Below are 72,089 nucleotides of genomic sequence, written 5' to 3' on the forward strand. Positions count from 1 at the left end.
ATCGCTGATCGAACAACTTTATCCTGAGCTGCAGTGGTTTAGTAGAAACCTGCTAATCCCAGACACCACCGTAGAGCTAACAGACAGGGCTAGCTACCGACAGGACAGTAGTTTAGAGGAGTTGGTTATGCTACCGTCTATCCTCGACACAGCCAGGAGTGTACCAGCCGCTGGATCGTAGCCAAACATGGATCCCAAGGCTCTGGTAGTTGTAATGGTCAGTACCACCCGTTGCTAATGCTATCACCGAGTCGTTGAATCAGCACGCAGCCGTCATAAACAATCAGCTTCTAAGCATGACTTGGACCAGGTGTCATCAGTGACGGTGAAGGGCCAGCACTGGACCAGACACAGTTTGATAGGTAGATTTGACAACGTTTTAATGATCAAATACGTGACGCTCTGGCGTGCCAGGAGAACAATGCACAGACAGCTGGGCACAGTGCAAATGTGCACTAAATGTTCATATTCTTATAACGACAATGCAGGAAATGTTGGTATTAAGCAAAATCGATACCTCATTTAAAACACCAAATAAATTTACAGTAAATGTGGACAGAGAGATTGTATGTTCATTTCCTTTGAAAAAATAAGCTAAAATAATGTAAATACAGGGTTCAATTACCCAGGTTATTATGCTATGCAGACCAAACGGCACCTTATTTTTTATGACTCACGTATCACTCTCACGTCTGGTGTGAGGGACACGAGCACCCCTCTGATACAATTGCGGTCAAATCAGATTTGGTGTATTCAAGAGTGCCGCCTGTTGGTCAGAGAGTGACATTGCATGTAGCGGGACGGGAGGGACATTTAAGGTAGAATAACGAGGAACCAATTTTGCTCATTATACGGGATGTCCCGGCTTAAACAGGACAGTTGGCAACTCTAACAGACAGTGACAGGATCCACAGGGATGCAGAAAACATGATTCCAAGGCTCAGGTGCAGCCACATGGCCTGCTGCTGATTTATTATGTGAAATGAGGAGCTGCACAACAGTTTAGATTGTCAGATCAATGTTTTCAAAGTGGAAAAAAGTAGTTGGAAATATTTTTTTTTTTAGCAAATAATTTTACATCACATTACCACAGGGGTGAAAAAACGCTGACAGTCAAAAGCATTAGGAAGAGAGAGAAAAAACACATGAGATCATCAGCAGAAAAGTTCAGTTTCTTAATTCAAAGTCTGAAAATCTTTTAAAATCAATAATGAAATGATGGAGCTAGCCAGTTTAAATGAAAATGATTTAAATAAACAAGTCTGACTCCATCAGTACATTCATTCATGCAGACTGTGTGAACATGTGGATCTTTAGTGTGTTTAATTAGCAACAGGAAAACATGGAAGAGCTGAGTTTGTGTCTCACAAACAAATTTTTCCTTTGTTATAAGCCTGGTGTAAAAAAAAAACTAAAAAAAAACTGTGATGCGTTCACTGACATGTCCTCATGCTTTGCTGTATATAAAGAGAACAGAGAGGCTCTGCTTTGTGCTGATATTCTCCTCCTGTGTGTTTGTGTGTGCAGAGTTTCTACCAGAGCCAAATGTCATCGACTCCTCACTGAAGTCGTCCACCAGTCCAACTACTGGAATCCAGCTGCTGCTCTCTAACTGGTCCACGCAGCAGCTCAGACCTGACACATTCACTGTAAACACACTGGTTTATATTCTGTTTGTTCTCCTCATGAAGTTCAGTACAAGCAGAGCTGAGAGTTGTCTGCTTATCAAACAACTACACATCTTATAGGAACAGGTTTTATGGACAGAAATCTAAAATCTGTGAATCTGAAGCTCAGGAACCGATTTTCCTACATCTACAGGATGGATCATAAATGACAGTAAGATATTATTTTTAACCTCTGCTTCACGACTGAAGTGTTCAGCAGCAAGTTTCCATAAAGAGCAAAGTCAAAAGTGTGAGTCAAATTCGTAAAGCGAGTCAGAACAGACACCATGTTTAAGAAAAACTTGAATGTGCTCATTTAAAGTTTAGAAAAGAATTAAGTACTTTTAATGAATGCAATGCCTGTAGGCTCTTAAAACTGTCTGTTTCACTGTGCAATGTAATAAAACAAAGAAATTAACATGATTTAAGTTTTTTTCATGTGAAGCAGCAGTACAGGACATTTGTAATCATGTGGTTATGTGGATTTGTTACACAGATTAGTATCATACAAATCCACATTTCAAGGTCAAACTGTTATTTTAATAAATGCAAATCATTCTTTTGATGTAAACGAAATTCTTTGCAGCACTAATAAACTTCCTTTATGTACAATGTGTTTGGTTTTCTCACATGAACTCCTGTGATGCATTTTCCTGACATTAAGCTGACATTAAACACCTCAAAAACACTTCTCTTTTAACATTCATTATTTTATTAGTAATTACTATGACACTGGCCTTGAACTATAAGTCTGTATTGTGACACATGAGCAACAGACTAAAGCAGAACTGTTTCTGCAGTATGTAGCCCACTGCACGCTCATTAGTGTTTGTCTTCACTGAACTTTAAATCACGATGTCACATAAAAACATCACACTTTCACAAACCTCCATGGATTTAAATTCATAACGCTGTAATAAGTGTATTGATTTGGTGTGTTTACATTAGAAGGTGTTCTGTCTGCGGTCAGTAGTCTGAGGTGTGGTAACAGGTGTGAAGTCACCTGATAGCAGCTGATAGTTCAAACAGTGTTTTCTTTTTTTTTTCAAAGCCTGTTCTTTACAGTTTTTTCTGATTGTTTAAGCACATTTTTTGTAACTATTGGCTATTTTTGCAAAACTCTACACTCAAATAAGAAAACCTGTCACCCAATTATCAAAACATTGTAGTTCTCTTGCAAAAGCGAACACAGCTAGATTAACTCTTCACACCTTCGTAAAAATGGTGTTTTCGTATCAAACAGTACACAGAAGCCATCATCTACTAAGCACACAATGCGCCAACTACACACGATTGGTATGAATACAAAACACATCTGACTTTTGCTTTCTCTGTGCACAAGGTAGGCCATGTCAGTTTGAGCTCATACTTTTGTCATAGATCCATAAGCATAGAGGGATCCAAACTTCTGGTACTGGTGTTTATTCACACACATCAAAACAAACACAAGTGTTTATTTCCAAGTATAGGACTATTTGCAATCACCATATTGACTATATGGGTTTCTTGGTCTGCAGTGAACGTGCTTCCTCTGCCCCCAGCATCTGGTCGTCTAGCAATTCTGTAAAGTAACAATTTCAGTATTTTTACATCTATGGTATTTTTGTGTTTCTCATTAGCATATGGCAGTGCTACAAATCTTAGTGCAAAGTGACTGTACTAGCCGATTCTGATTTCGAAATGTCCTTATGATGCTTGCTACAGTGTAGCGGCTCGAGTTAGGCTGAACCCGTTGGCCAGCTTCCCTCAGGGTCACTCCATGGTTGATTACATGGTCCACTATTGTAGCTCTGATGTCATCAGCAATTCTATTTGTTACTCTTCTTACCCTTCCTCTCCCCCCTCCTCGTCCTCCTCTCCCCCCTCCTCATCCTCCTCTTGCTCCTCCTTGTCCTTGTTGTCCTCTTCGTCCTGCTTCTTCACCTCCACGTCCTGTTCCTCGGCCTCCTCTACTTCTCACTCTTCCTGCTCCCTCCACTGTACTCCACACACAGAGCTTACCTGTATTATAGTGCTTAGGCTGATTGCAAAGTGAACTAATTATCTAAAAAAGTTTTCACATGTGAAAGTGTGCCAGACAGTTGGCAAAATAGCATAAATAATGGCCATAAATGTGTATAGTTTTGCTAGGAGTGTGTTGGAAATTTGGTAATTGAGTGTAAGCAGTGAATTGTGCCTATAGTTTTGCAAAGTGTGTGTTACAAAATGGCAAACTGAGTGCAAAGCAGTGTTTGTGCTTTTAGTTTTGCAAACTCAGTGAGTGGTTTTGCTATAAGTATTAATAGTTTTAGAAATTGTGCTATAAGAATCACAGTTAGGGTTTAAGCATTCAGAAAAAACTGTAATCAGAAGCTGATTCAGCAAAAAAGTTAGTTCTGGATTTAGTTTCAAGTTACTGCACTGAAGCTCATCTCTTAACCTTCTGACCATTTGTAAATGGAATAAACTGTTCTCTTGCTGCCCTCTACTGGCACTGGAGTGCCACAACACTCTCCAACTCTGAGCCTGCACCACTATAAGTGTAAAAACTCCACTTTATGAATGTGCATAAGCTGTTTTGCATCTGATATGGAGGAAAATTCATACTAAAAAAATACAAGTTTTATATAATGTTTTATATAACGTTTTATATAACAAGTTTTATAAAATATCTTCTGTAAATACTTTTTATAGGTTTGTTCACAGGTGGTCTCACATCAAGTCCAACCTGCTCAGTGACACAGGATCAGGAGTGCTCAGCTCTTTAAAATAAAAGCCTGTTACACATGATTTTTTATAAACACTAAATGCAACTTAATGCAATACATAAAAGCACAAATATGGGTTCAGATTTTTGATCTATCCATGGTAATGGCCACTTTATTAGGTACACTTTGCTAGTACTGAGTTGCACTCCTTTTTACCTTCAAAACTGCCGACCAATGATCAATCCAACATCAAAATATAGTAGAAAGACTCTGTTAAGAGATTTTCGAATGTTTCAAGTATTATTCCCACTTCTATTCATATGTTATCAAAAGTTTATCTTTAATTTTAGTGTTAATAGTTGTTTACCCATTTATTCTTTCCATTTAATCATATTTTATAATTTTACTGCTTCACTGAAGTGAAGCTGAAGTAAAGACAAAAGCATAGTGTTGTCAAATATGATTTACCCAGTATATCTCCTCTGTACCTGGCTCTCTATGAGCCGTTTCACTCCCAGGAAGGGGAGAGCAGGACGTTCTTATCTACACTCCCAAATACCAAGAGGGGCCCATTCTTCAGAATCACACACACACACTCTGAGATCATAAACTTCACACACACACACACACACTCTGAAACGCTATAAATAAAGAACTGCCGCATACGCTGGGTGTGAGCCTGAGACAGCAGCGCTCACCCAGCGTGCGCACGTTGTTACCATCTAAACTGTCTTGAGTGTCTTTATTTCGCCTGAAGAATGTCTTGTTTAAATATTTACTCCTTACATTTATTTGGTCCTCCGAGCCGGATTGGACATTGAATTTTAACTAATTTTGTGCTCCAACAGAGTGACCTCGTCGTTTCCTGGATTCGTGGACCCACGCTGCAAAGTCTGTCGCGACAGCCTGTTTCTAGTGAAACAGTAAAGACCAACTACATGAATTCGCCGTTGGCCAGCGTTTTTAGCAAGAGGTCCACGATCCCAGGGAGCGAGGAGGATTCTCTCTGACCGGCATTTTCATCCGAACCAGGTGAATATAAACACTCAAGAACACATATCGGCTAAAATCGGTTTTTAGATTGACACGGTTCTTAAAAGACTCGTCCTTTAAGGACTGGAAGTCGGGAAAAGACTCGTCCTCTAAGGACTGGAAGTCAGGGATCTCACTCTCACGAGTGAAAGGACTCGCCTGTAAGACGGAGTTTGACGGTCCTGTGTGGGGTCACTCCGCAGTTTAAAAGGTTGGAAGTCAGGGATCTCACTCTCACGAGTGAATGAAAATAAAGAACGTGTCAATTAAAATAGGATTATAGTACCGCGTGTGAAGTTTATGTGTTGTTGAAGAGTGAGTGACCTTTTGAATAGAAACAACAGGTTTCTGCACCACTCTTACTGTTTCCTGTGTTGACCGATGTACTGGTGAGAAGGGGTCAAAGGTTGCGCATCAACGCATAAAATTAAGGCCGCCCTGGGTCTAGACCAGGGTAGGAGGCTGCCTTAATAACCTCCCCCGACTCTAATATCAGCGAAGGTCACACAGAGTGTATATTGGCAATATTAATAAATAAAAGCAAAACAAGGTGTTTCCAAATACGATTAAATGGAAAGAATAAATGGGTAAACAACTATTAACACTAAAATTAAAGATAAACTTCACACACACACACACACACACACACTGAAACGCTATAAATAAAGAACTGCCACATACGCTGGGTGTGAGCCTGAGACAGCAGCGCTCACCCAGCGTGTGCACGTTGTTACCATCTAAACTGTCTTGAGTGTCTTTATTTCGCCTGAAGAATGTCTTGTTTAAATATTTACTCCTTACAGACTGAAAATATAAGACATTATTAAACAGAAAAGTACTAAACAATGTCAGTTTACCAGTTGCTGACGTCTATTTCCACGAGTCAGAGGGCAGCAAAATACCAAAAAAACAACAACAGAATTCTACAGCCCTCTTCTAGATACAAAGAAACCTTAATGTAATATAACTGCATCACTCTACTATGTTATTTGACTGAACACATAAATATAAACAGTATTTGTGGAATATTAACATTTTTACATAGACAGTAACAATTTAAGAGACGGTGTATACAACAAATACAACTCTAAGCAGCTGTACCATACATACCTGACCTGCACTGCTGTAGAACAACAGCTTGGTATGAACCTGTGTTCTGTGGATTACGTTTTCTGTAGATCACGAAACTAGCAACAACAACAAGAAGTGCAGCAGAACCAGGTCGCCTACTAACATGAAGGATATATGTACAGTGGGGCAAAAAAGTATTTAGTCAGCCACCGATTGTGCAAGTTCCCCCACTTAAAATGATGACAGAGGTCAGTAATTCGCACCAGAGGTACACTTCAACTGTGAGAGACAGAATGTGAAAAAAAAATCCATGAATACACATGGTAGGATTTGTAAAGAATTTATTCGTAAATCAGGGTGGCAAATAAGTATTTGGTCACCTCAAACATGGACAATCCCTGGCTCCCACAGACCTGTAACGTCTTCTGTAAGACGCTTTTCTGTCCCTCACTCGTTACCTGTATGAATAGCACCTGTGCGAACTCATCATCTGTATAAAAGACACCTGTCCACAGCCTCAAACAGTCAGACTCCAAACTCCGCCATGGCCAAGACCAAAGAGCTCTCGAAGGACACCAGGAAAAGTATTGTAGACCTGCACCAGGCTGGGAAGAGTGAATCTACAATAGGCAAGCAGCTTGGTGTGAAAAAATCAACTGTGGGAGCAATCATCAGAAAATGGAAGACATACAAGACCACTGATAATCTCCCACGATCTGGGGCTCCACGCAAGATCTCATCCCGTGGGGTCAAAATGATCATGAGAACGGTGAGCAAAGATCCCAGAACCACACGGGGGGACCTGGTGAATGACCTGCAGAGAGCTGGGACCAAAGTAACAAAGGTCACCATCAGTAACACACTAAAACGGCAGGGAATCAGATCCCGCAGTGCCAGACGTGTTCCGCTGCTGAAGCCAGTGCATGTCCAGGCCCGTCTGAAGTTTGCCAGAGAGCACATGGATGATACAGCAGAGGATTGGGAGAATGTCATGTGGTCAGATGAAACCAAACTAGAACTTTTTGGTATAAACTCAACTCGTCATGTTTGGAGGACGAAGAATACTGAGTTGCATCCCAAGAACACCATACCTACTGTGAAGCATGGGGATGGAAACATCATGCTATGGGGCTGTTTTTCTGCCAAGGGGACAGGACGACTGATCCGTGTTAAGGACAGAATGAATGGGGCCATGTATCGTGAGATTTTGAGCCAAAACCTCCTTCCATCAGTGAGAACTTTGAAGATGAAACGCGGCTGGGTCTTCCAAAATGACAATGATCCAAAACACACCGCCCGGGCAACAAAGGAGTGGCTCCCTAAGAAGCATTTGAAAGTCCTGGAGTGGCCTAGCCAGTCTCCAGACCTCAACCCCATAGAAAATCTGTGGCGGGAGTTGAAAGTCCGTGTTGCTCGGCGACAGCCCCAAAACATCACTGCTCTGGAGAAGATCTGCATGGAGGAATGGGCCAAAACACCAGCTACTGTGTGTGCAAACCTGGTAAAGACCTATAGTAAACGTTTGACCTCTGTTATTGCCAACAAAGGTTATGTTACAAAGTACTGAGTTGTATTTTTGTTATTGACCAAATACTTATTTGCCACCCTGATTTACGAATAAATTCTTTAAAAATCCTACCATGTGTATTCATGGATTTTTTTTTCACATTCTGTCTCTCACAGTTGACGTGTACCTCTGGTGCAAATTACTGGCCTCTGTCATCATTTTAAGTGGGGGAACTTGCACAATCGGTGGCTGACTAAATACTTTTTTGCCCCACTGTATATGGGCAATGCTGAACTTCACTTTCAGGACAACCTGAACACAAAAGGAAGTGAATAAATTAACAGAAGACTAAGAATTTGAAACATATCTCACTTTTCAAAACACAATAAAACATAGATTCAAAAGTCCAAAAAACAGATTCAAAAGTCCAAAAAACAAAAAGCACTAGGAACGAACCCAGGGATTTGAACACAGTCTAGCAGTTGAGTTTACTCACTTTAGTTTTGTAAATCATAACAAGGTCTCTTTGTTTTTTTCCATTTTATTTTCATTGGGTAACATGACACACTCGACTTTCCATGTGAGTCAGTGTCACATGATCCACAGCCACAAAGACAATAGGGCCATGCTGAAATCGTGGGATCAGCACCTAAATGTGAAACTGCTGGAATTTTTTGTTTTTGTTTTATTTTTCTTCTTTTTTTCTAAAATGTTCAATTCAATGTAGTCAATATAATTTTATTTATACAGCACCAAATCACAATAAACAGTTGCCTCGAGGCATTTTGTATTGTAAGGTAGACCCTACAATAGTGATCCATAATGTGTATGTGTTAGTCCCTGAAGGGAAATTACTCCTCTGCATTTAACCCATTCACCCTGTGAAGCAGTGGGCAGCCACCAATGCAGCGTCCGGGGAGCAGTGTGTAAGGACGGTACCTTGCTCAGGGGTACCTCAGGGTAGCCGTTCAGTGGAGTCGAACCCCCAACCTTCCGATCATTGGGAAACCACTCTACCTACTGTTGTGGGGATAATATTCTTGAAGTGATCGCATTTGGTTACAATAACGTCATGAAAACCTGCCATTGTGACAGCCCTAATCAAACATAGAATCAGCCTAAAAACAGTCTTTTCTCCAGTAACTTCAGTCTTTAGCATGGAAGACAAATCATGTCAAATTCATCATGTTCACCTTCTTTTTAAGACAGTAAAAACAAAAGGTCAACATGTTATTTCAGGATATTTTTAGATAAGAAAGCAGGACTCATGGATCACCTTTCTATTCCTGCAGAAATGATATTTTTAGAAACTGAAACTGACTAACTGAAAAAACACAAGGTTTCAAAGACACAGGTCAGACATCTAAAGATATTTTTCTATTATTTTGCTTTCATTGGGTTCTGTATGAGGTAACATGACACTCATGTCAGTGGCACATGATCCACAGCCACAGTAATGAATCTGTTGACACAGCAGTACCATAGATGTAATTCAGTCTGACAAAAGTTGTTTTATAGACTAAAATGCAACGAGCAGCTGCTTGTTGTTTCATGCACAGCCAAAGTTAAGTAGAAAAGTAGAACTAGAGCCAATAATTAAATACTTTGCGTTTCTCAGCATAGTGAGTTGATTTACACACAGCAACTCATAAATGAACATACGTGTTTCTAATGACATGATCAGACCCTCTGAGTGAAACTCTGCAAGAGTTACAGTTTTTCTTGATTGCTTTGATGTGCCCACAGAGACTGGATCTCCTCAGTTTTCATCATCACTATCTGAGCAGAGCAGGAGACACTTTTGGAAATGTGTTAACCCTTTCTCATTGGATCGAGACGTTTCCCCCACCTTTTTTAGTCAACACAGATCTCATTCAAGCAGTCCAAACCCCATTGTTTTAGCTATAGTAACCAAACAGAAATCACCTATTTCTAACTATTAGAAACTGCCTCGATTAGATTCACAATCTGTCTGCAGGCGTTCAAAGATGCCACATCTGTGTTGTTCTTTACCAACATTAATGGAGGAGGTCTAAGGTGAGAGATTGCATAATAAAAGCGACAATTTATTATACTGTAATACGTTTTATTTTGGTTTATATGTATTTTTTGTAATATTAACAGTATTTCAATTTTCACTCACAGTTTTAAATAAGAAAATGCCAAGAGGAGACTAGCAACCCTGAACTGTATGTTAAACTCCACAGCAGTGATACCTGTTCGTAGAGAGGTGCATTTATTCTTTGTTGTGGTACTTTATTGTTCCAATGAAACAAGAACTAATTTCTTCTTTTTCCTTTTCTTTTTTTGCCGGGGGGCGGGGGCATCTCATTTCCACACAGGCTGTGTCAAATTTGCCTTCTTGGATTGAGTTGGATCCACAATCAGAAATGGTTCAATGCAATTTTTGCTGAGTCAATGACTATTTTAAACGTTGGTGACTTAGAACCTCAAAGTTTAGCAGCACAACCCTTTGTTTCCTTTTTCCATCAAACATTTCTCTCAGTCATATCTGTTTATCAGTGAAATATGTGATTGATCTTTATTCAATAACCGAAAAGTAAACAAATACAAAATTAAATATTTGATTTATCAAAGATTCATGATTACACATACATTGGACAGTGTTTCTATAATAATTACACACAGTGCAAAAAAAAAAAAAAAATTACAACATACTAATTGTTGGAGCTTAGACATTTCAGACCAATATTTTACTCAAATTGGGCCTATTTGTATTTTGTTATGATCTGTAATCTGAGTTTCTAGTTAGAATCTTGATTATTTTATGTTGTAATGTGATATACTATGGTCCATATGCTCCAAATTTGTCCTGCTTTCATAACCCATTGGGTTGTTCTAAATTGTTGGTCGGTGTCATCAAAATGTTCTCACTGACAAAGCGGGTTTTCTGTGGTGGAGCAACAGTTTTCTGACCGTCGTCGTTTATCGTTTCGTTATAACATATAAGAAATGTAAACGGAGGGCCGAAGATTGCCGCTACAATAATAAATGTTTCATGAAAATCTGACACTTTCAAAAGATAAGAATAAAAGTTTTATAAAAATCCCGTTCTTTGATGATCATATGTGTCACATTTTAAAAGGATAATGGGAAATTGTTCACAAAACCGTTTTAGAGAACGTAACACACCTTTAGCCTCTTCCAGAGTTTTGTGTTTTTTACCATCAGACAAAATAACTCACGCTTATCTAAGACCTGCCATCATATGTCTGTCACTTCTTCACAATCATTTGTGTCCGCTCTCCTCAGGTGTGCTGGATCAGATCCTATGCAGAGGTTTTTGTACTGGGGTGTAAAAATGGCTCTTTGGCAGTTCATCAAAAATATCTAAAAGAGCGGTGTTTTAAGTAGAAAAACTGTCTTCGTTGATTTCAAGAACTCTGCGCGATTCACTCGTTAGAAGGCCGTGATTTCGGCTCCTTGGTCAGATCAAAACTTGTTGGGACTTGTTGGGATTTTGTTGTGGGTTTTTTTTCAGTTTTACGTTCTTTTCCTTCAGCAGATATTTTGTGTTTGGTTTATTCGTTGTTTCATTTTATTTCTGCCTCCCGTCTGTTGTTAAGTCCGTGTCACTTTGAAAGGTGTTCTTGCGTTTTGTTTCCCTGTTTTATGTTGGCTGTCTGTTGTGCTTTGTATTTAGGTTTACTTTCCTCGTCTCGTTCCTTTGATTCGGTTTAGTCCCTTTACTGTTCCCGCTGATAAACGAGCAAAAAACGTAAACCGGCGAACAGCACGAAAGACCGTCTCCTCCTCTGACCTCGAAATGCAAATAAGGCGAAAGTTGCCGCTTCCCAGTTTGGCATGTCACCACCGCACCTCAGCTGTATCACCACGTGATTTCTCATAAAACGATTTCTGCTGCTTCACTGTACCTGACGTGTTTGTTGCCGTCTTCATGTTTTCCTTCTGTAGGTGAGATTTTTTTTAATAAAAGAAAATAAGTATTTAAATTTTGTTTAAAGAAGTGGTAGCCTATATATAATAATTGTTATATTGATTCAGTATGAGTATGTGGACTGTGCCTCCATAATGGATAATACTAGGATGGGATGCTTGTATGACAGGTTTCTGAAGCGCAGGTACCCCGAGGTGTGATTCAAAACACACATGTCACGTTGGCTGATTTCAAGTTTTTGAGCGTTTTACTCCAGCTCCAGGACAGTCTCATATTCCTACTCACTTTGTTTGTGGTTAGGATAGATATGCTCTTAGGAAAAGAGGAGAACCTTAGATCGACCTTACAGTTAGACACTGTTACTTGGCCACAGCTTGTTGTCATGTTTTAGCTAGTAAAGAGGCTCAGTGTCGGTTTTGTGACTGACAGTGAACAACATCTTAGCTTTATGGCATATGTATTTGTAAAAGTTTCACTTTCAGCATAGCAACCTGTCTCTAACAGGGAATGAAATGTTTTAAAAATGCTAATACTTTGTGAATGTGTTGTTTGAAATGAATCGTTAATTATGTGAGGATCGTAAGGACTGAATCTCATGAAGATTTTCCCATAAGTCTGTCCAAATGTTGCATTTTTCCAGCTATAAATGAAATGTTTCTTCAATCTTTGTTGTCCATTCACATAGTACGATATTGAAGGGCTGTTGGGTTTTTTTCTTTAAATGATACCAAAGGAAAAATAGCAGTAACAAAGTGACAAAGACTGTTACAGGAATAATTCAAATTACGTTCAACCATGAGCTACTCAGATGTTAGCATTCTGTAATGCCAGAGGTTTAAGTACTTCGTTACTGTATTTAAGTAGAATTTACAAGGACTTCTGTCCTCTGGGATGAGTTTCATCTCTTAACCTAATTTTGATCTCAGTTGTCATCCTGGTTAATTATGTTTCACTTTCTTTCCAATGTAAGAAAGTAGAGCTATTTCTTTTTTATTATCCCTCTTTTTCTCTGCCTATCTTTGATTAGAACCAAAACTTAGACAAAAAAGTTTGGTATTTCTATATACTAATACTACTTTATTATTAACATTAATAGAGCACACTGTTCAGTTAGGTTTGCACAAAAATTGCAGGCAACTTGAAGCAAATGTGATTTGGCGCTCTCCAAATCTCCATATCCATATGTCTCCATAAATAATTGAATTGAATAGAAACGTCCACTAATATGTTAACTAGCTAATTAATGTAGGTTAATATTCAGTTAATATGTCATCCGTTTGAGTAAATTTCCATTATTTTTGAGGAACGATTGGTGGGGCTCACTTCTGAACACTCAGTGTGAGGACTAAGAGAAGAGTTTTTGGTAATGTCCCCACAGTTTTGAGCCAGCCACGTAAACTATCGATTGCACACTTCTTCTGATTGCATCTCTCTTCCTAAAAATTAAAACTCCTTGTAGCATCTGTCACAACCACAACAAGCACAAGATATGATTTTTTTTAATCCATGACATTTCCAGTAAATTGTGTGCCGCAGACTTTCACATTCGTGCGACTCATTTAAATATTCTCCTCCTGAAAGGGAAACTCCTACAAATGGATATTCAGTAAGACCAGCCTCAAAAATTCTCCTGTTCATAACTTGCTGTCACAAAACTGGCACTGTGTCTCTTTAGTAAATCTAAAAGCTTTTTAATGTCAAAATTATTTAAATTGGACCTAAACAGTACTAATTCAAACCTCTCCAATAAAATATATTTTTCACTGGATATTCTCATTTTAGAAGACACAGGAGTAAAGATTTTGTAGTCCATGTTGTGCATATTATAAGTTCAACAAAGCCAACATTCAGCATCACATTGTTAGTGATGTTCCAAGTCTAGGAGCATTGCTCTTCTCTTTTCTTAGTATCAATCTTCCTATGTGCCTTTACTTGACCTCAATGATATTTCCATCAAGATCAAGGAAAAGAGGTTAGGAAGAGGAGATACGAGAGACGTTGGGAACGCAGCCAGTGTTTTGAAAAATGTGTACTTTGTCAGCTAAACACAGTGTCAAAATGTCAGTTTCAAGCATCCCATCGCAAATTCTGAGTGAGTTTTAGATTTTTAGATTTTTTGTGTTCTCTCAGTTTCTTCCTGAACTTTGTAAAACTCTAGAAAAATGGGCATTTTCTAGACTTCTGTCCTTCATAAAACATTTGTATTCCACACAGTAATAACAAGCAGTGAGTAAGAAACATTATACATTAATGTCTGTGTAAACCTGTTTGTGTCTCAGAATCAGTGAAGTGACAATGGGACTGAGCTTTGTGCGAGCTGGAGGCATCGCCCTTTTTTTTGGCCTAGGCCAAGGTCTAGGCCAGGGTCTAGGCGTAGGCCTAGGCCTAAGCCTAGGCATCATATACCAGTTATACCAGGTAAGGAATCAGCAGGAGAAGCCTCACAGGCAGGTGAGAGGGGAATCAAGATTTATTGCAACTGGTTTTGTCTTCAGATGTTTTTGTGTCTCACCTTAATGTAGATTAATTCTGATTCTTTCTCTGATGTGCAGGTATTACCTGATAATTTCAGTGAATATATTAATTTTGCCTTTGTTTTCATTTGACAATTTTAGAATTATGCTTTCAAAATATCATTATTAAGAACTATACAGTACAAGCTTTTGTGCAAACAAGATGGAAGACAATAGATTAATGATATCATTTTCCACAGTCAGCAGAAAACTAAAATTAAAACTAAACTAAAACTCTGAATAAATCAGTCTGAGCACAAATAACCAAACTGAATGGATTGAAGCTGCTTATAATCAGATTTGCTAGGAAGGTTTTACAGTAGGATGAACATTTCTAACAGGATTTAACCAAAAATCTGTAGGTTCCAGAAATCTGTCCTCTCTCCTTTTCCTTCTCTTTTTTTCTTTCACCTCAATGAAAGCATCAGATGTAAAGGAAGAGGGTAGGAGAATTTGTGAGGACGTAGGCAGTGGGTCCTGCACTCATAGTCTGTCGGATTGATGCTATGACTATAGAGATGTGGACACTGTACTGGTCCGTAGTGGTGAAAAGAGAGCTGAGTATAAAAGCAGAGTTCTCAATTTACTGACCAATCTATGTCCCTTCCTTCACCTATGGTGACGAGCTTTGGATAGTGACCGAAAGAACAAAATTGCAGATAAAGCAGCAACAATGAACTTTCTCCGAAGGCTGGCTGGCCTCTCCATTAGAGATGGGGTGAGGAGTTTGAACATCTGGGAGGAGCCCATTGTTTATTCTCGACTATAATTCTGTCTTTTCTTTATGGTCTTTTCTTCACATACATCTTTCATCCTGAATGTGTTATTTGAGAAAATTGTCTCCTGCTGATGATCCTGACATAGAGCACAGGCTGAGCCTTTGCTTTATCGCTGCTTTTGTGTCTTTCAGACAACAAGGACAGGTCAAAATAAAGCTAAAAATGTTGAACTCTCGGTGTATGAACAGTGCGTTGTCACCCACCGGGTTGACCCGCAGACCATGCAGGTAATGCCACTTTACATGTTGTTTAAACTAAAGCTGTAAATATAAGCAACAAAGAACTGACAGCACCCAGTACTGACACAAACAGGAGGTGTGGGGTTTATTTTCCTGCATCAGCACGAGCAGGCAATATCCATCCAGATTTCTTCCTGTGTGCAGATCACATGGAGGGATATTGCAGGTCTGGAGGAGGTGATCAACGAGCTAAAGGAGAAAATGATCTTCCCTGTTCAGAAAAGACATGTGTTCAGGAAATCCCGGCTGCTGCAGCCGCCCAAAGGTCAGCAATCATAAACTGTTGTTGTTGTTCAGGATTAGCATCATTAGCATCAGCCGTTGCCTTAGTTATTCTTAGATGGGATACAAAATTGCCTTAATCAGAAACTTTAATCTCAATCTACAAAGGATGCAGCTTTTAACCATTACATTACATCTGTATTAGATATAATCGATCAACAATAACCATTTCTTGTTTGCTGTAATTTCCATTTACCATTTAAATTCTTTTACTTTAGTTCCAAGATCGAGATTTTAAGTTTACTTGTTCTTAAGTAAAGCAGGACGTTCTTTCCAAGCCTGGACACAAGACGGCGGTTGAATCAATTGTAACCCATTAAGCCACAGTGCTGGTCTCTTTGTAATTGGTTGATTCTCTTCTAGTGTCCCTGTATGTGTGTCCAGTGAAATGGAAGTGTTAGTCACTGTGTATTTAAGGTATACATGTTGTGAATGAGTTTTCAGTTTCCGACAGAGTTTAATGCACCTTATGCTGTTTGCTTGTGTGTATTGATTGTGAAAGTATTTGTTTAACAAATGCTTAAACTTTCTTTAGTACTCTGGTAACCATAATTCATAGTTTCATCATATCATAGCTTAGCAAATTAGTGTGTCTTGCATGTTGCTTGTTTCTGTGTCCAACAGCACAGCCAGAGCAGCCTCACTACGTTGTTGTTTGTGATAACGTCAGCTTCCATTGTGCTGCTCTGGTTCATGACTGGTTTACCAATAACCCAAGGCTGACTGATATTGTTCTGCCTGCATACTCTCCCTTTCTAAACCTGACAGAGGAGTTATTTTTGGCATGGCGGCGGAAGGTGTACGACAGAGAACCTTATGTCCGTGTGCACCTCTTCCAGGCCGTGGAAGACGCCTGCCTAGACATATCAGTAGATGCATGCCAGGGGTGGATCAGGCATGCTAGAGGATTTTACCCCTTCAGCCTGGCCAGGGCCAATATAGCCTGTGATGTGGATGAGATTCTCTGGGCTGAGCCAGAACACAGACAGGATGCTGAGGTGGAATAATGTTCTTGGTGTGTGTTGTACTGTATGGTACATGAATACAAATGTGCCACTGTATATACATTGGTTGCGTGTTTTGTGGTCATCATGTGAAAAGGTTTTTGAGGAGACGAACCACAAGTAACATAACTTGCCAGTTTTGGGAATATTGTTTTACATTTATTGAACCAATGTTTAATACTAGCTTGTGTGTGTTTTTGAGGGCTTGTGTGTGATGTCTGTGGGCAAAGTTTGGTTTTTCATCTAGAGTGAAGGGTTTTCTGTGTAGAGCTTCGTTTTGACCAGACAATAGGATGTTTTGGGGAAATTGGATTTGTGTTTACTGTTTTGGGAATATGAGGCATAGTTTCAAGAAATGTGTTTAAGCAATTGGGAAAAACTGTAATAATAATAATACAAAGCAAAACATGTGGTTTCCCATCTAAAAATCTCTTTTTTACATTATTCACTTGCTTATTATCCCCAGTCTCCTGTTGTTTACAGCGCTGTCGGTCGCTGTTTGTTTGTTTTGTTTTTTAGTTTAAATAACTTCCAACAAAGTCTCATTTCTGCTATTCAATACTGAAGAAATTTAAACTTTTTAAAATTATGCCAAATTGCAAAACTCTTACCTTTGTCTCTAATAAAAACTTCGGTCTGCTTCACTTCAGCAGCATCAGGTAATGTTCATATGTTGAGTCATTGTTTTCTTCAGTTTTTGTTCTATTGCAGAATATTTTTAAGGTTGTCTGTTATATATCTGACACAAAGGCTTCTGCTGTGATTCTCACACCCCTGATGAAAACACACAAGTGTCAGCTTTGTTTTATTAAAAATATGATATTTCTTAAATCTATCTCTTTAATCTATCTCTTTAATCTCTTGTTAAATAGTCTAGTCTGTTACTGTCTTGGAGCAACTGTAACCCACATAATTTCCTTAAGGATTAATAAAGTATTCTGATTCTGATATGTACTAATAAATGATAAGAATTATAATATCTCGCACTGAAATGAATTGAATCTAATTAAATTGAATCAGGAAATGGGATAAATCGATTCCTTGTGAATCAAAATCAAATCAGTCATAGAAATCAGAGCTGATACCCAGCCCTAGAGCTGTTTGTCCACTGCGTGTGTGAGAGAGACAAGCTATTGATGACGAGCCATTAATGGGAAGTTTGAGTCCATAGGCGAGCAACAAGCTGTTACTTTCATGGTAGTTTGATTTCTAACAATTGGCAAAATAATATAAAATCCCACTGTCTTCACAACAGGCGTGCTGCTGTATGGGCCCCCAGGATGTGGTAAAACACTCATTGCCAAGGCAACAGCAAAAGAGGCGGGCTTTGCTTTCATCAACTTGAAGCCGAGCACGCTGACAGATAAATTTTATGGAGAGTCCCAGAAACTGACTGCTGCTGTGTTCTCACTGGCCTCCAAGCTAGGCCCAACAATCATCTTCATCGATGAGATAGGTGAGCAACACACACACACACACACACACACACACACACACACACACACACACACACACACACACACACACACACATACACACAGTTTATCTGTCTCTGTTAAAGTGTAAATCATTTTTGACAACAGATGGAGAGACACACCAGAAAACACACAACCTTGAGGGAGATGAGCCTTGACCTCCCAGTCAGCTATCGAGCTGGTGGGTAACAGATGTCTACGAAAGCGTCGGAGCGCTTTTGCAAATATGTGATGTCTTGATAAATTGAGCTGATACTTGAAGTGTACACAGGTACATTCTCACTTGAAAATATGTTAAAAGTTTATTTTGTCACCCAGAAAGAGTAGTAAGAGTAATATTAAAACTTAGTAACGAACGCCATTGTTGGAACCTGGAATTGGCTGGGCCACGCTATGAATTCTGGGATAGGTTGGGCCACGAAGGAACCCATCCTTCAAATCCAGGGAAATGAGGGACACATTTGTCGGCTGCATTTGGAGCGGCCTTTGAATTGGGACAGGCTTCATCGCTGGCTGTGAAGTAATCGGCCTCAGGAGGATGCGGCTTTGGGACACAGCTACAGGGACATATGGCCTTCACAATAAAACAGGACATAGAGGAACATGATGGAGAGGAGACGCAGACGAGAGGGAGCGATGGGACATGAGCGAGACGAGCTGGGGAAAACATCGAATGGAACACAAGAAAGGAAAGAAGTTGCTCATAGAGAGGGGCTCATACAACATATATAAAGACAGACAGAGAGAGAGAGAGGGCGGCACAGAGGGCAAAGACAAATAAATAAATAACAAATAATCAAGGAGCTAAACAGAACAACCTAGGCAATATAGAAATTAACTCAAGACTAACTTAACCATAAACTATAACACAAAATAACATGAAAATACAAAAACACAAAACACTGGTTCAAATGAGCCAGGACCATGACACTGTAGGATTATACAATTTAATTGGGAGGGGAAGGAAAACAAAATTCACTTGACTACAACCTGCTGACATTTAGTGGCGATATTTCCATATGTGTATGTCTGTATACATTTTGACAAATACCATAGAAGCAAAAAAAGAGGCAAAAAAATTTCAAATAATGGAATCCTAACTGAGATGATAAAACTATTCTGTGTGTTTGAACAGATTCGTTTCTGAGGAGTCGATCCAGCAGAGATCATGAAGTCACAGCTATGATGAAGGCTCAGTTTATGAGTTTGTGGGATGGACTCGAAACAAACCACCAGTGCCAGGTATGCACACGTCTGACTTGCTTAGGTTCAATATGGAGTCTCGAGATATTCACTGACCTGTGGATGTGTTATGGAGAGTAATTTGTCTCAAAAGGGTTGCAAATGCATACAGTGTGATCCGCAAGCATAAATTGATTTACAAATGTTTACAGGAATTTGTGTGTAACGTTTGAGGACTCACAAGTGTGTGCTTCCATAGGCCATAAATCAAAACTGTAGTTTTTGGCCATTTTTGCTCCTAGTTCAGTTAAATTTGCATCAATTTTTTGCAGTTGCAGAATGAGATGTTTGCTTTCAGCAGCCAACGAGTAAATGATCTGTGTTTTATGTCTACATCTTTTGACAGAATTCGTTTACCTGCTCTTTAATCGTTTGCTCTTTTAACAGTTTGGAGGTTGTTAAAATAGATTTGTGAGCTTTAAGCTGAGATTCTGGCAAAATACATTTAGATTTGAAAATCGATTTTAGGATTTAATGAATCAGTATTGGATTATTCAAATTAAAATCAATTAACCATCCATCTATTTGCTTCCGCTTATCCTTTTCAGGGTTGCAGGGGACTTTGAGCCTATCCCAGATGTCAGCTGACTCCACACAGAAAGACCCTGACCTAAAATAGATTAGAATTGGGATTTTTTTTAAACCCACACCTATTTGCAACCCTTTTGAGACCAATTTCTCTCCATAATCTATGCAATACATGTGAATCCTGAACATAAACGATCAGATGATCAATAAAACGTTTCTTCGAAGTTTCGGTCTGTATGTAAATCTGATTAAAAGTTTACTTTGTCAGGTGATCATTATGGGAGCCACCAATCGTCCTGACGACATAGACCCTGCCATCTTGAGGAGGATGCCCACCAAGATCCACATCAAGCTGCCTGTATGTCCTTTTCAAAATAAGTCTGACTGTTTTTTTTTTTTTAACAAACAAATAAAAAGCATACTGAATGCAGCAGTATACCCTCTGCACTGGTCGGTTTGCGTGCCGTGGCAACATCATCACACATTCATTTCTATTTATCGCCACTGTTAAGGCACAGGATGCTGCGGTATTCTCCTGAATGGCAGGTGTCACTACTCAGATAATAACACCACATTAGAAGGAATAAGGCAGTGAAGGCGTCAAACCTAAAGAAAAGCATCCCAAGAAGTCTTGTGTTTCTCTAATGATACATCATTAAAATGCAGCAAAAACTGACAAAGCTCTAACACTCATGTCTTTATCTGCGGTGGTTGCTGTGAAACAATGTGCTAGGTTAAAAAAACAGAGTGGTGCATGACCAGCCGAAGTGACACCGTAAAGTTGGCATGCACCAACATATAAGACATAATGTTTTGCTCACATTACCATCAGACAGGGGTGTGTGGTGAGGATAAAAATAGTCTGACAGTGTGTTTGTTTCTGCAGAACATTGAGCAGCGCAAGCAGATACTCAGAATGATCCTGGAGAATGAGACGGTAAGTTCACAGCAGAAGGGAAAAAGTCTTGTGACTGAGATATTAATCCTTATGATCTTACATTATTTTACCTGAATGGTTCTTCTGCTCTTTTAATGTAGTTAGTACATGAAACCAAAGAAAAACATTAAATCCACAATAATAAAAATGAGTGAAGAAAGAGAAACAGCTTTAGTGAAGGTTACAAATGATCTTCTTATGGCCTCTGGCAGTGGACTCATCTCTGTGCTTGTCCTGCTAGACCAGCGTTCAATATTGTCGACCATAATATTCTATTAGTGCGATTAAAGCACGCTTTAGGTATTACATTGAATCATTAGTTGTTATTAATCTCTGGCTCTCTTTCACAGCATGTCTATGTCTTGTCTGGCGCTGTATGAACGAAACTAAATTGAACTGGAAAAAATGTTTTGAGAGAGGCAATGAGGGGAAATGAGAAGGAGTCAGGAAATGTAAGGGAAAATGGACTAGAAAAGGGTATGATGGAGGAAAGGGGAAAGGAACAAACAGTGGATAAGAACACTGGAAAAAGAAGCTAGGAAAAGAAGATGAATAACATGTAATATTAGTCCTTTATTTATCCAGGTAAAAATCTCAATTCGAAAAGAGACCTGGCATCATGGCAGCAAAAGTCAATAATACATGCACCACATAAAAATAAAAATAAAATACAATATCACGTAGGAAATATACAATAACAGATCAATTAAGAGTGCCATTAAAAAAAGAGAAAGAGAAAAAGAGACTAAAAGAGTTATTCTCTCATTCTTTTACTCATTTCTGACAATTTCAGTTCCTTCTGCAGATTATTCCAGGAAAAAGGGGCAGTGTGTTTAAAAGCCTAAATCCTAATTCTGTTTTGATTTGTGGGACAATCAATCGTATGATAATGTGAGAACAAAGGCTGTATTCTTATGATTTTTAAACATATAAACACATAAATAAGAGGGAGAGATTTATAGATAAAGACCAACCAATGGGAAGGTCTGCAAATGAGAGAAGGACATGTAGCAGCAGCATACACAGAACAATAATGTAGATGATTTCCATAACCCCTTTAGGTGGATTCAGAAAAAGCAGGTCACCATAATCCAATAAAGGTAAAAAATTTGCACGAATCAAGTGTTTCTCACTTGGAGGCAGAAACAGGATTGATTTCTAAACTTAGTTTTAGTTTCAACTCAGACACAAGCCTTTGAATGTGAGTTTTAAATGGCAAATTCTGATTTACAATGATACCTAGATTCATTGATAGATTGATTCTGCCTTTGTAGGTGGATCCACTGATTAACCTCAGTAACGTCGCCAGGGAAACTGAGGGGTTCTCAGGAAGTGACCTCAAAGAGATTTGCCGTGAGGCAGCACTGCTGTGTGTCCGAGACATCATGGATTCTGACAAGTAGGTGTTTGGTATTTCCAGGTCATAGTGGGTGCAGTGACAGGACGTTAAATGTTTTAAAATGGACATATTGATCAAAGTCAATATTTTGACAAATAGCTATCAATTACTAATAAAATAAACCTTCAGAACTGATGATATTTATTCACTTTTTCATGTTAATTAGGACAAATACAATGCACCTAAAAAAATAATCTTTTTTTCCCCCTTTTCACTCTCTCAGTGTGCAGGCACTTTTTATGATTGAACTGAGTGATGCAGAGCTGCTCTTATAGAGTTCAGAAATTCACTTGCTGTTTGCTAAATGTCTGATTTCTTTCTCTCAGCCTTTCAGATGACTGCATCCGGCCAATTAGTCAGGATGACCTCCAGAAGGCCACAACAAAGATGAAGGAGTCCAAGAGTCTGGGTGGCCTGACACTGGATGAGGCATTGTCATACTATTCATAATGTAATAACTGAAACAACACATAGAAATGAATAAATAAACAAGGGGAGCCTAGACTATATAGCTGCTCCTGGAAAAGTAAAATGTGTTTGGAACCAGAGTGCATTCAGATCCCAATTCTGATTCCAAAAGCTTTCAGACAGGAGAGGATTTAAAAAAAACAAAAACTTCTAGATATGTAGTTTGGCAGCCTTTTCCTTTGTAGGCAGTGCCTAACTAATGTCATTCAACCTCTCCTGCAAGTCTGCAAAATCAGCCCAGTCTTCTCAAGAACTGCTTAGCTGAAATCTAATCATTTAGGTGTACATGAACGTGTACATCCTGTTCACCTGTCAGCTGTTTAACACCTGCTGCTGATTCAGGAAACATGTCCACGTTACCTGGTGATAGTCACAGTTTAACTTGGGCAGCTGCAGCTCGATATAATATAATGTTGGTGCAATATTGTGCACAAAATACATAAATGTCATTTGTTTTCTGAGCGCAGAGCTGCTGGAGTTTGTGTTTTCTTCAGGGTGATTGATCAGGGTTAAAGTTGACAGGATTTAGGAGGACATGGACACTTAGAAGACTACAGAGCACTTTATAGACGAACCCACTTTATCAGTGGCTGATGTCCAATCACCGCACACAGCTTTAAAACCTCTGCTGAGTTTCAGCTCTCAGTGTTTAAACACTGGACTTCATTCATTCTGTCTGTCAGGTCACGTTTACTTCACTGTTTTATTTACAGCTGATTAAAGTTTCATAACTGCATAGTTTTACTGAAGTTTAATGTCTCACTGGAGCACATGTTAGACTGAACCATTTGCTTGTCTTTATTTTAACTTTATTATAAGATGCTCATTTGTGCTGGATTTCTTTTTAAACTGTGAATTTTGAATTAAAATTAACATTTTTTTTCTACAAGGAGGAAAAAGAACGTGCATTTCCACTGAGAGGAGCAGCATCTCAACCAGCATGTTGATCATAAAGACTCCAGCCTGTACATAAATGATTACATCATCTCTTTTTAATATTTATTCAACTTTATTCTAAGCACCAGCTGTCTGTTAGAATTTTTGGAGTTTACTCAAATAAAAATAAATAAAGTAACATCTGCTTTGTGTGGGGTGGATTTATTTATTTATTTTATGTTCATATGTCGGTCCTTTAATTGTAAAACACTTGCTACAAACTATGAAACTCATCACAGACTTCTGGATCTTAAAAGAAAACTAATACTGCTCATGAATGATACTAACAGAAACAGCATTAGTGAAGGTTACAAATGATTTTATGGCCTCTGACAGTGGACTCATCTCTGCTTGTCCTGATAAACAGTGCAGCGTACAATACTGTTGACCATTATATTTTATTAAAGTGATTAGATGCTATAGGTATAGCAGGTACTGTTCTGCAGTGGTTTATATTGTTGTCTCGTATGAAATGGAAAAGCCCTCTTTTTCTACTTCATACCAGACCATTGACAAATTGAACAATCAAACAATTGACTGTAACATGAGCTACACTACGTTAGTTTAACTTCCTTGTTGTCCATTTGAAAGCCACAGCAAAATATGCAGAGTGTCCTCAGAACAAGAACATCACATCAAGAAGGCCCTGAGTAAATGTTGTTATCCCAGCTAGACTTTAGTCAAAGCTTTGATATTTGTGAATGGAAAGAAGAGCTACCTCATCAGGCCAGGACTCTGCAGTCTATTTACACCTATACAGGCCAGTGGACACTCTTTCAATGATGAGGATGTACACATCCTGGACAGGGAGGAACGCTGGTTTGAGCGCAGAGTCAAGGAGGCCATTTACGTGAAGAGGGAAAGACCATCTCTGAATCGAGGAGGGGGCCTAAGGGTACATCTGTCACCATCTTACAATGCTGTGATTGCAGCCATTCCCCAACTCTCTGTGAATGGTACTCATGGCCATTGATCAGTGTTCTTTGATCAGTGGTTGTTGATTAATGGTCATGAGAATTTGTATATTAATAATCAAGAAACTGACCTCATGGTCCTTTGTTTCTTCAGTGGACTGTTTATAATATTGGGGAAACCTGAAGTCAGCTGAGACTGAAGTAGTCACTTGGATTAGTGACAAAAAACTTCTCCCACTAAAAACGCTACGCCCAGATGAACAGAACCTTTTGGGAAGCAGCTTGGTTTCTCCAAGGTAGAGGTCTAAGCATTCCTCGCCACACTATACAGCATATATTACGTTGTTAAATTTGTGATTGGGAGTTTTTGCACTTAGAATGAACCAGTTTTTGTCTGAGTGTGTTGCTGAGTCTCAAGTACACTGGGATGTCATGCTTGGAGAAGAGTTTCTCTGATAAACCTGCTACATAAGAGATGATAATATTGTTCCATTTGTCCTTCTGTTTCTCCTTAGTTGATGTCTGACCTCCTTTTCTGTGTATCTTTGCTGATTTGAAGCCCAATTATGATAACCACATCTTTCATTTGGAGGCCCTGAGGTGCAAAACACAGCGTCCTTACTTTACTCCTACATCTGAACTTATCAACTGAGTTTTAATGTTCCCTCACGTGACCGCTGTGTTTTATAAATCATCCAGCAGGTGGCAGCACAGGCGCTTCCAGCATCACATGATGTTGGAAATGTCTCAGGAGGTTGAGATTAATGGCTTGGTGATTATGTGCTGTTGTTGTTAATACTCGAGGTCACATGAGGCTGGTGCTTTCATCGTCTTAATCATAGCAGAAAAAAGCATCGAGGTTTCTAAAAAGCTGCCCCAAAGCTCCACCTGTTTCTTTTGTTGGAACTGATTCACTGTTTTTCTACAGAATCAGTCCAATTCAATACTGTATTGTCCCACAAGTGTAAATTAGTTTAGCAGCAAAGGCAACAATAAGCTTAAAATAAACAGTTATAAACAGCCACAAGACAGCTGTTTACCATTAAGGAGACAAGTTGCAGTAGGGATAAAGGAAACCTGCAGTCTTTTGGTCTTCTTCACAGGTACTTGTTAAAAAAGGGCAAAAGCCCATCTTGCCAATGCCCTGAGACTTTGCTGGCAGTTTTCACCAAACGTCCCTACCAATTCTTATTCTTCAAATTCTTGTTACCAAACCAAGCAGTGATACAGGAAGAAATAACAGATTCCATAAAACGTCTGAAAACAAGGACAACATGTCAGATGATACATTAAAAGATCTCAATCTCCTTAATAAGAGAAGGCTTTGCTGAACTTTTTTGTTAGTGGCATCAACATGAGGCTCAAAAACAGTTCAGCAGCAAAGCTTCTGTTAATCCATCAGAGCCACACACACAGTGATCTTTATCTCATTAAAATCTTTATAATGACTGAAACCAGACAGGAAATGTTGGGAACTTCCCGCCCAGGTGTCAGACTGCTATGTTGCTGCAAAACAGTGAGACAGTTTGACTTTCTTTGTCTCTCTTGAATTTTGTTAATGAACAACAACTTATTAATAAATTATAAATAAATTAAATCATGTGAATCCAAAACAGCCTCAGCGTAACTCATTTTGTGTGTTTGCTCTGAGTTTATCTATACAGTAGCAACACACAGAGGAGACTGTGCACATCTCAGCTGCTGATAAAGTGGCTTCGCCTATAAAGTGCCTTGTAAGGAAACGAGCTCCAGCAGCTCTGCCCTCGGGAAAAATACTATATTTACTTATCTTTTGCAGAAAAATGCGCTGACATTGCGTTATATCGAGCACCGGCTGCCCAGTTAAACTGTGACGATCACCAGGTAACGTGGGCGTGTTTCTTGAATTAGCAGCAGGTGTTAAACGGCTGACAGGTGAGGAGGATGCATGCAGGTAAACTGACGGTCTGTTGAGCTGATCGCTGGTGTCGTGAGAAACATGTCAGCTCGTTCTTTATGTTACAGAAGCAGGCGGAAAGAGACGATCGTTCGGTGAAAATGAGAATCTGCGAATGCAACATGTGGAACACGGAGAGTGGAATATGTAAACAAACCGGTTGACGTAACCCCCTCGGTGCACTCTGCATGCTGACTGTTAGCACAGCAGTGAAATCTCTGAAAACATCTGAGCATTTTTGCAAACATGTCCTATGTTGACAACCTGACCAGACATGTGAAGATTACGACGCGGCTAAAACACTTTTAAACACACTTAAAAGTGTTGAAACAACACCACCACTGCTACCTGTGATTTGAAATACATTCATTTTTTAATTTAGGGTAATAAAATGAAGTTCCTCTGTATATCTATTGTAGTTAATTTTTGAAGTTAAAAAAAAAAAAAAAAAGATCACTCTGGTGTGATAGAATAGCACCAATAACCAGCAGCCAAAGGGTTAACCACTGATAATCTGAGTTACTGCTACCAGAGAGACCAGACACACAGACCAAACATGCAATAAACAGCTTTTATTAACAGTTCTGCAGCACAGAAAACCAACCATGGCTGCAGTCACACTGATCACAGTCAGTATCAGGATCACACAAAGTACTGAAGAGGAGAGAAAAAAAACAAACAAACAAAAAAAACAAACAACAACAAACAAACACATTTCACCAAGTAAATTTTAAACAACAATCTGATTCCCAAACTGCTGCTTTCAGTGCACAGCAACAATAAAACTGCTAATCTAAGAATTTTGATTCCATTTCTTACTGACATGAACATACAAATCACCTGATAATAAACACAACAACATCATAGCATCATTGTTTTTTTAGATGCAGTGAACACATAATTTAGCCTGAAGTGTCCCAGTCAATAGAAAGCTGGTATACTTTCAGTATACCTTCTGGATATTCTGTTGTATCCTGCTGAATTTACAGGATACAACAGAATGTTGTCTTTACCTGGTCCAAACCAGCCAAAATGTTGGTGTGTTCGTACAGAGTTGTGTGGTCTGGTGTTTCAAGTTTAAATGATTTTATTACTTTTAACAGTTACATATTGTCCTTTCATTATCACAGGTTTTTATAACCCGCAATCATGTCTTAGGTAACATTAGGTCACTAAATCAGATTTAGCTGTTGTCCACATGATTGGTACAAACAGGACAATGTTTTTTTGAATTGCTCTTAGTCTGGCTCATCACCTGGGACCTGTTTGTCATGGGAGACCCTACCAGGAGCTGAACGCTCCAAACACCTCAGCTCCCAGGATTGTCTGAGCTCACAAACCCCTCCACCACGATAAGGTGGCAATTCAAGAAGGGGGATGAAAGGGGAAAGGGAAGGGAAATTATATTACTGCCGATGTTACATGAGCCTCTGCTCGTCTACAGAAATGTCGTATCCGTTCGTGACAAGATGGAACAAGAAATATGTTTTGTCTTTTTTCAGGATTTTTATAGATGAGACAGGCCACAAAAATCACCACAGCTGACAGACCAACGATGACTCCAATGATCAGTCCCACAGGTCGATTCTCTACTGGCGGACCTGCAGGTGAGAAACAGGTGTGAGGTGTCAGCTGCTTTCTACAAAGTCTCATCAACATCTTTAGAAAACAAACAACAACCAGGAAGCAGCTTCACCTCTGATCACACACACACACTCAACTCTACTCACTCACCTGGAGGATCAACAACACTCAGGTAGATGATGCTGATGGATTTCCATGAGCGTGTTTCTTCCATGAAGACACGACACTCGTATGTTCCAGTGTCATCAATCTTCATGTTCTTCAGAATCAAAGACACGTCTCCATCCTTCATCTTTCTTTCCTGCAGATCAACTCGATTCATAAAAGATAAATGCTGGCTGTGTGGGTCAAAGTGCCCGTCACGGCTTAAAAGTACATATTCTGGCTTTAAGTCAAATCTGCTCCACTCTACAGCTATGAAGGACGTGTTTGAAGCTCGACATGGGAGAGTGATGTTCTGTCCAGATTTAATTGTAAAGTTTTTGTGGTCTCAAACAATAAAAACACAAAGCAGAGGTTAGAAAGGTTTTAGCAAAGAAAGGCTTCCTAGCTCCGCTGAACCACAGGAGGCAGAGTTGACACCGACATCGACATTTGGCACACAATTTGTTATCAGAGAGATACGTGGCTCTGAAAGAGGTATCAGCTGAAAACGTTGCGAGAATTCAGTAAGAGTAAAAATAGCAATTTTCCCAGTTACATTTAAAAAAAAAAAAAAAAAAAAAAAAAAAAAGGAAAAAAGTAGCCAATCAAATGGAGGACGGAAACATACAAGCGAAAGATGTTGCTGCTCTGAGGCACAGTGGCGGTTCAGGACAATTTCATCTGATGTAGGCAAGTGATCTTGTTTTTCTTTGCTTATTCTTGGTTCGAGCATATTTCAGCATTTTTTTTTTTTTAAATTAAAGCCGTCTCACTCAACATTCACTTAGATTGAAGCTTTATATACAAACCTGCTAATTAAATAACAGGAAGTTTCTTTTTAATGGCATTTGGAGCGAGAATAAATATATAATATATGTATACAGGCAATTTCACATGGCTCTTGCTTTGAGATCCAAAACCAGACTGACATTAATCCAGGAGCACTGTGACGATGTATGCTGTTGATTTGAAGTGAAATTAGTCTGTATAAACAGGACGTTCTGAATTCAGAAGAATGGCTCATAAACACGTTCCAAGGGCTCTTATTTTGAAATCTAAAAATCAGACTGACTTGATATTGACATAATAGTTCTGTGAAAATGTTTACTGTCCACCTAGGGTGAAATTAGTTTGTGGAAACAGAAAATTCACTTTTAATAACAATTTTAAATGAGACAGGGAAAAAAATAAGGCGAGAATAAAGGGCTTTTATTTTGAAATATGGTGTCGGTTTCTCTCACCACAATATCTAGTATACACACGCACACAACAGGCAAAAAACCTTCTCGAAGCTGAGGCTGGCTTAACGGCAGCTCACGCAGTTTCGTGTCACCAACAATAATTCACACATCTGCTCGCCTTCTAGTTATTGAGAGCTAAACATTGTTTTAAAAAAAATAGTGACTAAATAGTGAATAGAGACTGCAAATTCAAGAACCAGCAGGCCTTTTATAGAAACTTTTACACAGAGAAAACAAAAGCCTTCTAACTTAAACATGTGGTTTCTACTTACCTTCGTGGGATGAGGCGAGGGTCCATAGCACAGCCGTAAAGACTGTGCGGATGATGTCATCCATGTTCTGTGCGTACACAGAAGGTTGACCTTTTAGTCTTAATTTAGTGGAACAGAGGCACTCTCCTCTCCGAATCAGTCGGATAGTTTTAGGGGCAATGTCTCCTCCGCACTCAAAATTCAAAACCAAACTAGTGCAACCTTCAGTTGTACGCACAGAACACAGACCGAACAGCAACAGTCTGTTTCTGGCGCTCCTGCGGTTTTATACCAGTCTGCGGATTGATACCGAAACGTCAGATCCCCACACCGACTGTGCATGAGAACTATTTTCTTTGATTTTAATTACAGTTATCAAAATACATAAAATAAAAAGCAACTAAACAAAAGACTAAATTATTTTCTTTTCTAAACATAAAAGAAAACCCAAAAGAGATAATGTCTTAAATTATTATAAGCGAATTTTGACCAACACGGTCCATAGGCGGCTCAACAGACAGCGAGTAAACTTTATCCGACTATGTTTGTTTTTATTGTGCACTCCTGTGGATGTCGTGTCTTATGTGCATAATGTCTTACTCAATGTGCGTGGAATCTGATCAAGATATTGGACGATCGATATTAACCTGAGCTAAATATGCATTTAATTAAAAATAAAGGACACAATGATGCCAACAGGATCAAGTCTAAATAGTACCTGATACACAAACTATTTCTCCTTTATTTGCCAGGGAATTTATAATAAGTGGGCCATTTATATACATTTTCGTTTCAGAGACTTAGTAAAATAGCCAAGACAATAGATTAAAAGTAAAAAGAACAAAATCTAGTGGAGACTGTTTTTAATATGACTCCCCCGTAGAGCAAATAGCTGGTATCTCAATGAAGTCCAGCTTTCTTTGAGTGCCTAGCAGGCTGCAGACATGACGGCCAAAAATACTGTTTATAAGGTTGGAAAAACATGCAGTCAGCTGAGATTGAGTGAGATTTACTTAACTGGATGATTGAGCATGCATCAAGAAGTCCCGAGTCGCAACTTTTGAACCAATATTTGGTCAAACTAACCCAACTTACGAACCTACGGCTTTTACCCAGGAGTTGAGTTATGAAAAAACCCAGCATTTTAAATGTTTAGGTTTAGAGAAAGTGAGAAAAACTGCAACTGGGTTGGGATGAGGGGAGGAAGACAGGACAAAACCACAGTGTGCCATGTATTAATAATAACGAACAACTAAATGCAGAGTTGTGTGTAAGAACATTGAGTGAAAAACATGACTGAAGTGTAAAACTCTCATCATGGGAATCTCCCAGCAGCCTACGTCTATTGAAGCATAACTAGGGGAGAATTCAGGGTCACCTGATCCAGTCTTATCCATATGCTTTATCACAAAGGAAAGTTTTAAGGCTAATCTTAAAAGTAAGATGGTGTCTGTCTCCTGAATCCAAACTGAAAGTTGGTTCAGCAAACAACATAATCACAGTAAAGTGAAGGTGGTCTGAATATGTGTGCGTGTGTTCACGTGCACACTGTGAGTTGTGATTCCTTTCTAATCACATATTTCTGCAGTACTAAGCAAATTTCTCAGTAACTGACCGCTTGACCTCAAAGTTGTTTCCTGACACAGAGGCTTAGTCTGACTCACAGTTGTAATAAGTCAGTAAACACTCCCATCAGTGCCTCATCAGGCAGTTAAAGCATTTTTGCCAAACTAAACTACAAGCTGAATTCCAGGATAGTGGGGCCATTCTTTAAATTTGAACAAAATTAACCAATGTTGTATTTATTTTATTTAACATGAATAACATAACACATGTTTAAACAGAAAAAATACGACTTCATCCACTAAATGAGCTCATTTCAAATTTGCTACAGGTCTCAGAATAGTTGGGACAGGGGCCTGTTTACCAGGGTGTAGCATCTACTCTTCTTTTCAAATCAGTTTGAAGGTGTCTGAGCATCAAACTTATGACTTTCTGGAGTTTTAGTGTTGCTTTGATAAAGGTTTCTAGCAGCTGAATAGTTTGCGGTTGTCTTTGATGAAGATAGATGAGTTTAAATTACTGCATCTGTGTGGGAGGGTTTATTGTCACCTGTAGAATTAATAAATATGATCCTTTATGAGCCTGATGTGCAGCTTGTAAGCAGAGCCTGGCTCTTTAACTGGATCAGACTATCACATCTTTGAAATGAGATGCATCTGATACAGTCGGGAGGCCTTTCAACTCTCTTTGCTCACAGCGTGGTTTATGCTGTGAAGCATAACTTTGCTTCCTCTCCCCTTCAATAAGCTTCTTCTTCATGAAACACAGTGAAGAAGGCTCTAGATAATGGAAACAGCTGCTCGTTCTACTCTTCTCTGACAAAGTCATGCTGTTGTAATAGCTGCAGTATGTGGTTTTGTGTTGTCCTGCTCAAACACAAACAAGGCCTTCCCTGAAATAGACATCACTTGGAGGGGAGCATATGTTGCTCTAAAACATTTATAAAACCAGTATTCATAGTTCCTTCCCAAACATACAAGCTGCCCATACCGTACGCACTTACGCACCTCCATACCATCAGAGATGCTGGCTTTTGAACCGAACTGTAGGTCTCCCTCCTCTTTAGCTTAGAGAATATGACGTATGTGATTACCAAGAGGAATGTCAAACTTAGATTTGTCTGAACACAGATGTCTTTCCTACTTTGAAACAGTCCACTCCTCTCTGCCTGTCTAAAAGAACATTTTTGATACTTACATTAGGCATCAAATTTGAAATGATTGGATTGTAAAATTTCTCAGGGTTAACATTTGTTATTTATGTTCTGTGGTCAAAATTCCAATTTTTTTTAGGGTAATAAAATTAACTTCCTCTGTATATCTATTGTAGTTATCTATTGTAGCACTCTGTTTTTTACTTGGCTTATTGTTGGTTGGAACATATTTTCTGCATTTCTTTGGTAAACTAAAGTTGTCTCACCTAACATTCACTTAGACTGAAGCTTTGCATATAAACAGGAAGTTTACTTTTAATGGAATTTGGAGGTGAAACAAATACATAATATATGCATTCTGGCAATTTCACAGGGCTCTCATTTTGAAATCTAAAACCAGTCTAACTTTTCTGAAATCTGATTGGAATCGAAGTTGTTACGTCCTCCCCGCCATGGTGGAGGCAAAGGTAGGAAGGAGACAGCAACACCGGACAACCACAAGCAATGAAGGAGGTGACAACAGAACAGTTAAGAATCAGGCAGGATTTATTGGTTGCTTGCCTTGATAGTCAAACTTAACAAAAGAAAAGAGGTGGGGGAGGAGGACCGGGCGGTTGAGCCAAATCAAAGAAAGTAAAAAAATTAGTAATGAACCGCTTGAAGCTGACGCTCCGCAGCGTGTGTGGAAAAAAACAACACTGGTTCAGAAGCACTGTGTCGAGGCTTGCTTTGTTTGGCAAAAGTCACGTGACCAGTGACGTCCGAAGCTTCATTACGCACGTAACTGCTTCGGTACCTGATTCAAATGGAAGGAAGTGAATCATTCGCGGGATTTTTGGAGTGTTTTGATGGTGACAGATAGCAAACCACGGATCATTCTACTGAGAGATTTGGTTCTGTTGTGTGGGAGTATTTTGAGTTGATTTTGGTCAGTGGGTTTTCCAGCTTTGTGTTCTGGCTGTTTGCATTTGTTTTGTTTTGGCCACCAGATGTCACCAGAGAGGACTGTGTTGAAAAGTTTCGAGTAATGAACCGTTTTCAATACAAGCTTCAATGGTTCATAAAGCTTCATTTGGCCATCACTAGTAAAAACATACAAAAGTGGCATTAACCGCATAACCTAGTGTGTCTAACAGTTTAAAACCTGCAACCAGTGTATAGGCTAGCCCAGCTTACCTGTCCAGCCTCCCACCACACACAACACAAAGAAGCCTGTTCGCAAATGTTTGTCACAGCACAAGCCAGCAGCCACCAGCTGGCCAGGGAACTGCTCATTTGTAGTGATCCTTAGAGGGTGATTGGCCAACTGGGCCCAGACCAGCCAATGGATACATGCGAATCAACTTCGAACAGGCAAATATCATGTCATGTTCCACAGCATAGCCGTAAAGACCGCGTGGGTGATGTTCCACATGTTCTGTGTGCGCGTCAGCTGCACACAGAAAGCGCGTGAGAAAGCGGGTCAGCCGCCCTGCCAGCTCTTAAATTAGTGCAACAGGCACTCTGTGGATCAGTCTGATTGTTTTCACGGGCAATGTTTTGATCCCGAGAACCTGTCTCTGGTTTTAGGAGATCAAACACTGTTAATCTAAAAGTCAAAGAATAAAAACCTACTGAGGATTTCTGAGGACACACAGAAAGTTCTGGAACCAGGAGGAGAGAAGGGAAGGAATGGTGTTTTTGAGAACGTGTCCGTCCACGGTGTTTTATGACACCGTCAGTGTTATAGGCCCTGCAGCGCCTCGGGGACAGCGCAGAGCAATGAAGATGATGTTGTCCGCTTTTGAGCACCTCTCCATTTTTGGAACTTCAGCGTTTTGGCGCTTCCTGTGAGTGGGTTGAAGACAGGAGTGGAAGACTGTCTGTTTAAATTATATCAGTGCAGAAGCTGATAGAGTCAAACTCAGCAGTAGGGATGGCACCGGTTCTGACATAAACGGTAGTAACCAGACCGAAAAGCAGCACATTGTGCTTTTTTTTCCCTGAGCTGTGATGCACTTTGGATTCTAGCCAATCATTTTACATTTCCGAGGATAGTAGGCGGGTCCAGTACGTTCTTTTAGAGCAGAGGTACAGATTAAAAATGCCCAAGGCGAAGCGGTCACAGCTGATACTGTGATACTGTCAAAGGAGGTAACACCTCAAATCCAATGAAACACCTGGATTTGAGGTGTCAGCGTTTTTTTAAAAGTGCGCCGCATAGTGTTTTTTTTTAAAAAAAGCAGAGAAATGCGCCTTATTTGATAGCTTGCTGCGAGACCTCCCACCAAGCACATCTACTGCGGGTGTGGTGCCTGTAATCTGACCCGGAGTTAGCAACAATCCCCAAAAACCCGAAGAGTAGAGTCCTGGCCCCTAGCCCTGCCAGTGTAGCAGAAATGATGACGATGATGATGGCAGCAGCAGCCGTTCTTCTCTGCGTGAGTAGCTTAATGTTTTTCATGTGTAATTCACGTTGAGTACGCTAACCAGGTTAATGCATGTAAGATGAACTAGCAAACACCGTCGTAGTTACATGCGGCTGTCTTCTTGTTTGGTGGCAGATGCTCCCTTCACCCTGGCCAAAAAGGCTAAAATGACCAAAGAAAAAGTGGAAAACAGCTAAACATGAGAGGTTTTTGGACAAAGTTTGTGTTTTTTCCATTATGCACTGCTTCCAGCCAAGAGTGATACCATATGGTAAATGGTAAATGGCTTGTATTTATATAGCGCCTTTCTGGTCCCTAAGGACCCCAAAGCGCTTTACATATCCAGTCATCCACCCATTCACACACACATTCACACACTGGTGATGGTAAGCTACATATATGCCCCATAGCTGCAGAAAAGGCTAACATTGTTATATTTTTACAAAAAAAACAGCTGAACATGTGAGGTTTTGGGACCAATTTTGTGTTCTCCATTCTTTAAGCACCGGCACCGTTTCAAAAGTACCAGTTTGGTACTGGTATCGGATAAAACCTAAACGATACCCATGCCTAACTCTGAATTCAGAGCAGAAACTTAACTCAAGGCCGTGGAAATCAGAGTTCTTGGAAGTGTAAAAAAAAAGTTCATAAACTGTTCATGTTGTCATTTTTCCAAGTAAAGTGTGATATATAGTTTTAATAAATAAGTAAAAATACACAATAATAATTGTTTGTCTTTAAATATCACTGATCAGCTAAGACCTATATCACGAGCACTAACACTAACACCACAGCATTATTCTTTTATTGTTAAATGTCAGCTTATAAAGAAAGCACAGCAGGAGCACATTAATGAGCTTCAAACTGCTGAAGACTAAAAACTCTGGTGAGCTTCAAATGATCTTGACTCGCATTTAATCTCTGCTCTACTGGTCAAACTGTGGTAGCTGCAGATTATTGGGGTTAACTAAAACGATTTACTAGCAATGTACATATTACTGATATTTATAATAATGTACTTAACAAACAGTTTGCATCTATTTTGACAATGTTATGGCACTTCATAGACAGAATTAAATTTACCAGAGTGAAGAAGAACCAGAACTCTTTATTGACTTTAATGTTTCTGTATTTTTCTGACATGTTGTGAATGTCAGATATACAACAAATATAAACTTTAAGAGCCACTTTTCAAGTTTTTAGTTCAGTTTCTCTTTATATATTTGTGATATATTTCAGCTTAACTTTAGTCCAGAAAACTCTCAACAATGTTACTTAAGTACAAATGAAACAAAAAGAAAAACAGTCCAGTGTCGTACATTCACAAAAAATTTCTGTAACTCTTTTTTTTTTTGGTGGCCCTGAGGTGCAAAAAAAGCCTCCTCACTTACACTGACATCTGAATTAATCCAGTGAGCTTGTTCACTCAAAGTTACTGCTCTGTTTCATAAATAATCCATCAGAGCCACACACACAGTGATCTTTATTTCATTAAAATGTTTATAATGATGAAACCAGACAGTAAATGTTGGGAATGTCCCACCCAGCTGTTAGACTGTTATGTTGTAGTAAAACAGTAAAACCTTCTGTTTGACGTTCCTTTTTGCTCTTGGAATTTTGTTAATGTACAACAACTGTCATGAACCGAAGTTCAGTGCACGAGCAGAACCCAGAAGCGGAGCCAACACACACAGGAGTACGCAAAAAACAAACTTTATTTTAACCAAGGGTGTCCCGGGAGGGTAAAAGAACAACACACGTGAAACTAGAGAAAACGAGGCACCGGGAAGAGAGTCGCGCAGGAACGCCGGGAACGGGACCGTGGGAGGCTGTAACAGAAAAAGGAAAAGAATTACTGGGGCGCGGGGAAAATAGCAGCATAAGAGGGGGAGTGTAAGAGTCTCACAGTCAAAGCGGGGCCGTGGAAGCCGGAGGGAGGGGTGAGGGTCCGCGGGGAGCACCAGGAAGGCGAGGAGAAGGCTATTGACAGTGATCAAACTCCAGGCGGGCAGGTGGACAGGCAGGTGGCTCAAAAACACGCCGAGCTGTTATCTGAGTGTACAGGAAACAATCAGCGCTCATACAGACAAAAGACGGTCTTCACAATCACTCCCCGTAAGAATACGTCACCGCTGTAAGACGACTAACGGACTGGCGTGGATCGGCAGGCTGGGCTGGGTGAAATAGTCCACCTGCTGATCGCCCGGGATGAGATGCAGGTGTGGAATCAACAGCCACGCCCGTGGGCATGAGCATCCCATCCGCTCCTCGAACGCCGGGCCGCGGACCATGACAACAACTGAATAATAAATGAAATCATGTGGATTCAAAACAGCTGCAGTCGGACTCATTTTGTGTATCTGCTCTGAGTTTATCTACACAGTACCAACACACAGAGCAGACTGTGCACACATCACATGAGAGCAGACCGGGTTTTGACCCATCAGAGAGCTGATTTAATAACTTATCTTCTCCTCTCAGTTTGTATCCTTTGTGCATTCATTTATATAAATGATTGATGGAGGATTTCTAAAAATTACCCCACAGTTCTTCAGCTGAGACATCTGAGTTAGAAAACACAAACACTGCAGTTGTCTGCAGTTGACGGTCATAGAGCGCTCGTACTCGCAAGAGGCACTCACGGACCCGCGCTGTATCACTGTCTGCAATCTTTATTTATACGAGCTTGAGTGTGTACAAAGATAACAAAGTTATTCTAAGAACTCAGAGCTGAGGTTCCCCTTTTCTAAGTTGCATGTTCTTAGAAAAGAGGAAGCTGCTGGTAAATAAGTTTATCACACAAGAGTTCATGTAAAAAGTCACGTAGACATTTGCTTGCTTAGTGATCCTAAAAGAGCACATTCCATGCAGCTGATCACATTATGTACAATTTTCCTCTGACAATGATGTAGCTTCCTTTATCATCATCAGCAGCAGCTTCCCTTTTGTTGGTAAGAAGAACCATCTGCTTCCCGTTTGGCTGAATAACCATCCATCTTCTTCTGCTTATCCAAGACCAGGAAGCAGGTAGAATGTCCAAAACTAATAAACTTGTTGCTGCCTTTCATAGTGTGTAACTTGAAGGCCCTGAGTACTTTCTCCCACACTGAAAACACTGGAATGATAACATTATTTGAACATTACCTGATAAGACTGATTCAGGACAGACAATTAGTTATGTTAAACTTTTCTAGCAGTCCTTCACAAACAGGGAACAGTCTGTCTATTCTCTCCATCTGTCAGCTGCTGCTGGCTCTTCCTCCTCCTCTTCCTCACACACTGCTGAGTTTGTCCTGGTGGATCATCAGGGGTGCAAAGCCTCACAGATGATGTGCAGCAGTGGGTCCCTCAGTCTGTCCTCACTCTGGACACTTGCAGTTGTCACACATGGAAATCAAATGTGTGATAAGCTGCAGGATTCAAACACAAGTGTAACTTATAAATACATGTTCATACTTTTATTCCACAATCAGAGAGAAAGAAACAGAGAGAGAGTGCAGGACAGACAGACAGGTGACAGTCTCAGGTGTACACACTGCTACAAAATAGCACAAGAGAAGGAGGATTTAGTGTTTGTGTTATTACGGGTGCTAAACAAGAAGAGTTCCAGATGGTCCAGTGGACACATGTGTGACTCCTGTGATTAAAGCATCTTTCTTTCATCTTAACGAGTGAACCGTCAGCTCGTTCAAACACACGTTAAAGTCCGTTTGGCTCGACACCACCGAACAGAGGCAGCAATATAACACAGCTAACATTAACAGTGCAGTGAATCCTGCTTGTGCCGTGATATTCAGGACTGCAAACCGAGCAGCATCACTGACTTTCAGCTTGTTGTGTTTTTGGATATATGACTGACTTTAATTATCCATAAAATCATCACATTCTCTGTAAGATTAAGGTCAACTATCGAACAGCGTATATTTTAAAGTAAAGGCTTTAAAACCAAGTTAGTACAAACATCACTAATGTCACATAACTTTGCCGACATGTGGCCAACAGTCATGTTTTAATGTTCTTCATTATTAAACATTTGCACATAAATAAGTGGCATAATATTCAGTAAGGCAAGGCAAGTTTATTTATATAGCACAATTCAACAACAAGGCCATTCAAAGTGCTTTACAGAGACATTAAAAAACAAAAACAAATAAAAAGCATGATTTAAAATTGATTTTAAAAACCTTTAACTTAAGAGTGTGGATTTGGTGTTTTATTCAAATGCAGCTGAGAACAGGTGAGTCTTCAACCTGGATTTAAATAAACTGAGTGTTTCAGCTGATCTGAGGCTTTCTGAGAGTTTGTTCCAAATATATGGAGCATAAAAGCTGAATGCAGCTTCTCCGTGTCGCTTTCTGACCCTGGGAACTGATAAAAGACTGGATCCAGATGACCTGAGGGAAGGTTCATACTGGGTCAGGAGGTAACTGATGTATTTTGGTCCTAAACCATTCAGACCTTTATAGACCATCATCAGAACTTTAAAGTCTATCCTCTGACGGACAGGCAGCCAGTGTAAAGACCTCAGAGCTGGACTGATGTGGTCCACTTTTTTGGTCTTTTTTGGTCTTAGTGAGGACTTGAGCAGCAGAGTTCTGAATGAGCTGTAGTTGTCTGACTGATTTTTTAGGTAGACCTGTAAAGATGCTGTTACAGTAATCAAGCCTGCTAAAGATGAATGCATGGACTAGTTTTTCCAGGTCCTGTTGAGACATCATATCAGTACTTACTTTTAAACGTTTACTCTTTGGCCGCTCCGCTTCCACCGTTTTATTTGGCAAGATTATCCACACCCACCGCCGCGCTATGCAATCTGGGATATGTTGGGCCACGAAGTCTACACAGCCACATCCGTAGAATTCAGGGAAATGCAGACCCTGAATTGGGATACAGACCAGGAGTGACGTTTCGCCACATGTTCTCCTTAAGTTGCTGTCTGAGTGGTGTCCAAGAAACGATGTGGGCTTCATAGATAATTGGCAAACCTTCTGGAGGAAACCTGGTCTTGTTAGGAGAGACAACATCCATCCCACTTTGGATGGAGCAGCTCTCATTTCTAGAAATATGGACAAATTTATTAAACCCCCTAATATATGACTATGAGTTGAGTTGGGACCAGGAAGCAGAGTTGCAGTCTTACATGCCTTTCTGCAGCTTCTCTCCTTCTCAAACAACAGCCTCAACACAGCATTTAATCTGTTATTAGACTATTAAATATTTCACTTTAATGTTGCAACTATGCGGTCACTTCTGTCTTTAAACAAAATAATATTTTCCAGTTACAGAAATCATGAAATCCAAACTAAAGTGTTACTGTTGCTATATGCATTTTATATAAATAATCGATGATGTTACTGACATGAAGGAAGAGAAAGTTACAGGTTGCATCCTTTGACTTTGTCTCCGTGCCTTTGGGCGATTTTCAGAAGGACAGATGTTTCTATTCTATTCTTAAATCAATTTTTTCAAACACAAACACTATTTCAAAGCTTCTAAAGAGTAAAATATTAATGATAATTATAATAACAGTAATAAAAACAAAAGCTCTCAGATCCATCAAACCAAGCAGCAGAAAGAACAATAAGAGAAGACAAAACTTTAATCTTGTAGACTTCATTATGTTCCAGCTGCTCTACAGACGCCGTGACCTCGAACTTAAGCAGGTCGTAAAGTATGTGCAGCTCAATAACTTCATAATTACACCCTGTGGTATTAAGGCATCAGAACAACTAAGAATAACAACTACAAATAATGTTTTTAGGTTTCTGTTGTACTGCAAGGTTCTGTACAGGAGAACCAAACCAAAAGCAAATGTTACATCTCATTTACACCCGAGCACGAAGAGCCATCAAAATTGATCAAATTGAATCATCTTTGTTTAGATGCAAGAAGAATCATATAGAAATGAAAAAGTATTAATATAAATCCAGAGCAAAGATATCCTCTAAATCAGCGTAGCACATGTGCAGCTGCTGGGATTCACTTAAGCATTCAGCTCGTTGCTGTTGCAGATTTTTCTCTCGCTGTTCTGGCTCACAGCACTGCAAGCACAAAAATAAATATCCCCAAAGGTGTGAAAGGGAGCTAATTAGTAAGAGTATTGTGACTCTCCGCAGGAATAGTCCAGCAGTAGAAATCAGTCCAATAACGAGGTGTGTAACATCTAGCAGGGTGACAGAAAAACCCAGGGTAATTTCTAAGGACCTCAACGTCTCTCTCACATTGTGTTTTTTAAACATGTTTCCATTTGTCACTTCAGTCCCATCCATCCATTCGCTTCCGCTTATCCTTTTCAGGGTCGCGGGGGCGCTGGAGCCTATCCCAGCTGTCATAGGGCGAGAGGCGGGGTACACCCTGGACAGGGCCAACACACGGGGACAGACAAGCATTCTCACTCACATTCACGCACATTCACACCTAGTGGCAATTTGGATTATCCAATTAACCTATTCCCACAAGCTGCATCTTTGGACTAAGAGTAAGGATTTATCCACAGGAGAGCTGCGTTCTTACAAACCATCCCACTGTGTAAACCTGACATCTGTGGAACAGCTGAGCTGTATGATGTGTACAAGGACACAAAACATTATTTACCATCAGATTCTGAACCCTCCATGTGTTAATCAAGAAACTGCTGCTGTGCTACATCCATAACTAATGAATAAATTAGGAGCTAAAGCTAAAAGGACAGTTTATTTGTACCAGCTTCATGTGAACACATTCAAGAACATCACAGATGAAAGAAACATTAAAAACTTGCACACTACATAAAGCAAGAAAAATAGTTTTTCTTTCAGGTGGTTTCAGAAAAAACAAAAACATCAAACACCTCCAAGACTCTCTTTGAAAGAGCTAAAAACCTTTATTTTCATGGTCCAATCATGAGTGAACTCCCCGATGAAGCCTTGTGTGCTAAAACATGTCAGAGTTTTAAAGGTTAAACATGAGTTTTCAAAACGTTTTGCTGGAGAACAATGAACTATTTGACTGAGTTTCAATTATTTACAGACGAGAAAAACCAGGACAGAGAAAAAAGGACAAAACTGACTCAGTAAAACAACAGAAAATAAGATCCCATGTGCATCTGTATTATGTAGAAGTTCAGCCCAGCAACCAGTTCAGTTCAACACAAGTTTAAATGATTCTATCTGAACTCTGTGGAGCCTGATCTCAAGCTTTTTGAGTCTGACTCTGAAACCAGACGATCTTTCTGTCTCTTCAGATTCACTGTGATCCAGTGATGGGAGTGATTTCAGCCCTGAGTGATCACTCTGATGTTTGCACAGAGCAGACAATGAAGTGAATGTTTTGGCACATTGGTAACAGTGAAACAGTTTATTAGTAACGTGGGATCGTTTGTGTTTGGAGTATGAACTGAGAATCCTGAAGCTCTTGTCACACTGGTCACAGCTGTAGTTTCCTTCCATGTGTGTACGTTCATGCTTGTTACGATTACCTGAATGTGAGAAGCTTTTGTCACAGTGTCTGCACTTGTATGGTTTCTCTCCTGTGTGGACTCGTTTGTGTATTTTAAGCTCACCTGCAGTGGTGAAGGATGACCCACACTGATCACAGAGGTGCTTTTTAACCCCACTGTGAATCAGTTCATGTTTCTTTAAGTCATATGATCTGGTGAAGCTTCTCCCACATTCGTTGCAGTATTTCAGTTTGTCTCCAGTGTGTCTACGTTGATGTGTTTTTAGGGTGGCTTGCTGACTGAAAGTTTTTCCACAGAGGTCACAATGAAACTCTTTCCCACCACCACAGTGATGACAGGGTTGAGAACTGGATCCTTCTGTGTCGCTCTGCTTCTAAACAAAGACACAAAGACAGTGTAAGTCAGTCCTTCAACACTTTTATCCTGAACGTCGCCTGAAATAAAGAGCATCTCTGCAGACGTCCCATTACATTTTACTGTTTCAGTTAACACACTCAGTTTACTGGGCTGCAATAACTATAATACTACCACCATAACACTACAGTAATAATAAAATCATAACTGAAATGAAAATCTGAATAATCACTCAGAGCTGCTTTTCCATGCAGTAGAATTGCTAACATGATAAAAATACAAATACATACCTCACAGTAACTGCACTTGTAGAGTCTCTTTCTGGTGTGGATTTGGTGGTGTAGTTTCAAGTAACGTGGAGATTTAAAAGTCTTCTCACACAGGTCACATTTATAAGGTCGTCCCTCAGTGTGGTTAAACATGTGTAGTTGTAACTGTTTGTCTGTAGCAAAGTATTTGCCACACTGTTCACAGCAGTACACATCATGTCTGGTGTGAATGCGTAGGTGTATATTTCGGCTTCCTCTGTGGCTGAAAGTTTTTCCACAGATGTCACAGCTGTATGCCTTAATTCCAGAGTGGGTAACTAGATGTCTCTGTAAGCTGCTACTGTGAGTAAAAGCTCTGCCACACTGATCACAGCTGTACGCTTTAACTTCACTGTGGAGGAGTTGGTGTCTTTTTAGGGAACCCTTGAAGGAAAAAGACTTTCCACACAAGTCACAGCTGAACGGTCTCTCTCCAGTGTGGATGACCTGATGCCGTTTTAGTGAAGCCTTCTCAGCAAAATCCTTCCCACACTCATCACAGCTGTATGCCTTAATTCCAGAGTGGGTAACTAGATGACTCTGTAAGCTGCTACTGCGATTAAAAGCTCTGCCACACTGATCACAGGTGTACGCTTTAACTCCACTGTGGATGAGTTGGTGTTGTTTTAGGGAACCCTTCCTGGAAAAAGACTTTCCACACAAGTCACAGCTGAACGGTCGCTCTCCAGTGTGGATGACCTGATGCTGTTTTAGTTTAGCCTTCACAGCAAAATCCTTCCCACACTCGTCACAGGTGTACGTTTTCTCTCTCTTTCTTCTGTGAGGTTTGTCGGCCTCCTGAGAGCGCTGACTTCTCGCTCCATGTTGGTCCTGCAGTGACAGAGATACAAACAGAGGCAGTGAGTGAAATGCAGTTGTGGAACACCTGAACCTTCAAACTCCCTCCATTAACACTAGTTTTAAACCTGAAGGTGGAGTGTGGCACCAAACACCTTAAAGGTCTCTTATCCCCACCTGCTGGTAGTTCTAACACATTACATCCAACCTGGTGTTAAAAATAATTCATGACTGTTTAAACACTGAAATCATGCCCATCCCTCCTGATTGTACACACACACACACACACTTTTATATTATTTTATAATTTATATCATATTGTTGTTTCCTATTACATATTTCTATAATATTTTATAGATTTATATATAATCTTTTACTGATAATAAATCCTATGTTTGGTTATTTGTTTATTCAAAAGGAACCCCATTAGTTTCCACAACAGAGGTTGCTCGTCTTCCTTCAAATACAGGTGGAAAGTGGATTCAAAATATCCACATAATTTTACATCCACAGTGGGGTTTCACAATTAAAATATAAGCAATCAATAATAATAATGATAATAATAATAATAATAATATCAATAACATTGAGACACATTACACAAATTTCAAAAACAAATCATCTCTTACAATATTTACAACAACTAAAAGCTCTATAAATCAGCTTTTAAGTGTTCATTGAAGTTTTGAATAGTTGCTAATTCTCTAATTTTATAAGGCAATTTATTCCACTTAAAAGTTGCTCTAAGTATAACAGTTTTACACAAAGTTACTTTTAACTCGAGGATTTACTAAGTTGCAGTTTGTTGAAAACTGTGTAATATGATTATGTATTTCATCTGGATACTGCAGCTGAGCAGAAAAAAAATGTGTTGTGTTTAACAGTATTGCTTTCTTTATAACTACAAGTATTAAATCCCAGTTCTTTGTATTCCCTACGGAGATAAAGACATGGCTCAAATTGGTCAAAGCTCAAAAGATGATCTCTATTTTTCATTCCCAGGAATGGACACCTGAACACACGAACACATAAGCTCAGGTCTGAAGCACAAACAGGAAGCCTAGTTATGTATATACTTCCTCTAGACGTCACACACACTTTAAGTTTCGATCAAAGACTCTGCTTAGTTTCACTTTCTGGCTGCAGCTCCTATTTCCTGCAAAAGCATGTAGTTTCCTGTCAGTACTTTTTGGCACAGACTGTACTCAGAGTTGGGCCTCTTATACATAAACAACATAATCAGCAAATAATAATAAGAATATATATTTAAATCCCAACAGACCCCCTTTTCATCTTTTTTAAAAGACGACATAAACCCTAATTTATCCCATTAAGTTTTACTTTCATGTGACAGTAATAGCTAAAATATAAGAAACATCTAGCTCTTAGACAGCACCTCACGTTTGCGCTGGGCTGTGAACGGTCCTCCCTTAATTATTACCCCCTGTCATGATTGCGGCTGTGTGCAGGCAGGATGAGGACCCAAACGCAAGCTCACGGAGGCAGGAATGAACTCAAAACACAGCTTTATTGCTGGACAGGAAAACCATACAAACTAAACTGGAAACTATAACATATTCACGGCTGTGAATGAGGGAGAACGCGACACAGAACTGAGGGAGACGCAGACATAAATGCACAGAGGGTTAACGAGGGAAGTGGGAATACACTGGCAACACAGGTGACACTGATAATCATAACGAGACAGGGCAGGAGTGAACACAACGTGACGCATAGTGACGAGGGACTGTCAAAGTAAAACAGGAAGTGCACAGAGGTTTAGACAGGCGGAGAGAGAGAGGACAGACATAACGGGCTGGGGAAAAATATTGAATGAAACACAAGGAGGGGAAACGAGGGCTCACAGATACACAGAGGGGCACACAGGGGGTAATCAAATAAGGAACGTTTTGGCAGAACCTAGGAACCATGGCATAATGAAAGAACAAAAGTACAAAAACACATGAAAACTAAGAATACTGGGCCAACGTGGCCCAGGACCATGACACCCCCTTTTTAAGTAGAATCCCAGTTTAAACCCACTTCTGACTTCCCTCACTGCTCACGGTAAAATCCAAACAGATATAATTAGCTTTTCCTAATAACAGGTCCTACATTACTTTTTATCACTCTTTGGAAACAGCCTCTATAGAGTTAAAATTTACTCCTGGCTTTTCACCCCCTCTACGGGTAACATATATCTGGCCTTAACACTATTCTTGGGCAATTTACATAACATAGAAATCCTGCAAACTATAACTAAAGTCCTTCTCATTACTCTTCATCACTTTTATGCTCACATTTAACCTGTGTCTAACAAGCTTTTAGTCTCCTAAACCACACATTCTCTGGAACTGAGGTTCTCTGTGCTCTGTGCTTCTTTTCGGGGTCTCCCTTTCTCTGGTTGGTTCCTGGATTCTCGCCAACCCCTCCGTGGTTTTGCTCTGGTTCTGGAATCGCCTGTAAAAGATAGATAACAAAACACCTTTCCCTGCTATGCCTCCATAACCTATTATGTTCATCAATTGTTCGCTTAATTCAATTCCACAACACAGTGTGATGGGAAATCAGCTGTGTTTTGCTGCCCATTCATTTCAAATCTGGCGCGAACCGGCGAGACAGTTCCTGAATCAGTCACGTGGTACGGACTGCCCGCGAGGCCTCGAACGTCACTGCATACGTAATCAAAGGAAGCCTCGATACGCGCTTCACAAAAACTCCCGAGATTACCCGACACAGGTATCGAAGCTTCGACACACAGGACACATCACTGCCGTTGAGGCTGCGTACTTTAAAGCTGCAGAACCTGAATTGGGATACAGCCATGATGATCTCCAGCTTTGTGCTCGTCAACATTCTCACCTGAGTTAAGAAGACGATTACTGAAATGGTCTCAGCAGGTCCTTTAATGACAGCAATGAAATGCAGTGATAAGGCTTTTTTGGGATTAAGTTCGTTTTCATGACAAAGAAGGACGATGCAATTCATCTGATCACTCTTCATAACATTCTGGAGTGTATGCAAATTGCTATTAGAAAAACTTAAGCAGCAACTTTTCCAATTTCCAATATTTATGCAATTCTCAAAACCTTAGGCCACGACTGTATAACCTCTTTTTAAGTTTTGTGGATATTATACATGTTTATGCTCAGGATATGTCGGCCAATTTCCACTGGAAATGCCTTTTAGTTAAACTGTCAGCAAGGAATTTGCATTTGCACTGTTAAATTTTTATATAACTTTAATGCACATAAAAACAGCTGCTTGTTTAAGTGAAAATACATTGATGAGTTTTTTAATAAAGTTGTGGAGTTGTAAAGTATTTTGTCTAGTGTCAATTATATCGTCAGCTACATCGTTATCGCAAATTTTCAAATGTATATCGTGATAAATATTTTTGGTCATATCGCCCTGCTCTGTCTGTCACCTTCTGTGTTGAGCTCATCGTTTTCTCTGTAGTGGCTGAGCTGAGTCCAAGTAGCTGAAAATGTTCCTCTGCTGCTCCGTCAGACTCTTCTCCTCCTGCTGATCAGCTGGGACACAAAACAGATCTTTGTTAGGCTCCACACTGCAGTCAAAGTGTCTCATATGTTCATCTGACAAGTAAAAGAACACATTTTTGCTTCCCAAGGTGGGCAACTTATTGGAAACAAACACAGAAGGTTTGAGCACTGATACCTGGCATGCTGGCATTGCATCTTTCATTGCTGGCATTGAAAGATGCAATGGCAGCAATGAGGATTGTCAAGACTGAAACCAATCATTAAGCAGTAGTGGACTGACCTCCATTTGAGACTGCTCCAGCTGCTCTGTGACAGTCAGTAGATCTGCTACAAATTGCAGATCATATGCAAGTTTTGGAAATGACATTATAAATATTCCTAACTTAGACATGGCAGCCATGTTGATGTATTACCTATATTGGCTGAAAATGTTCATTTCCAGAGAAAAGACACAGGCAGACTATGTTTACAGGATGTGATGTTACATGTTATTATGTGATGTTATTGAAATCATCATGAATAACGGGAGTGGTGATTTCTATAACTTTGTGTATATAATTTGGCATTTCTTACTGATGTAGGCCAAACATAAATACATAATAAAATTTAATTTATTTTAAAGGTTTATTTGCAAGACACAAAAACAGACAAAATAGAAAGTTCCACATGTATTGTGGAACTTTACACACACACACATAAAACATGTTAAGGATTGTACATTAACATAAAACTGTTGTCGAAATTCATCAGCGAAACACACACACACACACACACACACATATATATATATATAATTTCCCTCGGGATTAATAAAGTATATTGATTGATTGATTGATTGATTGATATATGGAGAGAGAGAGAGAGAGAGAGAGAGAGAGAGAGAGAGAGAGAATATGCAAACAGCTACCAAACAGTCATCATAATTCATCATACAATCAACAATTAACAATCACTAATTAATATTAAAATATGTAACATAATGTATTGTTTGGAGTTTAGTCTGATTGTTTCAGGATGACCTGCCATTATCCAATCACACATCTGCTTATCTGTATCTTTTGCTCATTTCTCCTCTTCTTTTCTATTTTTTCTAAACTGAGCCCCTGATGACTTTGAACTTTTCTTCTCCATCTTCCATTGGTTTTAATTTTGCACTCCAGTATGAACACAAATCCCCCAACTCGAGGATCACCACAACATAACCTAACAGACCTACACCTTAGTTCACAGATTCACTTTGTCTAAGGTTTATTTCTGGGATTTCACACAAACCAGGATTCAAATCATGAATACATAATGAGCTTGGATTTACAACATTATGAATGAAATGTGCTCTGTTTGGAAGCAGCAGGCCTCCCTCCCCTTTCCAGGGATTGTGTGAGAGACTTTAAATCATCAAACTGTAAATTATAAATTTTTTGCCAATGCCCGTGATGCCGCCCCCCACCACGATGCCGCCTCCGGCAACCGCCCGTGTCGCCCGTATCAAAAACCGCTACTGTGTGTGTCACAAGTTAATCTGGCTGTGGGCTATGGTACTTGGCCAGAGGTGCCGCTGACTCGACTCCATTTGAGCGCACACAAAGTAAACTGCACGCTTTAATTGTGCAGCAAAAACGCTGAAATCGGAGTAATAACACGTACGAGGGGAACAATGAGAAGACAAGATTCTCCCGATCGTTTACTCTTGCTGTCCTGTGAACAGCATCGGCATGAGAATATCACCAGGTAAACCCGCGACATTTTTAAACATTTTGTTGTTCAAGAGGAACAAGACTAACGTAGTGTGTTTGAGGGAACCTCACAAATGTCACAGATGACACATTTGGTGTTTATTTGCCTTTTTGTCGGTAGCGGCAAGTCTGCCACACATCTGTTCAACCAACTCCAGTTAATCTGGAACACCACCCCACGTGTACACACACACACACACACACACACGCACGCACGCGCACACACACACACACACACACACACACACACACACACACACACACACACACACACACACACAGTGAAACGTTTGAGAACCACTGCTACAGAACAATGGGGATTTCCGTTATATGGTAACGCCTGCACCTCACGAGACGCCCACAATCGTACGATGCTAATGCTTGAGAGCGCGCGTGTGATGCAAGTATGTGTAGAGTGTTGAGCGCGTGATCAGTGTTGAGAACAACAACTCACGAAACTTGACCTTTCTATACTCGTGGCTGACTTGCACTTCTAATCTATTCGTTTGCACACTTACACACATCCAGCTGTGGTTTCCTGTTTTGCTACACTCTGAAGAGGCTCGCTTTGGTCCGCTTGAAGCTGACGCTCCGGTGCGTGTGTCAAAAAGATCAACACAGAAGCACTGCGTCGAGGCATGATTCGTTTGGCCAGAGTCACGTGATTAGTGATGTCCGAAGCTTCGTTTAGAACGTACTTTTTTTAAATTGAACTTTATTGAAACATAATGAGTATACAACATACAAACAGATGAAGTTTTATCAGAACATGAACATACAAAATCAGGGGTAAAAAATTATCTTATGAGTATGCGCAAAAATCAACATATATATATTGTTCTGAGAGGCTTTTTGTTGGTTGAGTCTGAAATTGATTGCATGTACAATTCCATATCCTTATAAAAATGGCATAAATATGGTGTTTTATTAATAAACTTACATTTATGGATAAAAAATTATCTAGAAGTATTAACAAATTTATTATAAAAAAACATGTATCATCCTTCCTACATAAATAAATTTTACTTACTTACTTTTTACTAAGATTTAAGGTGATAGGACATATAAATAACTGCATCTTGAATCTTTACTGAAGCTCAGTATTTGACATGGAGTTCAAACTCACTGCTGTAGTGACTAATAATGATTAAATATTGACAAAAAGGAAGTGACCAGTGCAGTACAGTGTACATTTTAGGACATTGTCAGGTCTCAAGAAAAAAGTCATCAGGTATCAGACAAAACATGTCAGGTCTCAGTCTCAGACAAAAAAATGTCAGGTATCTTGTCCGGGGGAACCCCAAGGTGTTCCCAGGCCAGCCGATAGATATAATCTCTCAGCCTGTCTTGGGCCTGCCCCAGGGCCTCCCTGTGGGACATGCCCAGAATACTGGCACACAATGCAAACTGGAAACTGGTTCAGCAAACAACATAACTCATGCCAGTAAAGTGAAGGTGGTCTGAATACATATGTGTGTTCACATGCACACTGTGAGTTGTGTTTCCTTTGTAATCTCATATGTCCGCTGTACTAAGCAAATTCCTCAGTAACCGATCGCTTGACCCCACAGGATGAAGATGTTTCCTGACACAGAGGCGTCTGCACAGGCCCAGTCTGACTCACAGTTGTAATATATACTGATTTATTTTTATCTTCTTTTTTCATTTATGCATTTATTTTCATGTTTGTCTTTGGAATGAGATGCGTCTGGTACAGTCATAGTGGGAGGCCTTTCAACTCTTTTTGCTCACAGTGTGGTTTATGCTGTGAAGCATAACTTTGCTCCCTTCCACCCTTCATGAAGCTTCTTTTGAAACACAGTGAAGAAGGACTTAGATAATGGAAACAGCTGCTCGTTCTACTCTTGTCGGACAAAGTTATGCTGTTGTAATAGCTGCAATATGTGGTTTTGTGTTGTCCTGCTCAAAAGAAACAAGGCCTTCCCTGAGATAGACGTCATCTGGAGGGGAGCATATGTTGCTCTAAAACCTTCAGCATTCATAGTTCCCTCCCAAACATACAAGCTGCCCATACAGTATGCACTTATTGCACCTCCATACCATCAGAGATGCTGGCTCTTGAACTCAGTGCTGATAACTGTCATGGCCCATGAGTAGTTATTGACTTTTTTATATTTTAATGGGTTTGTCTGGGGTTGGCGGTCCTCGCAGGATGACCTGCCATGTCCATGTATTCGGCTGTTGTCCCTTGTGTGTGTGGTGGTGTCCTGGTTTTCCTGGGACACTGGGCCTGGAGTGTTGTTCCCACTGTGGGGACCTGCCGCACCTGGAGGCGTAATGGCACACACTTGCACCTAATCAGCGTCGTCGGGGGAGCACAGAGCACAGGCACTGGGGAGAAGAAGTTGAATGGGAGTTGCACAGGGATTTATTGTTGTGTTATTATTTGTCTCAAATAAACACATTCATCAGAGAGTCCTGCATTTGTGTCCTACTTTCCCCACAACTCCATCGTCTGCCACCGCAGACCTTGACAAAAACATGCTGGAAGGTCTCCCTCCTCTTCAGCCTGTAGGACACAGTGTCCATGATTACCAACAAGAAGAAACTTGGATTCATATGAACATAGAACTATTTCCCACTTTGAAACAGTCCATTTCAAATGAGTCTTAACCCACAGGACACGACGGTGCTTCTGGACCATGTTCAAATATGGCTTCCCTTTTGCATGATTGGCCTTTTATTAGCATCTGCAGATGGCACGGTGGATTGTGTAAACCGATAGAAGTTTCTGGAAGTATTCCTGGGACTGTTTAATAATCTCAGAGATACAATCATGCCGATGAGTGATGCTGTGTCATCTGAGGGTCCGAAGACCATGAGAATCTGATAAGGGTCTTTGGCCCTGTCCCTTACACACCGAGCCATCTCCAGCTTCTTTGAATATTTTGATGCACTGTAGATGATAACGTCAAAGCTTTTGCAATTTGATGTTGAGGAACTGCTTTCTGAATTATTTTACAACCTTTTTATGCACTTCCACAGATTAGACAGCCTCTTTACTTTTGAGAGTCTGCCTGTCTAGAAGAACATTTTTGAGACCTACACTTGATTGCCAATGAATTTATTCTGACTGGGTCCTTTTATACATTATAATCACAGAGACTTTATGTAAAATAGTTAAGACAAGAGATGTTCAAAATCTAGTGAGGACTGTTTTTAATACATAAATGCCCATAGAGCAAATAGCTGGTATCTCAATGAAGTCCAGTTTTCTTTGAGTGCCTGTCAGGCTGCAGACATGGCGCCCAAAAAGACACTGAGATTAATTAATAAATTAAAAAAGAAAATCCTTGCTTTATGCTGACAGGCTGGAAAAGGATATGCTTTTGATAGTTTGAACACTCAGTATGGGGAGCTATGAGGTTTCAGTGCAAGTAGGCTTTATATCTCTTTGTTGAAATCACTGAGTTTCCTTCATTTAATGGTTAACAAACTCAGACTTTTCACTACACCCGCTTTTTGGAACCGAGCCCCAATCATAAAAATCCAGTTTCAACTCATCCAGTCTGTAATGAGTCAGACTTAAACACACAGTTACATAAACAGTATGAACAGAACTCTTAGGGAGGGATTGTTTCTTCACAGCACCATAGTGAGCCATACTGAGGAAATCCTGGAATTAAAATTAAAAGAAGCAGGCAGAGAGCAAAGTCCAGCTGAGTACTGAAAGCAGATGTTTCCTGCTTCTATTGCTGGTTTTCTCAGCAGAAAACCTTCACATCCATCCTCAAGACAATGGAAGTACTATCACGGTTCTGGGTCTATGTGAACCAGCACTTTGAGTTCTGGTGTTTCGGTATTATTTTATATTATGGTTTTTGTTCTGAGTCCTTGGTTGTGCCCTTTTGATATTTTGTGATTTCTAGCTTTTAGGTTGGTTTAGTTCTGCCCTTGTGTTTATTATCTTGTACCCCAGTCAGTCATGTTTCATGTCTTCCTAGTCCCTTGTCTCTGGCTGTGTCCCAATTCAGGGTATGCACGCTTGAAGTACGCATTTCAAGTACGAATACGTCACCGCCACGCGACGACGGCTGTCCCAATTCAAAGTGTACTTCAAATGCATACTCCAAATGCGCCGTCGATTTCCCCAAATATCAAGCGTGGTCCGATGCACGCTTCGTGGTCTCATATATCCCACAATTCGTAGCGCGGCGGTGGGTGTGGATAATTTTGCCGCAAAATACGGCAGAAGGGAGCGGCTGAAGAGTGAACTGTCAGAAGTAAGTACTGAATATTATGTCACTTATTCATGTGCGAATGTTTAATAATGAAGAACATTAAAACATTACTGTTGGCCACATGTCGGCAAAGTTATGTGACATTAGTGATGTTTGTACTCCCAGCGGTAACTTGGTTTTAAAGCCTTTAAAATATAATACATTAGCTGACCTTAATCATACAGAGAATGTGATGATTTCATGGATAATTAAAGTCAGTCATATATCCACAAACACAACAAGCTGAAAGTCAGTGATGCTGCTCGGTTTGCAGTCCTGAATATCACGGCACAAGCAGGATTCACTGCACTGTTAATGTTAGCTATGTTATATTGCTGCCTCTGTTCAGTGGTGTCGAGCCAAACGGACTTTAACGTGTGTTTGAACGAGCTGACGGTTCACTCATTAAGCTGAAAGAAAGATGCTTTAATCACAGGAGTCACACATGTGTCCACTGGACCATCTGGAACTCTTCTTGTTTAGCACTCGTAATAACACAAACACCAAATCCTCCTTCTCTTGTGCTGTTTTGTAGCAGTGTGTACACCTGAGACTGTCACCTGTCTGTCTGTCCTGCACTCTCTCTCTGTTTCTTTCTCTCTGATTGTGGAATAAAAGTATGAACATGTATTTATAAGTTACACTTGTGTTTGAATCCTGCAGCTTATCACACATTTGATTTCCATGTGTGACGACTGCAAGTGTCCAGAGTGAGGACAGACTGAGGGACCCACTGCTGCACATCATCTGTGAGGCTTTGCACCCCTGATGATCCACCAGGACAAACTCAGCAGTGTGTGAGGAAGAGGAGGAGGAAGAGCCAGCAGCAGCTGACAGATGGAGAGAATAGACAGACTGTTCCCTGTTTGTGAAGGACTGATAGAAAAGTTTAAAATAACTAATTGTCTGTCCTGAATCAGTCTTATTAGGTAATGTTCAAATAATGTTATCATTGCAGTGTTTTCAGTGTGGGAGAAAGTACTCAGGGCCTTCAAGTTACACACTATGAAAGGCAGCAACAAGTTTAATATTCAGAAACCTAAAGTATGTATCAGCAGCAGAATGGAGCTAAAAATAAATGTTTGTTTCAGTTCTATGAAGCTTTGAGTATTTTGGATCAGTAGTACTGCTGTGTTTGTTGCATCATATTGCTGTAATTGTTTATATGTTTTATATATTCTGAGGTAAGTTGATCTATAGTGTTACATCATATTCTGTAAGGATGTTATGCGTTTATGTACTTTCTGCCCAGTTTGACCCATCTAGCAGAAGTCAGCCTGTTTAAGGCTCTGATATCTATTCTGTATGACTTAAAGCAGTTATGACATGGTCTGATTTTCTCACCCAATAAAGGAATATTTCATATATCAGTCTACTCTTCATTCTATCAGAAACAGTTATCACAGCTCGTACATTTTCTTTTTACACATATATGTAAGCATTGAAACAAATTTAGTAATGCCAACATATTAAAAGAACAATATTTGTCTCTTATGTATAATACATCTACATATACGCTGTCAGAGATGCTTGTCTTTGAGTGAAGATTTAAGGTGATAGGAAATATAAATAACTGCAACTTTAATCTTTGACCCAGAGTTCAAGCTCACTGCTGTAATATATCCTGTAATATATATGTATATATATACATAAATATATATATACATAAATATATATAATATATAAATATATATATTTATGTGTGTGTGTGTGTGTGTGTGTGTGTGTGTGTGTGTGTGTGTGTGTGTGTGTATACCATAACAATCTGACAATACATGTAATATTGGCCATATTATATTAACATTATATTAACATTACCACAGTGAGATGATTTTAGTCTCATGAACAACATTAGCTAATTATTATTTACTAACTAATCTTGAAATGACTGTTCAGTACAGAAATGAAGCCCAACAATCATGTTTTACAGTCCCGTGGTCTCAGCCTCAGATACTCAACTAATCAAAGTGATGTCATGACAAAAATGAAGGACCAACAGAACATTTTTTCTCCTTCATTTCTGTCACACACTGCTGTATGACACGTTTCTCGCAGTTAGTATCATGGTTGCTAGGCAACCTGAACAGCGCGACAAGGGCTAGACCGTCCCATTTCACAACCCTCTCACTTCCGCACTACCCGTACTTGTAGTACGCACCGTCCGTAGTACGCGTAGTGTGCGTACTTCAAGCGTGCATACCCTGAATTGGGACACAGCCCATATGTTTCCCCTAGCCAAGTGCACATCTGTCATGTTTCCTGTTTTACTCTGAAAGCCTGTGTCATATGTCAGTGTATTGAGTTTTGCTTCCCCTTGGTCTTGTCATGTCTGATTACTCCCAGATGTGCTCTCCTCCTGTTTCACATTCCCTGATTACCTCAGTATGTCTTTAAGCCCTGTGTTTTTCATTGCCAGTTGTTGGGTCCCCCACGTTAGTTGTGTGTGTATCCCTCATCTTCTATTGCCACACCACGCCATGCCATGCCAGTACATTTTAGTGGGGAAAAGGGCTAGGTTACACTAGGAGTTAATACTTGAGTAATTTGGGGATTATTTCTCTCTCCCTCTCTTTTAACTAGAAGTTGAAATTCATTACATTGCAGTGGTGCTGAAGCTAGATTTGATCAGAATAAATCTGGGGCTGTCAGGAGATGATCAGTGTTTGACTGCTGTCTGTCTTCAGTGTCTCACTCAGTACTTCATTGAAACAGAGAGTTGATGTGTTTTGCTGTTTGAAAAACTACAAACTCATGAACATGTGAGTCAGACTGGACTTCTGGATCATCGTCTTCTCATCGGTTCCTGAATCAGCACAAACCCACAGAGTCAGAAAACTTTCAGTGAACCTTTACATGACTTTGATATACAGTGGAAGTTTGCTGCCATCTACTGGTAATGCAGGTGTACTACGGGAGAGCTGCACATTTGTATCACAATGAGAAACTTGGAAATGATTTAAAAGTGTCCAAAATATAATATAAAAAAAGTAATGATTAAATTACATTAAAATTACTAATAATTTTAGGTATTATTGATCTTTATTATTGTATTCTTTATTTATTATGTGCTATTATTATTTGTTTACCCCAAAAAGTACAGCATAATGAAGATATAACTGGAGAAATATTATTCTGGTATTCACCATGACATCACACGGTACTTCAAATTACGTACGGTATTACTTATGGTGTATCTCCTTTCAAGTAATATACCTGTAATTCCAAATGAAATGCATTGAAATTGCATTTAATTACAGTCTAATTACACACTTAGTCACAAGCTTTTTTTTCCTCCCCTTTTTTTTTTTTTTTTTTTTTTTTTTAAATATAAAATCTCCATGAATCACGCTCAGTCAGGAGTTCAATGCAAGGGGAGGTTGCTATTGATCTAAAGGCAATTAGGACCACAGTCAAACAAACACTAATGGTAGAGAATGAACCAAAAACATGATAACAGTAAAGGAGTGGTTAAGGAGAAACACTTTTAGTAGCCAGTCGCCAGACCTCACTGCTGTAGAAAATCTGTGAAGGGAGCTGAACCATCGAGATGCCAAACAGCAGCCAAGAACTCTAAGGCAGTAAAAGAGTTTCTGTAAAGACAAGTGGGCCAAAATCCCTTCTGAAATGTTTGCAAACCTACCAACTACAAGAAACACCTCATCACTGTGATAGCCAACAACTGTTTCTCTATAGCACGTTCTGCTTGAAGAACAGGTTCTTATTTCACTTGACTCACTTTTTTTTTTCTAAAAAAAAATCTTTTTTCCTGAATTTCTCACTGTAGCTGAGCAAACTTACAAATTCACCAGGTGAACAAATAATTATTCCCAACTTTATGTGTATATAACTGTTTTTATATACACATGAATGAGAGAATAGGAAGGAGAATGAAAATTTTTTACACTTTTTTTTGGACAATTGGCAGAAGTATCCACTAATATTATTACAAGCATTAAGCATAGTACATAACTTTAATATTAACCAAAATAATTATAACAACAAAAATTATCATAATTGCCATAGCAACAACAACAACAACAACATCAATATTGTTATTACACATAAAGCCCCACCACCACAAACTATAATGAGAATAATTTTGGTCCATAACTGCGGATTAATAACATTTAAATGATATTAATAAATGTATACATTGATATCTAAGTTAAACAGGTGCTGGGATGAGTACAAAGTATTAAGATGCAGTTAGTGGAAAGAAACCAGTGTCTACATCTGCATTCATAAGCCTGTGTTTGTGAGCTTATACCGTCAAACGACAGCTGAACATTAACAGAAAATGATTTCAAAAATGTATTTAGTGCAAAGCAAAGACAGTCCTGGTTTTACGTCCAGCTACTGACTGATGCCTTTTTGTGTGGGGTCTGCAACATTCTCCCTAGGCTGATGGCTTCAGTGACATGAATGTTTGTCTGGCTGTGTTTGGCCTGAAACAGACTGGTGACCTGTCCATACTCTACCCTGCCTATTGCACTCTGGCATTTGGGTCATTCTCTCAATGATACATTTTTAAATAAGAACGAGAAAAAGAAAAGAAAAAGAGAAAAAATAACTTGTTCATGAATTTATCTTGTCATGCTTAGAATTCCTCCAATAACCTTTGCTGCTCGGAGTTGGATGATTCTATGTTCTGTAAATTAAAAAGAAAAGTGATGTTTTGCATTAACACAGTTAAACAATTACATTACAAGCATGAGTAGTTTACATTTTATTTCTAGTTATTTGGTTTCGTTTTTTTTCTATTTCATTTATAGGTTCTGTTGTAGATCCTGTTTAAACTATAGGCCTATATGCTTCCCCTGGGCATCAATAAAAAGGCATTTCATACTTTTCAGTACTATGCAGATGATACTCTGCTTTATCCATGAAGTCAAATAAATTCAATTCAGTTCAATTAGATTTTATTTATCTAGCGTCAATTTACAACAACTTTAAGGTGCTTCACATTTTCCGGTAAAGAGCCTGTAATAGTGACAGCTCAACACAGTTTACAAGTTTGTCAAGCTTACGAAGTGATGAACAGACAGAAATATAACAGACAGACATGATGATATAATGATACAGTTTGGTTTATAAACATCACGTGAAAGCAGTCACCTCAACTTTATGTAAAAAAAAAAAAGTCTACTGTATTAGAGTTTACCTGTAATTGTGCTGCACCAGCATCTTCCACTTCATCAGGTGGTAAATTGGCTTCTTCTGCTGCAGCACTGAAAAACTTCCTATCGTTCCTCATCTATCCTTTCATTCATTAAAACAGTCAGCTTTCTTTTGCTTTTGTCCTTACAAGCTCTTTCCTCACCATCCCCTCCTCTTTCAGAATCAGTTTGTAATACGTTGTTTTACTGTCCAAGCAATTTGATGTTTTTCTACAGCAGTTCCCACATCTAAAATAAGACATGAAATATGCTACAACAATGACAGTCAAGAGCAAAATGTAGCCATAAGCAATGTTCTCTCTAATTTTTAATGTGTCTGAGCGAACACACAAACTCCCTGAGCGATCCCTTGGACCACTGTGAGCGACAGAGGTGTGCACTGTGGTCACGCCAGCATCGAATCCATCCAATTACATGGTTTATTAAAATAATCAAATTACAGCATTTACATTTATGTTAGACTACTTTTAATTAACATCTTTAGCCCACTTACAATGAAAATTGAAAAGAAAAATCTTGTTCATGACCTGTGTATTATGTTTACACTATTGGAAGTAAAAATAACTCCAAATTTGAAAACTCAACTTTTTTTTTTTTTTTTTTTTTTAAATAAAGCTCAGACTTGTATTATGAGTCTGTGGTCTGGGAGAGAGTCCTGTAACTCTCTGTCTGCAAAATACAGTATATAATGACCAATGCTGGGCAATTAATAATATAGTTACTTCTTCAAAAAGTAACTCAGTTTGGCAAACAACAAATATTTTGCAGCTGTTTTTTTTTTTATTTTTTTTATTTTTTTTTTTTTTTAAATGCAGTCAAGCCGTTTTTAAATAAACATTTCAAACTATTTACACAACAATCAGCTGTTCTGCATCAAATTTGATGCCAAACAAATTATTTGTGCCACTCCTGTAACACCTGTAACATTCAGCAGTCGCCTCATTGTTCTGACACACACAACAAAACTATTGACTACACTACACACTAACTACACAAGATTTGCGCTAAACGTCTCAAATCTCTCACATCTCAAAACACCGCCGTCACTCCTAAAACTCCCCCCGTTTCTTAACAACTAGATGCCACGTTGCCATATCGTTTTTTGATTGGTCGACATGGTACTTTTTTCGACCAATAGGACAAGGTTGGGATTTTTGGTTTTGTTTTTGCTCACAGGCAGAGCGTGCTTTCGAGCGTTTTCCTTATAAAACGCCGTTTTTACTGTTTCTTCCCGCAGTAAATATAAACAACGATAGTATTCAGGAAGAAAACCAAACATTGCATATATTTTTATCATAACTCTGGTTTTACGTGGCCTATCAACACAATTTAAAAACTGGTATAAAGTCCACACTTTTTCCGTCAATTGTTCGTCTGTCCTGCTCACATCTCCAATGGTTGTACACGTTGTCATTAAAGTGGCTTCACTCCACATCAGCCACGCCGCCTTGCCAGCTAAAACACTGGTGTCAGCACATAAGGACACTGTCATAGCCTGTCAACGACGTTGATTAGCTGCTTATATAAATGTGAATCGCATCAGTGGCTGGACTATGGGATAAGGTGGCATCGTTCTAATCCCATGCAGGAGCAGCCAGTCACTTACTGACTAACTCTGCAAAACAGAATTGTTAAAGTTTTAATTTTAATTTCAATTCAGGTTATTTCTTTTTTTTGTGTGCAACTCAGATTTTCTGTGCGGAGAGACCGTGCCAGCAGTGCGCAATTGCGCACGTGCGCAGCTTAGAAAGAAACACAAAATATTTTTATGACATATTAATATCACAGGTTAAAACACATGATGTGTAAAAAGAAAGAAAAACACTTCCCTTGGACTCGCTGTTCAGTTCAGTGATGTGTAATCGCTCCTCAAATTTAGATTCACTTGTAGTGCCTCTTTGGTTCTGTTAGAGAGGTTGCTCAGACAGCAGACATACCAGTCTCCACTGAAAAACAGATATGTGGCCCAGAGCAAACTAACTAAAAATGCCTTTAAAAAGAACAGCAAAATTTGGGGCATTTACCACCACATGTGTATCTACAGATTATCTTAAAGGAACTGTTGGTCCACAGCATTAAGCCAAATAGTATTATACACGGCAAAACCATGTAAATGCTGCAATCAAGCACTTGTGGTTTGCAACTGGAATCAAAGTTCCTGCTAAACAAAATTGTGGTGATAAAAATGAAAATAATAGCAATGTAGGCACGTCGTTTTCCAGAAGCAAAATTTGTATTTACGGTCTCCATTGCCAATCTTATCTGCTGTATCCTGCTTATGATCTCTGAAAAGAAGAACTAAGAGGGGATTGAACATTTCCTGTTTTCTTTTTACCTTCTGTCATGTTCATCTCCACCAAATATTTCTGAGCCTGAGAAAACCTGACACGACACGTCAAGAAGTTCTTTCAAACTCAAACTGGCAAAACTCAGAAGTTGTGTGTGAGCACGGATGTCATTCGCTAAAGCAAAAGTTGAGCAAAATAAATACTAAAGTATCCCAAAACCCTTGAATTACTTTCACCTACTCAAGTTTTCTACTCCAATTTTGATGGATTATTTCGAATTAAATTTTTAATAAAACATTTTGCATTAAATTCTAAAAAAAAAAAAAAAAAAATGCACACAGTTGACTCAGTTTAATGAAGGGATCTTGGAACACAAAGGTGGTTTTCTCAGCTTTATTCATTTGCTCAAGCCATCTCACAACAGGAGTGGTCTGGAGTACAGACTTCATCTTTAAAAAGTTACTAAAATGTTTTTAAATGTTATTGGTGTGCTGTATTTAGTGAGAAAACTTTAAAAAATTAAAGAAAAAAAAAGAAAATATTTTCTTTCAGTGCTCTTTTACGCTGAATAAAAGCATACGATTTTGGTTGGCATAGGTTCACATTTCTGTCATAATTGGTTTCAGCCTGCTCTAATTCCCAATATGTAATTTAGTGCAGCTCTGCCAAAACTGTCAACTGGCTCATTTACATTTAAGGTTTCCTTTGCATTCCTTGACCTGAGTGGGATCCAAACTTGTTGTTTGTCAGTGAACATTGTGACTGTTGTTAAGGGAATTTGTTTTAACCTAAACAACTTTTTTCTAAATTTAACCAAAACCTGGTGCCTAATTCTTCCAGAGATAAAAGAATAAGAATAAGCTCCATACTAAACAAAACATTAGTAATGGAACACTTTCACTTTCTATTTTATTGAACGGTTACTGGAAAACAGCTGAGCTTTGTAAATTTCCACTATTGTTGTTTCTACATGTTTCCTTATCATTCACCTATTTTTTTTTTCATGGTGAGTGAGAGTAAAGTATTTAACACCTCCAGAAAAGATCCAACATCTTTAAGCACAACAACAGATAAAAATATCTGATGTTTTACATCACCTTTCCTCAAAGTAGCTTTGCTTTGTTGACAGCACTGCACACCGTTGGTCTTCTCTCAATGAGCTTGATGATGTAGTCACCTTAAATGGCTTTCCCGTCACAGGTGTGCCTTGTCAGGGTTCATTGGTGGAATTTCTTCTTTCTTGCCATCTTAATGTGGTTGGGATCATGAGTTGTGTTCCCAAAAGGCTGATTCTGTTCATCTGGACGTAGCGTTTTCAGTGAGAGAACCGTTTGATTAACAGCAACTCAGATTAGAGCTAAATTTCACACAGAGTTCCAGTAGCAGACACATCTCAGCTGTTCAGAGGAGACTTTGTAAATCAGGCCTTTATGGTCAAATAGCTGCTAAGAAATCACTACTAAGAAAAGCAACAGGTGAAGAGATTTGTTTGGTCCAGAAAACACAAGGAAGGGACATTAGACCAGTGGAAATCTGTGCTTTGATCTGATGAGTCCAAATTTGGGATCTTTGGTTCCACCTGCCATGTCTTTGTGCGACGCAAAAAGTTGAAAGGATGCTCTCTACATGCATTGCTCCCACCATGAAGCATGAAGGAGGAGGTGTGATGGGGGGGGGGGGGGGTGCTTTGTTGGTGACACGTAGGGATTTATTCAGCTGGTGTAAAGCAAAGAAAATAAAAATAAATAAAAAAAGGTTAATAATTAATTCTGTGTTCTTTGCTTTCGAAACTTCACAATATCGTTCTTCATTTTGCTAAGTGTTACCAAAACAGAGCTCATAGAAAATCCATATTACTGTATCTCTGTCTCATAGAAAGCCAAATACATTACTCACATGAACTTTTGTGCATGAGCGCTAGAGGTCGCTTAATTTCAAAACATGTTTTGGTTGGGTTGTGCTGGAAGAGCTGGTTTAGAGATACTTTTTTTTTTCCCTTTGGGGGACAGTCTGGTTTTTGAACTTCTTTTAACTGTCTTGTGAAACTATTGAATTCTTTTGTAAAAATCCACCCACCTATATCAGAAAAGGCACAAAAACAACAACAACAAAAAAAAAAAGCACACCGAGCCAGAGGGTGGGGATTAATTTTCTTTGTCCAACCTACACTGTAAATGAGAAAACATCACATCACTGAGAGGAACGATGAAGGAAACATCTCTGCATTGTCTACTCTGTAAGTAAAAGACCTCTCAAAATTACGTAAAGTTTATTTTTACAGACTTTTTGGCTGCTGATTGATTACAGATGAAAGAAAATGACATAAACAGTGAAACAGAATTTAAAGCAAGTTTAAAAAAAAACAAAAAACAAAGAAGACCAATTTCAGCTGTAAAGAGAAGTTTGTGCATCTTACACACACACACACACACACACACACACACACACACACACACACACACACACACACACGATGTGAAAAACTGAATTTAGCAGTTTAGTGATTTCAAAAACAGAACTATATAGTGGATACACATTTCCTATTACTTGTGATGTCTTCTTAAGAGTACATACAACAAGTCTTAAGGATGAAAACAAAGTAGAACGATTTTAACAAAAATGAAAAATCTTGGCTGTTTAACAACAATCCAAAAACTCCTCCCTCCCCAGATTAAGATAACAGTGTTAAAGTTCTGCTTGAATTTGCTTAGAAGCAGAAAAATTAAATGTCTACAGATAACATCAGCAGCATTCATTAATAACAAAATAATGATCTGTACCCAAACTGTATGTTGCACTATTCTTTCTACACAAATGTAAATGTAAGACTATAATCACCAATCTCTGACACATTTTTATAGAAATAATTGAAGTTAAAGGTTTCATATTATCCTGAAAATGAAACATGTTTTATGTAGAGTTTATTTCTATCAGTGTTTGCGTTTAGGTCTGTGGATGTGATTTATGTCTAACTGCAGTCATCACATTTGACAAATGACAAGTTTCACATTTTGGCATGAAGAATGAAGCAGACTTTTTAAATCAACACTGACACCACAGAATCTCTTCTCTTTATCGGACACAGCAGTACAGAAGAAAATATGACTCATCACTTGATTGACTGACTAATTGATGCAGAATTGATGTGTTTTTAAAAACTCAAACCAACCTTTTGTCTTTAGTTCTGATCTCAGTGCTGAGCTGCACAACAAACCAAGGTCAGTAACCTTCTTCTGAAAACTCCACACAGAATGGCCAATGGTGGTTTTAAATCCAGGGGCCTGTTCTTCGTACCTCGCTAAGTAAGTTAGCCGGATTTGAATGTTGACGATTTGGCGTGATCTTGGATCGTTCGGTTCTCCGAAGCTCATCTGGGACTTGCTGTCATAGCAACAGATCCGTAAGAGTAAGCCTGCTCGGGAGCAGGTTTACTTTATGTAAACAGGATTAGATCGCGGCCACTCAGGTATGTCCGCTGCAGTTATATGAAAGCAACAGCGATATTTCGCCACTGTTTTACCATAAATAAATATTATCAATGTAACTAAAGATAATGCAGTATTTGATGCTTTATTGCTTTCATACAGATACATACAGGTCATTTCAGAAAAAAAGGGAAATGTAGTATTAATCATTCTATTACATGTATTTGATCATTCCAGATGTAATTCATATTTTAGAGTAGTAATAGTAAATTACTACGTGCAATCAAGATCAGAGACCACGCTACAAAAGCAAGGTGGAGTTGGGAAGTCTGTTGCAGCCATGTCCTGTCCGTTTGTACGCGAGCAACCCATTGCGGAAGGTGCAAGATTGATAAGGAGGGTTTACAGAATTCAGCGTAGATTGCGGGATAGACGGGATCCTTTAGCTCAGCGCGACAGTGTGCTCATAGAGAGATATCGATTCTCCCGTGAGGGTATTATTTACTCTTCTGTCTCTCTCTCTCTCTCTCTCTCTCTCTCCCTCTCTCGATATATATATATATATATATCTCCCAACTTACTGTGCATGCTTCAGTCACCCCTTGCATGGGAACAGGTAAAAGTGATGGAGTGTTATGTCAAACTACACACAAAAAAACCCACAATGTCAATAAATGGCACAGTACGTAAAGGGGTGTGACGAGGGGGTGCAGGACCACCACCTGTCTTTATGTGCTCTGCCCTTTTTCTGGGTTGCTGTTATGAACAAACAAACAGATTATTCCAGGGTCATAGACTAAAAGCAATATAAGTGATAAATATTACCATACTGTAGAATATTCCTATATTTCACTTTTACTTGTTCCCATGTTCTAGTGGGTCCTGTTGTGGCTCTAATGTGGAAGAGGATATAATGTAATATAATATAATGTGGTATAATATAATATCACATGATATAATGTAATATCATGGATCACTTACGAGTTTAATTTGTCAGCAACTTTCTGCCAGCCCTCTCTCCTTGCTTTTGCAGCCTTTGCAGTGTTCCCCTGCGTTTTAATTAAACTCTGAAACTTCTGATATCCCAAAATCAAGAGTTCTTGGTCTGCTGCCGTAATACACTGAGTGCGCTCCTTCCACATCTTCGCCGACCAATCACAGGGTTGCCGATCAATGTTTCTACTATCGATGCGTAGCCCCTTTTAAGCCACCCAGTGATCTCAGATTACTTCATCCAGCTGTACTAATCGTCAACAACAGGTGCGTTCGGAGAACCGGATTAGCGAGCTCACGGTTAGCGCGATGATTTGATCTTGGATGTAGTAAGCGAGGTACGAAGAACATCCCCATGGACTTTCTTGCTTTGAGGAGCCAGTGCAAACTACTGTGTGCTGCCATAATAATAATAACAATAACAATAACAATAACAATAATAACAATAACAATAACAATAACAATAATAACAATAACAATAATAACAATAACAATAACAATAACAATAATAATAATCTTAAGTTTGAGACATCGTTCCCGTTTTGGAGGAAGGAAGGTTCAGGGTTTAAGTAGTCATCATCATGGGCTCAGCCGATTAGAATGAGAATAAGCAGTCAATCATTTACAGGTTTTGTCGTTTTATTAAATAATGGGTAAAGAAAGGAAAGACACACATGGGGCCTGTTCTTCGTACCTCGCTAAGTAAGTTAGCCGGATTTGAATGTTGACGATTTGGCGTGATCTTGGATCGTTCGGTTCTCCAAAGCTCATCTGGGACTTGCTGTCATAGCAACAGAGCCGTAAGAGTAAGCCTGCTGGGGAGCAGGTTTACTTTATGTAAACAGGATTAGATCGCGGCCACTCAGGTATGTCCGCTGCATTTATACGAAAGGAACAGCGATATTTCGCCACTGTTTTACCATAAATAAATATTATCAATGTAACTAAAGATAATGCAGTATTTGATGCTTTATTGATTTCATACAGATACATACAGGTCATTTCAGAAAAAAAGGGAAATGTAGTATTAATCATTCCATTACATGTATTTGATCATTCCAGATGTAATTCATATTTTAGAGTAGTAATAGTAAATTACTACGTGGAATCAAGATCAGAGACCACGCTACAAAAGCGAAGGTGGAGTTGGGAAGTCTGTTGCAGCCATGTCCTGTCCGTTTGTACGCGAGCAACCCATTGCGGAAGGTGCAAGATTGATAAGGAGGGTTTACAGAATTCAGCGTAGATTGCGGGATAGACGGGATCCTTTAGCTCAGCGCGACAGTGTGCTCATAGAGAGATATCGATTCTCCCGTGAGGGTATTATTTACTTTTCTCTCTCTCTCTCTCTCGATCGATCGATATATATATATCTCCCAACTTACTGTGCATGCTTCAGTCACCCCTTGCATGGGAACAGGTAAAAGTGATGGAGTGTTATGTCAAACTACACACAAAAAACCCCACAATGTCAATAAATGGCACAGTACGTAAAGGGGTGTGACGAGGGGGTGCAGGACCACCACCTGTCTTTATGTGCTCTGCCCTTTTCTGGGTTGCTGTTATGAACAAACAAACAGATTATTCCAGGGTCTCTTGTCATAGACTAAAAGCAATATAAGTGATAAATATTACCATACTGTAGAATATTCCTATATTTCACTTTTACTTGTTCCCATGTTCTAGTGGGTCCTGTTGTGGCTCTAATGTGGAAGAGGATATAATGTAATATAATATAATGTGGTATAATATAATATCACATGATATAATGTAATATCATGGATCACTTACGAGTGTAATTTGTCAGCAACTTTCTGCCAGCCCTCTCTCCTTGCTTTTGCAGCCTTTGCAGTGTTCTCCTGCATTTTAATTAAACTCTGAAACTCCTGATATCCCAAAATCAAGAGTTCTTGCTCTGCTGCCGTAATACACTGAGCGCGCTCCTTCCACATCTTCGCCGACCAATCACAGGGTTGCCGATCAATGTTTCTACTATCGATGCGTAGCCCCTTTTAAGCCACCCAGTGATCTCAGATTACTTCATCCAGCTGTACTAATCGTCAACAACAGGTGCGTTCGGAGAACCGGATTAGCGAGCTCAAAGTTAGCGCGATGATTTGATCTTGGATGTGTCATTTGATCTTGGATGTAGTAAGCGAGGTACGAAGAACATCCCCATGGACTGCTATCTCTGAAAGGAAACAGAGTATGATTTAAGTAACTCAAAATAATACATGAACTCAGGAGACTCAAAGAGAAACTCACCTCAGCTGCCGCCCCATGTGGGAGTGAAGGAAGAGTGAGAGGTAGGTGAGTGCAGTCCTTATATAATGAGTGACAGGTGAGTGCAATTAAGGCCAAGCACCACACCCAATCAAAGGTGAGGAAAAGAAACAAGGTGCATCTGGTGAAGTGAATGTGCTGAAAGGTGAGCCTTTACAACAGTTCCTCACAAATTGCAGGACCTGCTCATCATCAGTTGAAGTTTCTCAGTTTTAATCTAGGTGTCAGAAAAACAATCACACAATTAGTTCCATGGCCCTGTTTCAGAAAGCCGGTTTAGTGCAAACTCTGAGTAAGTATACCCTGAGTTAACGAAAACTCTGGGTTTTCGGTTTCACAAAGCGAGTTTAGATTAATTCTGAGTGAGTTACTATGACGACACACTCCGTGACGCTAACCTGCCCCCTAGCAGGTTTACTTCAACTAACCCTGAACTTCTCCGCCTCTTTGTCGGAAACCTGACTGTAGGAAGTGTCAGACATGGCGTGCCCCTTCCTTGAAGAGCCAGTAGATGTTGAAGCCCAAATTCTCCGCAGAGCTCTCCGCCGGGAGAGAGTGATTAGAGCGCGTTTGGACATTTTATCATTTCCTGATGATTTTCTGTGTGAACGTTACTGTTTTTCAGCACAATCTATAATTTATTTGAATAACATCCTCAGGCCTTATATTGCTCATGTGACACATCGCAGACATTCTCTCAGTTCTATACATATTATTTGTATTGCACTTCGTTTCTTTGCAAACAGGAGCTTTCTGTATAATACTGGTGACGCTGAGCACGTTTCCAAGGCTACCGTCTGTCGGGCAGTCAGGAATGTTACAGTTGCACTGAAACGTCTCCTGTACTCGTTTGTGGTGTTCCCCGGTCATAGACCCACATGACTTATCAAAGAGGGATTCCACAAAATTGCAGGTATCAGGATGAACAAAACTTAATTCATGATGTGGTGATACTTGAACTACTACTTAGATTTTACATTTATTTTCAGGGTTCCCAGGCGTGATTGGCTGTATAGATGGCACTCACATTCCATTCTGCTGCTTGAAGTGTTCCATTTCCAAAAAGCATTTTTTTATTTTCTTGATCAAACAGGTCTTGTACAGCTGCTTTACAGGGAGCTATTGAAACACAGAAAATAGCATTGACATTCATAGTACATGCCTACTTAGGTTGGTTGTAAATCAGTGCTGAACATCTTACTGAGGAAAGGTTTGTTGGAGAAGTGGCTGGACCCTCTTCCTCTACATTTTTTATATTTCATTTTTACTTACTTCATTTTTACATCACATCACAAAATAAAATGTATAAAATAAAAAATAAAATGAAATATAATAAAATAACGTGTTAAATGGGTGGAAATCCCTAGATCAATTTTTAAATTAACACTCACGCATTGACTCTGTCGGCTATGTATTGCCATGCATGCTCCCTTTCTTTTGCAGCTGAGGCTGTGTTACTTTTTTTCCGCAAAATTTGCATGTTATCGGCATATGCTGCCATCAGAATTTCGGCCTCAAGGGCTGTAAAATACATTGGCCGCGCCTTCTTTCCCTCCGTCTCCATGGTGACTCGCTTAATCTGTGCTCCACTAATCAGGGCTTTATGCGCGCGCTTAACTTGGGGTTAAAGCAACTCCGCGTTGATTGAACTAATTGTTATCAGCCTTTCTGAAACCGAATATTCCGAGTTGGACAGTTCGGGGTTACTCAACCCTGAGTATCATTTTTAACTCTGAGTTTTCTAAACCGGCTTTCTGAAACAGGGCCCAAGTGTAGTTTTGTGAAAGGTGTTGTTATTTTTTAAATCTAAGGGTTTTTAATTATGTTAGTTTTGATAACAATAAAAATAATCATCAGATTTTCATTTAAACCCTCACAGCTCGTCTGACTGTGAGTCCCAGCACCTCTCAGTTCTTTGAAGGAGACTTTGTGTCTCTGAGCTGTGAGGAGGACGACAGCTCTGCTGGATGGACTCTGAGGAGAAACACAAACACAGAACAGAGGACTCAGTGTGAAGATGAGTGGGGAAGATCAGCTGGTTCTTCCTGTAACATCAGATACATCTACACATGGGACAGTGGAGTTTACTGGTGTGAGTCCAGAGTGGGTCCCATCAGTAACATGGTTAACCTGACAGTCACTGGTAAGCTGAGTGTGTGGAGTTAGTGTTGATGAAGCTGTGTGTAAATGGATGAAATGCTGTAGTTTGTCTCTGTGTTGAGGTGGATCAGTGATCCTGCAGAGTCCTATCCTCCCTGTGATGGAGGGAGATGACGTCACTCTGCTCTGTAAAACAAAGACCACTCCCTCCAACCTCCCAGCTGCTTTCTATAAAGATGGCTCCCTCATCAGGAAGCAGCCTACAGGTCACATGACCATCCAGCATGTTTCCAGGTCTGATGAAGGCCTCTACAAGTGTGACATCAGCGGTCATGGAGAGTCTCCATCCAGCTGGATCACTGTCACAGGTGACACACTCACCTGTCTGTGTTTCTGCAGCTTTCAACATTCACAATGTGACGACAACTTAATGACTGTGTTTGCTTTATTTTAGACAAACACACCACCACCTACATCCACCTCTCCTCCTGGTTCCACCTGTGTCTCTCCATCACTCTTCTCTCTTGTTCTCACTGTGTCATTTCTTAAATCAGTCTGTGTTTTGGTTCTACTGGTGTTACTGGTTCTGCTGGTGAGACGACAAGTTAAAAGGAAACCTCAAGGTGAGACTGAGCTGTTTCACTTTAAGGTTTTGTTTCTCAGAGTGAAATTATCTGAATTATTTTAATGTGATATTCATAAATCATTTAAACACATTCTCACAGTATGAATATGAAACAGTGAATTATTTTGCTGTTCATTCTGGTTCTTTTTATCTGACAGGGGAGGAGTTGGAGATGATGACATCACGTACAGTGACAGAAAAAGTTGAAGTCAACAACAGCCAATGAGAAGAAGCAGAGGTCATTTTATTGCAATGTGTGTTGAGGGTTCATGCTGACCTTCAGAGGAAATGTAGAACAGAACTCACTGAGCTTAAACTAATGTTTTAAACACAAATAAAATTCCTGAAACATTCCTTGTAAAATATGCATTGTCCACTTTCATGTTTGTTAAAGATTGAGGAATAACTCTTTGAGTCTGTTTAGCTTGAACCCAAAACACTTTCCCTCATACACGGCTTTTCATCTTAAAAAAAGAAAAGAAAAATAAATCTTAATTCTGACCCTCCCCAAAACTCACTGTGGCGACATCGGAATCTAAGTTTTATTCATTCGTTTACATTTAAACAGTTTATGATCCAGAGTAACATGAATGTAAAGCGTTTTAATCACGAAACCCAGACACATGCTGAGCATCTTACTTCCTGTTGTCTATGCTAGTTTATTTTGTATCCTTTCCACAGTTTTTTTTTCCAGTTTTTCCTTCCTTGCCTCCTTTCCTTGTGTCTTAGTTCCTCCCACCAGAGAAAGTAACGAAGAAACACAAGGAGAGAAACTGAGACGTTAGACTTTAACACAATCAGACAAACTCACTTCAGAGCCTGATTTTAATTTGACATCAGTTATTTACTTTGATTGTGAGGAAGAATATCACATAGGCTTCTCATACTAATAGATTAGCTGCATCTACTGATAATCTCTGACAATCTGGAATTTGGCAACTTCGACACAATGCATTCATGATTTATTTTGCAGGTTTTTCAGTTGTGCAGTATAATATATAGCTATACTAGCAGTACTGTTTCAATCTTTGACAAAATAACATTCAAAACTTTTCACCAGTTTACATTCAGTGAATTTCCAAAATGATAATAATCCTCCTGCTGGAACTGGATGGTGTTATGACTGTGTGAAGGCAGGCTGGAAAGGTGGACCCAAGAGCAGGACTCACGGAGGCACAGGTGAACTCAAAACCCTCAGCTTTATTCTGGGATTGCAGACTGAACAAAGAACTAACTAAACTGGAAAGCAAATAAACTAGCCAGCAGTCAAACAGAACACACAGGGTGGTATGAGGGTGAGCAGACATTAACAACGCAACAGAGAGCAAAGGAAACACAGGGCATATATACACAGGGGAGTAATCAGGGAATGGGAAACAGGAGGGAGACACAGCTGGGAGGGATTAGGGCTGACGAGACAGGAGACAAGTAAAACTGAACACACTGACATCAGACATGAACCTTCAAAGTAAAACAGGAAACAAGAAACAATTTATGAAGATGCAGCCTTGACACTGAACTAAATCTAGAATAATAATCAAAATACAACCAGAACATTAATCATAATACAGAAATATACCAAAATGATGATCAAAGCGATGGGGAGGGCCGTGAATACTCAGACTGTGCTCATTGAACATGGATAAGATCTTGGAGAAGCTCACGGCTCTTCAATGGGCAATTGATAGACCTGGTGACCAGTGACAGACACTCGCTCTAAACAAAAACAACATCATCGTCATGCGTCCTCTGTGTGTGTTTTACTGTCCAGACGGTCATCCAGTTGTTGTCCACTCAACCCTGAGAACTGAAGACATCATCAATGGATAAACAGCTGTCTGACCGAACAGGCCCAGAGATACAGCTGCTCTTTATTCACTAAAGTGTTTCACCTGTAATAGAAATCAGGTGGAGGGTGGCGGAAGGGAGGGACGTCTCCCTGGT

The 72,089-nt window shown here is 39.5% G+C and overlaps 2 protein-coding genes and 2 long non-coding RNA genes across 6 annotated transcripts; 1 reads left to right on the forward strand and 3 right to left on the reverse strand.

Moving 5' to 3' along the window:
* The first annotated feature begins 15,383 nt into the window (after positions 1-15,383).
* Positions 15,384-22,731, forward strand: LOC134623829 (outer mitochondrial transmembrane helix translocase-like). The gene is made up of 8 exons (XM_063468843.2): positions 15,384-15,402; positions 15,559-15,679; positions 17,956-18,156; positions 19,311-19,417; positions 20,214-20,303; positions 20,832-20,882; positions 22,157-22,281; positions 22,608-22,731. The coding sequence occupies exons 1-8, from the start codon at positions 15,397-15,399 to the stop codon at positions 22,729-22,731; spliced, it is 825 nt and encodes a 274-aa protein (XP_063324913.2). The 5' UTR covers positions 15,384-15,396.
* Positions 22,732-27,094: 4,363 nt separating this feature from the next.
* LOC134617645 (uncharacterized) lies at positions 27,095-29,983 on the reverse strand. Its single transcript, XR_010573555.1, has 3 exons — positions 29,777-29,983; positions 28,270-28,608; positions 27,095-28,136 (listed from the first exon to the last, which is right to left on the reverse strand). It is a non-coding gene; the product is annotated as an uncharacterized LOC134617645 (long non-coding RNA).
* Positions 29,984-36,597: 6,614 nt separating this feature from the next.
* Positions 36,598-37,061, reverse strand: LOC134620180 (uncharacterized). The gene is made up of 3 exons (XR_010092087.1): positions 37,010-37,061; positions 36,786-36,931; positions 36,598-36,708 (listed from the first exon to the last, which is right to left on the reverse strand). It is a non-coding gene; the product is annotated as an uncharacterized LOC134620180 (long non-coding RNA).
* Positions 37,062-41,344: 4,283 nt separating this feature from the next.
* Positions 41,345-49,627, reverse strand: LOC134624704 (zinc finger protein OZF-like). Of its 3 annotated transcripts, XM_063469720.1 has the most exons (4): positions 49,532-49,627; positions 47,205-47,310; positions 42,962-43,810; positions 41,345-42,690 (listed from the first exon to the last, which is right to left on the reverse strand). In XM_063469720.1, the coding sequence occupies exons 2-4, from the start codon at positions 47,220-47,222 to the stop codon at positions 41,998-42,000; spliced, it is 1,560 nt and encodes a 519-aa protein (XP_063325790.1). In that variant the 5' UTR covers positions 47,223-47,310; positions 49,532-49,627; the 3' UTR covers positions 41,345-41,997. The 3 variants fall into 3 exon arrangements, with proteins under 3 accessions (XP_063325790.1, XP_063325789.1, XP_063325788.1); XM_063469719.1 differs by lacking the exon at positions 49,532-49,627 and having other exon boundaries at positions 47,205-47,823; XM_063469718.1 differs by lacking the exons at positions 47,205-47,310; positions 49,532-49,627 and adding an exon at positions 46,640-46,985.
* Between the last annotated feature and the right edge of the window lie 22,462 nt (positions 49,628-72,089).

This window comes from Pelmatolapia mariae, linkage group LG3_W, assembly GCF_036321145.2.
Source record: "Pelmatolapia mariae isolate MD_Pm_ZW linkage group LG3_W, Pm_UMD_F_2, whole genome shotgun sequence".
In the NCBI taxonomy this organism is placed as follows: Eukaryota; Metazoa; Chordata; class Actinopteri; order Cichliformes; family Cichlidae; genus Pelmatolapia; species Pelmatolapia mariae.

Bases quoted from the DNA above. Each gene is read 5' to 3' on its own strand.
- LOC134623829 (XM_063468843.2), top strand. The intron at 15,680-17,955 runs GTCAGCAATCAT...TCTTCACAACAG, and splicing joins GCTGCTGCAGCCGCCCAAAG to GCGTGCTGCTGTATGGGCCC. The intron at 19,418-20,213 runs GTATGCACACGT...TTACTTTGTCAG, and splicing joins AAACAAACCACCAGTGCCAG to GTGATCATTATGGGAGCCAC.
- LOC134624704 (XM_063469718.1), bottom strand. From the start codon at position 46,780: ATGAAGAGTGATCAGATGAATTGCATCGTCCTTCTTTGTCATGAAAAC. The intron at 43,811-46,639 runs GTGAGAATGTTG...CTGTCACTGCAG, and splicing joins TAATCGTCTTCTTAACTCAG to GACCAACATGGAGCGAGAAG. The intron at 42,691-42,961 runs GTATGTATTTGT...GTCTTTGTTTAG, and splicing joins ACAAGTGCAGTTACTGTGAG to AAGCAGAGCGACACAGAAGG.